Genomic DNA, 72089 nt, shown 5'->3' with positions numbered 1-72089 from the left:
GGAATGACTTTGAAAATCAGTTGTGGGTTGTGTTTACCTTGGTACAACCACACTTGAAGTACTTGAAGTTTTGATGTGCATGTTGTTAAAAAGGATGTGAAGACACCAGAAAAGCAAAAAAATTTACAAGAACGACAACAGAACTGAGAGCTGATATCAATCTGGAAAGACAAAATTGAGTGGCTCATTAAATAAGTTATTAACATGATACAGTGTGATACCAATTCCTTTACAGCCAATCAAGCAGTTTGTTTTAAAAGAAGCAGGACTGTTATTGCTATAGCATTGCTCATGATAGACAAGCAGGAGGCTGGAGGAACACAGCAAGCCAGTCAGCTTTAGGAGGTGGAGAAGTCAATGTTTCAGGTATAACCCTTCAGGTCCTGAAGAAGGGTTACACCCAAAACGTTGACTTCTCCACCTCCTGATGCTGCCTGGCTTGCTGTGTTCTTCCAGACTCCTGCTTGGATTCCAGCATCTGCAGTCTTTTTCTGTCTCACAGAACACGTAAGATCATAAAACATAGGAGCAGAATAGACCATTTGGCCCATTGAGACCATTCCATCATTCAGTGAGATCATTGGGCTGCTATGGTAATTCTCAACTCCAATCTCCTGCCTTAACCCTTGATTTCCTTACTGATTAAAAATCTGTCTATCTCTGTCCAGCCTTCAATATACTTGAGGACCCAACCTCCAAAATCCTCTGTGGTAAACAATTTCACCGATTCACTATCCTCTTGGTGAAGAAATTCCTCTTCATCTGCGTGTTGAACAGGTGACCCCTTACTCCAGATTATGCCGTCTGGTCCTAAACTCTTCCGTAAGGGGAAACAACCGCTCCACAACTACAGCATCAAACTATCTGCATAGTTTATGGAAACAGGCCACTAATTACCTCTGTACGAGACCCCTCCCATCCAATTTCCTTTTATTTCTCACTGTCAGTAAACCTCAGGAGATCCAGCAATGTTTGCCCCTGCTGCTATATACGAGAAAAGAAACTTGAGCCCCATTCAATTTTGTCTTTCCAGAATGATATCAGCTCTCAGTTCTGTTGTCGGTCTTGTGAATTTTTTTGCTTTTCTGGTGTCTTCACATCCTTTTTACAACATGCACATCAAAACTTCAAGTACTTCAAGTGTTTTATACCAAGGTAAACACAACACAACTGATTTTCAAAGTCATTCCTTTAAAATGGCTAAAAGATTCAAACAATGAATGTGGGAGTTGAGAGTAAGTATGTCACTTTCTGGCCATCTCAAACTGCCCTTGAGGAGGTGGTGATGTGTCACCTTGAAATGCTACAGTCTGTGTAGTGTCGATAACAATGCTTAAGGAATAATTGGTAAAAAGATCCTTTGAAGCATCTTTGATGCAGCTAGTCTTGCAGGACAAAGCAGCCGCTTGATTGGCACCACATTCACAAACATCCACTCCCTCCACCTCCAACACTCAGTAGCAGCAGTGTGAACCATCTACAAGATTCTGCAGAAATTCAACAAAGATCCTCAGACAGCACCTTCCAAACACATGGCCACTTCCATCTAGAAGGACAAGGGGCAGCAGATACATGAGAACATCAGTCCCTCTACGTTCCTCTCCAAGCTACTCACCATCTTAACTTGGAAATATACTACTAGTCTTTCACAGTTGCTGGTTCAAAATCCTGGAACTTCCACTCTCAGGGCATTGTGGAACCACTTACAACACGTGGACTGCAGTGGTTCAAGGGGCAGCTCATCACCAGCTTCTCAAGAGGCAATTAGTGATGGGTAATAAATACAGGCCCTGCCAGTGACAGCCACATCCCATGAATGAATAAAAATATCAGGAGCCAATTTAGAGAAACCATATTACTGTTGGTCTGGAGTCACATATCGGCTAGACTGGGTAATGATGGCAGGCTTCTTTCCCTGAATGACATTATAAAAATTAAACAAAGAACTGTGAATGTTGGAAATCTGAAACAAACACAGAAAATGCATCTTTGGAGAGAGAAACAGAGTTAATGTCTCGAATGCAAAGACCTTCCTTCAGAATTGGACTCTAAACATTAACTCTGTTTCTGTCTCCACAGAGCCTGTCATACCTGTTGAATTTCTCCAGCAATCTCTCTTTTGTTGACATTATGAAAATGTTGAGTTATCACAGCTGCCTTTCCTGATCATGACTAAGGGCATACAATTAAAGTGATTGGTAAAAGGGAGAGATGAGGAGAAGGTTTTATTATTCAGAACTTTGGAACTTACAGCCAGAAGGGCTAATCAGTGCAAAAACCCTTGACTCATTTGGAAAGTTTTGATCTGGTTTAATTTATTGTTGTCACATGTACCTAAGTACAGTGAGAAGTTTTGTTTTGCAAGCAGAACAAGCAGATCATAACATACAAGGGCATACAGATCATAGGGTGTTTAGACAGAGCAAGGCACACATAGGTAGGGCTGCACAAGAGGTGCACAAAGTAAGATCAACATTAGATTTGATATTTGGTTGATTCAGCAGTCTATTAACAGCAGGAAAGAAGCTATTCTTGAACCTGTTGGTACGTGTGTTTAAGCTTCTGTATCTTCTGTCTGACAGAAGAGGTTGGAAGAGATTGGGTCTTTGATGATGTTGGCTGCTTATCTGTGGAAACATGAAGTGTGGATGGAGTCCAAGGATGGGAGGTTGGCTTGTGTGATGGTCTGGACTGTGTTCACAACTTTTGTACTTTTCAGTTATGCACCTAGGGTGCCATTACCTAAAAGGTACGGCCCAAATGCTGGAATTTGGACTGAGTTTGCATTGCTCATGTTTTGGTTAGTGCAATCGCAGGGGCACAAGTGGCCTCTTCCTGTGCAGCAAAAATTGCTAGGATTACTGCTATCAATTATTTACTTCAGTTTTATTCTGATTTTGGGGACTTTAACTTACATTTCTGGATCATTTGTTGAAATTTCTGAATGATTAGTCTAGCAACAATCCATGTTGAGAGGGTGGTGCTGGAAAAGCATAGCAGGCCAGGCAGCATCTGAGGAGCAGGAGAATCGACGTTTCAGGCATAAGCCCTTCATTAGTAAGGGCTGATGAAGGGTTCATGCCCAAAACGTCGATTCTTTTGCTCCACGGATGCTGCCTGACCTGCTGTGCTTTTCCAGCGCCACACTCTCGACTCTGATCTCCAGCATCTGCAGTCCTCACTTCCTCACAGTACCAATCCAGGTCCAACTGTGCTCTGCCTAGAGGAGAACTCCAGGGTTTTATTGATGTTTTAAGCCTTTGTTAAGATGTGTTGTTGCCATCAGTGATTTGTGCATCAACATCTTTAGATCTCTTTTCTTCCTTGTTTTGCAAGGCGTACGTGTCTTCCTTACTCCACCGACTTAAATTATCCCCTCACTTATCAAAGCTAAAAATATAATGAATTATAGGAGAATCTCAAAACAAAAGCAGACACTTTCCTTACATTTTGCAACATGGGAGCTTTCATTGCTAGACCAGACCCAGTCCACATGGTGGGGATCATTAAAAACAACATGCAGTATTCTTGTATTAGTTGCAAATAGCTAGAAACTAATTGATTGTTGAATTTGTTTCCTGGGGTGCCACATTCACTGTCACAATGCAGACATGTGCTAAGTAACATTTCTTCCTTCAATCATAGAGGACAGTAGGAAATGCACCCGATGCAGCTCCAGTGTTTTGAGTCTAAAATATGATTATCACTGGCTTATGGGGGCCAGAGGATGTTAACATTGTAGTTGGGTGTAAAAGAGGGAAATAGGTCAGAATCCAGCTGTGTTCCTGGAAATGTAACTCTACTGTATTCTCCTCCACCAGTATTGCTGTCGGTTACGAGAGAGTAAGATTAAGCTCATGGCTGTGAGCCCTCATTCATTTCTTTTTCAATCACTATTTCCCCCATTTCAAAAGGAGAACCCACCCCAAAACTCCTTGTCTATTTTCTGCAACAGAAAATTTTCTTTTTCAAATTAGCAGGCAGTAATGAGTGGGGTACTACAGGGATCAGTGCTGGGACACCAGCTCTTCACAATATATATTAATGATTTGGATGAGGGAACAAAATGTAATATCTCAAAGTTTGCAGATGATACTAAGTTGAGTGGGAGGGTGAACTGTGACGAGGATGCAGAGATCCTTCAGCCTGATCGGGACAAGTTGGGTGAGTGGGCAAATCAATGGCAAATGCAGTTTCATTTGGATAAATGTGAGGCTATTCACTTTGGAAGCAAAAACAAGAAGGCAGATTCCTACCTGAATGGCTGTAAATTGGGAGAGGGGAGTGTGCAGTGGGATCTGGGTGTCCTGGTGCACCACTCGCTGAAGGTAAGCATGCAGGGGCAGCAGGTGGTAAAGAAGGCAAATGGGATGTTGGCCTTCATTGTGAAAGGGCACGTGTACAAGAGCAGGGATGTGTTGTTACAGTTATACAGGGCCTTGGTGAGGCCACACCTGGAACATTGTGTGGAGTTTGTTCTCCTTTTCTGAGGAAAGATGCTCTTGCTCTTGAGGGAATGCAGTGAAGGTTTCCCAGGCTGATTCCGGAATGGCTGGACTGACATATGAGGACAGATTGACGAGGTTAGGATTGTTTTTGCTGGAGTTCAGATGAGTGGGAAGGATCTCATACAGACTTATAAAATTCTAACAGGACTAGACAGGACAGATGCAGGGAGGATGTTCCTGACGGTTGGTGTGTCCAGAACCAGGGGTCACAGGTGGACCATTCAGGTCGGAGATGAGGAAACATTTCTTCACCTAAAGAGTGGTAGCCTGTGGAATTCATTATCACAAGAAGGAGTTGATGACAAAACATTGAATGTATGCATGAGATGGCTAGATACATAACTTGGGGCAAATGGAGTTAAAGGTTATGGGGAGAAAGCAGGATTAGGCTACTGAGTTGGAAGATCAGCCATGATCGTGATGAATGGCAGAGCAGGGTCAAAGGGTCGAATGGCCTCCTCTGCTCCTAACTTCAATGTTTCTATGTTTACAAAAACAAAAGCACAATAAGGGTTCAGCTAATCTGTCTCAATTTCATAGAATTGGTAAATGATAGAGCACGGAAGGAGGCTATTCAGACTTTAGTGATGTCTTGAAAAAGCCTTTCAATTTGTTTGAGAGCCCTGCCCTTTCCCCATGGACCAATATGTATTTCCTTTTCAAATATCTATCCAAATTTTCTCATATGCTTTTCACAATTGTGAATTATGAAAGCAATGGCTCTGGTCACCATAAGCAATACCACGGGCTACTGAGAGATGCCTTCGGGTTCTGAATTCCTTCTTCTCTAAGGGAGATGTCACTCAAACCTGCCCTTGTAGTGTAGGTCAGATCAGAGATTGAGTACAGCACAGAGTCAAACATACATTTATCAGCTTCTCAGACATTGTTTTCAAATTCTGAATGGCACATACTGGCTTGTCAAAGGCTTATATCAATGGCAACTTCAGCTTTGAGGTTTATTGTACAATCAGAATCTCTTGGTTAAATTATAGTCCTATCGTTCGCTCCCAATTATGTGCTTCTCTATCCAGCTTCTCAGTTCTTCCCAAACTCTTTGTATTATAATGATCAGTTCTAATGATGTGTCTGTCTCCTTTACTTTGCATCTCCTCTGCAATAAATGATGCCTTTGCTTTGATTAAATGCCTCGCAGCCAACAGTCTTGGAATTTAATCAATGCGGGAGCTGTTTATTGTCTCATATACTCAGGCAAATGGGAGTTATTGCTTAATTAAACACCAGTCAGGTTTCTTTATGATGTTATGTGACTTTAGGTGTTATGACATCAAGAATGTTATTAAGACATCATAATGAAAAAAATGTGATTCTACGCAATGGAAAAAAATGTAATAAAAGCAAATGTAATTACAAACTTTAACCAGGCGGTCAAACCTCAACCACTGAAGAAAACAAAGATTGAGTTTAATGGAACTTGCAATTTTTCTTACCACGTCACTCAGGATTTTGCAGAATGCTTTTCAATAACATTCAGGTGAAGCTACGGAAAGTGAATAGAGCAATTATGTTTTGCACAGTGAGATTTCACAAAGAGTAAGTAAGTGCATAGTAGAGCCCTGTTCGGTGAAGCCAATTAAGGAGCAATATTGGCTTGGAGATCCAAGTGGTTGCTTTGGGAGTCTGTCGTCAGGTATAAGATCAACATGTCCTGCCGAGCAGAGCTGGCTTTTTGTTTGGACCAAGCATGAATGGACGTGCTACTGAAATGTGACACCAACAGTAAAAAAGTGGGACTTGTCCAGAGCCTACATTGAGACCAAGGATGAAGCATCAGATAAGAAGTGAGGGACAATGAGATCTGTCTCATGTGAAGAGAAGCTGAAGACAAGGCTGTGTACCTTGTCCAAAGTTATTCAGCCCTTAGGCAACACAAATACTGAGAGAATTTGATGAACATCTGGGGTAAAAATTAGATGCAAAGACACAATAAACTTAAATAGAGAATCAGAAAGATTCCACAAAATAGTAAATTTTAAATTGAGTATGAACACCAAAGATAATAAGAATATTAACAGTCAGAAGGAATATGTTAGTAAACACTACAGCAAAGTTTGAACTGGGTAGTGAAACAAGTCAATCAGTTACAAAACCAGAACTGGGATCTGAAGAAGGCTCATCAGACTCCAGATGTTAACTCTGCTTTGTCTCTACAGATGCTGACAGACCATGCGGAGTTTTTCCTGCAATGCCTGTTTCTGTTTCTGACTTCCAGCATCCACAGTTCTTTGCTTTCTTTTCATCAAGTCCATAAGCTATCTGTTTAGGACAAATGATAACAGAAGACAACAGATATGGTGCAGAAGTTAGAAGGATAGAGACAGCCAGAAGTAATATTGTGAAGTTGAAGATGTGTTAACTATAAGAAAACTCAAGCTTATAATGATGAAAAATCTCATGAGATGCCACATTCTAGCTGGCTCAGAAACTTGAACAATACGTCAAGGTCTTTGAAAGAAAATCAAGCTTTCTGAAAAATGGATGCTCAGATCTACACTAAAAATTCCCTTTTTAGATCATAAGATGAATGAATAGTTATTTAAAATTACAAGAACAAAAATAGCTCTAAAAAGTGACATCCAGAAAAATAAATGTCAGTATTTTGGCCATTTGCTCAGAACTAAAAAGCTACAGAGATCTCCTCCAAAGGGCAAGGAGAAGGATGGCAGAAAGGTCATCCTAAGCTTTGGTACATGTTGGGTATTACAGAGAGGATGTGGATGGGCTAAAGTGGTGATGTGAGGATGGAGCAAGACAAACACGTGTGGTTTATCCTGAGTATAACTCTCCGAGCAGGGGGAGTGAAGGAGCAGCAGTGTGGGACAAGAGGCCAGGTGACTTTGGGACTGGATGTTGTTGTCACCTCAGCTCTGATGAAGAGTCATCTAGACTCGAAATGTTACCTTGTTCTCTCTCCGCGGATGCTGCCTGACCCGCTTTGATCTCCAACATTTTAGATTATATTAGATTTGATTCCCTACAGTGTGGAAACAGGTCCTTCAGCCCAACCAGTCCACACCGAACCTCCGAAGAGTAACCCACCCAGACCCATTTCCCTCTGACTAATGCATCTAACGCTATGGACAATTTAGCACAGCCAATTCGTTTGACCTGCACATCTTTGGAACTTTGTTCTAAGGCATGGCTGGTGATATGTCCCCCAGGCTTTGAGGTGACTGTAGTAGGTTTACATGAAGTCCCAAGCATATTGGAGCACAGGGATCACTGCTGTCCAGTTTATCCAGGGAATTATCCTTGTGCTTAACATCCTGTACCCCAAAAAAAGGTGTTTTCTTCATTCGGCTGAAAGCTGACCTGGCAGATTGGAGAGGAGGATGAGTTTGAAACATAAAAAAGTGAAGCTCTGAGCCTGCTCTGGTATCCAATATGATCAAGACAAATCCAACTCAGACCCCTGTCCCTGCTTTCTCCCCATTCACTTTGATCCCTTTATCACTAAGAACTATATCCAACTCCTTCTTGAGTTTTTTGTAGTCTACAGCAACCTTCATCGAAAGGATGTTCCCAAGATATTAAAGATCCTACAATTGATCTTAATTGACATACCATGGAGGCTGATTTGAATCACACCTTAATTTTCTGGTGATTTAGTGATCAGCCTATTTTCTTATATATCGGCTGGGAGTTTGCAATACTGACAAGCAGGAGGCTGGAAGAACACAGCAAGTCAGGCAGCATCAGGAGTTGGAGAAGTCAACATTTTGGGTGTGGCCCTTCTTCAGGAGTTTGCAATGACCTGGAGCTCAGTATCAGAGTGAACGCATACAGAAGTGTTCAATTCCTGAAGTACTTTGACTGAGGTTGGAGTAATTTTGATTTGAAGGTGGTGTAGGTCCGATAGTTTCCTGTTCTATAAATGACTTCCAAACCTGTGGTCAATTTACTGGGGGGGAGGGCAAGATGCAGCATTACACTGAGGGGAGGGTTGACCTAGCTTTAAGATCCTGTTTCTATATTATCGTGGAGTGAGAAAGGACAGTGACAAATTTCTGAGGGCAGCCAAATATACTCCATAAGTCTGCATGGTTGGCAGAGTCAAAGGTATTTGTGTGGTCCCTCGGCCACAAACTGCAGTTCCTGCCATTCTTTCCATGTTCAAACCAGGGAAGACTGTATGAAGAAGGGTCATTCTGGATTTAACTTGTTAACTCTATCTCTTTCTGCACAGATGCTGCCAGAGCTGCTGAGATTCTCCAGCACTTTCCTTTTTTTTTCTTAAGAGATTCTAATCTTCTGATTATACATATATTTTCCTAAAAGAATATTTTTCTTTTTATAAAACCCCACACCCCTGCCAAACAGCTGTAGTGCTTATTTTCCCCAGCATCTATGTTGTGTGCGTGCTGGCAACTTTTTGATTTTTTAAAATTAATTTCTATCTTTCTTTCTTGCTTTCTTTCTTTATTCTAAATCTTCTGATTATTTTTTAAATATCTGTTTTCCTCCACACTACTGCTTAATAGCACCCATGATGTGTGTGTGCAGATGTCAGACACAGTCAAAATCCAACAAGTGTGTCAATATTTATAGCTGAAAATGTGTTGCTGGAAAAGCACCGCAGGTCAGGCAGCATCCAGGGAACAGGAGAATTGAACGTTTCGGGCATAAGCCCTTCTTCAGCCCTCATTCCTGAAGAAGGGCTTATGCCCGAAACGTCAATTCTCCTGTTCTCTGGATGCTGCCTGACCTGCTGTGCTTTTCCAGCAACACATTTTCAGCTCTGATCTCCAGCATCGGCAGACCTCACTTTCTCCTGTCAATATTTATATTCCACCACCAGGAAGACAGGAAACACCCGAGCAACCAGTGACCAAGCAGAGCCCTCCTCATTAATAGGCAATGGTGCATGATCAAAAAAGTGAAGGGGGAGAAGGGATGACTTCCTATTTTTATATCTTCTTTTTTAATTTTTTTTTCTTTTTTTTCTTTTTATCCCCCCACACTACCGCCTAACTGCGGTAGTGCTTATATTTTCCCCAGCACCCATTTCGGGTGTGTGCAGGTGTGGGACACAGTGAAAGACACAAGGTGTACAAATCTTTATTCAATTCCCACCACCAGGAAGAAAGGAAGAGGCCAGTGACAAGCAGTGCCCTTCTCAGAGGACAATGCTGTGTGATCAATAAAGTGAAGGGGAGGGCAGGGATGACTTTCTGTTTTTATTTGTGTCTGACCAATTTGATTAAATTTCGAGTTAGCAAGCCTGGATGATGAGGGTGATGATGGGCTTATGCTCAAAACATGGATTCTCCTACTCATCGGATGTTGCCTGACCAGCTGAGCTTTTCCAGGACCACACTCTTCGACTCTAGATGATAAGGGTGCCATTATTGAAGTACTTCCAATGGATTGTGTGGTTTTTGACAGATGGACAGGTCATAAAATAAAAGAGTTCTTGGGTTGCAAGAGAAGCAGGCAAAATGGTCCCAACTGTAGATGGTTATGCCCCGTGTTAATTGTGCAAAATACCAATCATTTAGACTTAATTCTAGTTATAATCTGGAATCTAAATAATGAGTAAGGCATTTGAAGATGGGGTTAGAGTTAGAATTAGCTAACGACTACAAGAATATCCCCAAGGGCTATGAGCATAAAAGTGGCAAACAGAGAAGTGTGGGGTGATGTGCATGACAGAGGACAAAGCAGTGAAATACACAATAAGTGGTGGGAAAATGGTGTACGGTAACTCAGAAATCCAGCAGATCCCAAACACTTTCCAAGCTACTGCCACCCTTTGACATGCAGCCACCGTATACACATTTCAGGCATTTTGGTGAAAGATTGAAAATGCCCCAGTCACAAGAACTCATTCCAACTCATTTTCATCCTCTCCATCTGCTCGAAATCACCCCTTAAAATCAATCTCCTGACGTCTGCTGGACATGGAGATAACTGAGTCTGAGTCAGTTGAAGCCTGAATTAGATATAGTTCTTAGGACTAAGGGTTCAAAAGGTATGGGGACATAATAGGACCAAGAGACTGAGTTGGATCATCAGCTGTGATCATAGTGAATGGTGGAACAGGCTCAAAAGGGCTAAATGGCCTACTCCTGCTCCTATTTTCTACATTTGATTCTGTTTTCTAATGAGCTTGTTGCAGCCTCATTGTAATATCCTCTTCTTCCTCCTTCGAGAATCCATTACTGGTGTTAAAAATTAAAATACTGTTCAGTTTCTACAATCTTAATCTCAAACAGGTAAACAATTACAATTATTCTTTGTTCCAAAGCAAATGCTTAATTTTTTAAATGTCAGGACAATTGACATCAGGAAACTATTAGGAGTGACTAATCAGTGCCAAGCAGACAGTCAAACTATTTAAATATATATTTTGATCTGTGTCTAAAGCCAAGGAAACATTTCTCTACTGAAATATTATGTACCATCGTAGTTTAATGAATAAAATCATTTGCGAACAAACATGCAAATTGGAGGCAGCACTGGACCATTCAGCCCTATGTGCCTGCTCCACCATTCCGTAAGATCAAAGGTGATCTGTCGTGTGTTTTGAATTCCACATTTCCATTTACTTCTGATAATGTCTGGTTTCCCTTCTGTCATAAAAATGTATTGATAGCAGGTCCCCAACTTATGAACATCTGATGTTGTACTTCTGAGCAAGATCCCACAGTATATAAATGTTGAGGATCTAATGTGAACATTCACTCACACTTCTGAACAGATGTTTCATATTGTACTGCATTGTGTTCTGACTTGCGTCAAACCGACCTGCCATCATACTCTGGGATGTTCATAACCTCCGGGGACTGCCTGTACCATCATCCTGAAAATATTCAATGAGCCCCCAACTCCAGTGCCTTCTAAAGCAGAATATTCCTCAGTCACACAACCCCCTCAAAGATTAAGATGGGTGACCACTGATTTTCTTTAGCAGTGCCCCATAACTCTGGATTCACCCGCAAGAGAAAACATCCTTTCCGCATCCATCTTGTCAAGACCCTTCGGTATCTTACACACTTCGATTTGGTCACTTCTCTCTCTTCCCAATCCCAGTGGAAACAAGTCCAGCCTGTCCAAGGCAATCTAACAAGGCAACCCACTCATTTCGGATATCAATCTAATTAAAAATCCTCTGAACCATCATCGATGCATTCACATCCGTCCTTAAATAATGAGACCAAAACAGCACACAGTATTCAAGAGGTGGTCTCACCAATGCCCCGTAGAAGTGAAGCAAAACATTTTCACTTCATGTTGAATTCCTCTCATCATAAAATTTACCACTCCATTAGCCTTCTTGATTCCATGCTATGCCAGCATACTAACTTTATGTGATTCACTTGAACATGTCAACCCGCCTACACTTTGGAATTCTGCAGATGTTCTCCATTTAAGCCACATTTTTTTTTATTCTTCCTTCAAAAGTGAACAACTTCACCTTTTCCCACATTATACTCCATCTGTCAGGTTGTTGCCTACTCTCTAAACCTATCTATCTCCATTTGTATGTTTTCATAGGTCTTCCCAACATACTCTCCCACTATCTTTGTGTCATCTACAAAGTTAGCCTGTCAATTCAGACACTGAGAAATATAGGCCAATGAAACTATGTTTAAGGCAAATGAAGAAAAGAAAAACACTTGCATTTCTATAGCAATTTTCACAACCTGCTTTAGAGAATGTGAAGGACTTTTTGGAGAGGGTCACTGTTGTGATGTATGAGGCACAGTAGCCAATTTGCACACAGAAAGCTCTTACTAATAGCAATGAGAGAATGATCAGATGATTTTGTTTCTTGTCATATTGATTGGGGGATAAATTTTGGCCAAAAAACTTGGAATAACTCCCTGCTCTTTAAAATTGCAGTTTTAGTTCCTCTGCTGGGCATAGGTAGAAAGTCTGTCTGCATGACATTTCAGATTGTTGAAAAAATATGGTTCAAAGTTTACTTCTTTACTGCACAGATTAAATATTGCATCACATTCTGAAAATAATGATGCGTTAGTTGAATGTGGTGGATCAGATAGAATGGCTTCATGATTCCTCCTCCTAGCTTCCTTCTCAGCAATCCAATAGTATCGAAAATACAACATGAATAAAAATAGCACCAGGTGAACACTCTCTGATCCAAGAACATTTCGAGTTCATAATTGGCACCTGTTCACTTCCACATAAAATAACGAATTCTTATCTGGCAGTTAAAGTGACAAGGTCCTGAGCTAAGGGGAAGGCTGCAATTGAACTGCATCTCATACTGCACGGAAAAACAATTGTGTGTGAGTCAATATGATAGTGTCAGTATAACTCAGAAAACTACCTAGTCTGCAAAATCTCTGAGGTGTGGACACCTCTTCAACAAAACTATTTCACTTTGCATTTAAACTCACAGAGTGCATGATAATTTCAGCTGAGCTATCTCTGTGCACTGAGTAAACAACTAATTGACAAATGAAATATTGACCCAGAAATTCTTAGCGATTCGTAGTGTTTTAGGGGTACATTTCCATTCCAATATCTGTTTGTATAATTTAATGGTCCTCAAAGATTTAATGTTGAAGTTGTATTAGCTCCACCCAACCTGATAATTTCACATGATCTTTAGGACAGCAGTCAGTCTTGCATAAGATCCCAATGGAGACAGAAGTGGACTATCTTGTAATTACACCTTATTAATGTTAATTGTGCGTGTTATTATAATGCAATACTACATCTTCTTAAGATCTCTTGCTGCCTACCCTCTCCCACTGATAGATATAGGAAGGTTGACACTGGGTGACAGTGTCCATCAAAAGAAAGCATGCTATGCTTTTGGAAATGCATTCAGGAGATGTGGTTGCTGTTGCTGACTGGAGCAACATTTATTGCCCAACTCTAGTTGCCTTTGAGAAGATGGTGGAGAGCTGCCTTCTTCAACCACGGCACTGCACAAGCTGTAGGTAAACGCACAATGCAAACAGGGAGGGATTGACAGTGAAAGAACGGTAATATATTTTGAGGTTGGGATGATGAGTGGTTTGGAAAGGGGTTGGTTTTCCACGTATTTGTTGTCATTGTCTGTCTAGATACTACTAGTTACATGTTTGAACAGTATTATCTAAAGTTCTTTGGTGAATTTCTCCAGTGCATCTTGTAGATGAACACACACTGCTGCTACTGAGCATCAGTGACAGAGGGAGGGAATATTTGTGGCTGTGATGCCAATCAAAATGTTGCTTTGTCCTGGATGTTGTACAGTTTCTTGAGTGTTTTTGGAGCTGCATCCATCCAGGCAAGTTGGGAGTATTCCATCACACTCCTGACTCATGCTTTCAAGAAGTCCACCCACACGATAGATGTGTTAAGGTACCACAAGGCCTGGAGTGCATCATTAATCTGGAGAACATAGAGCTAGAATGCGTCATTACCCTGAAGAATATTATTCCGGTTTGGTTTTGAGAAGTTTCTGTTCTAGTTTTATAAGCTTCTGTTGACGATTAAATGTTGTTTAGATTCACACACACGAGCATCCACTCCGTCTGCCACCGACGCTCAGTACCAGTAGTGTGTACTATCTATAAGAAATTCACCAAAGATCCTTAAACAGCATCTTCCAAACCCATCTAGAAAGGCAACAGCAGCAGACATATGGAAACACCGTTATCTTCAAGTTTCCCTCCAAGCCACTGACCATCCTGACTTGGAAATATATTGTTGTTCCTTCATGGCTGCTGGAATTCCCTCCCGAAGGGCATTGTGGGTCTACCTCCAGCACACTCCTGCGGAATGCAGTGGTTCAAGAAGGCAGCTCACCACCACCTTCTCAAGGGGCAACTAGGGATTGGCAAAAAATGCCAGCGATGCCCATATCCCACAAATGAATATTTTTGAAAATTACAGTGTCCCATCTGGGGCTGTTTAGTCCAGTTAATGTTTCCTTTCAAAAGATTAGAAAGGGGGACCTGGTGACAGGAGACCACCCAAACCATAAATCACTGATGCTTGATAACCGTAACATATGTCAGGCCCATCAAATGCCTCAACAATCTCAGGAAATTGGGGCAGAACTGACTCTCACCTTTGTTTGTGCCACTCTGTAATTTCCTGAGATCTTTGCGCCTTTTGCTTCACCAACAGAATTGAGCCAGTAATTATGACAATGCAGTCCCCCTGGCAATTAAGAGATTGCACAGTGACTGGGTTTGTCGTACCTTGGATACAACTTGCTTGTAGCCTGCTACAGAGTGGCTTTGGTGATCACATTATATACTGTATAATCACAGGAAACTGATACTTTTCACAAAACGAGTTGATTGTTTTATAAAGGAAATCATTTTTGGCATCATTGACATCATTTTCAATACAAAAATGTTTCCATGTGACAACATCAAAAGTAAAGAATGTAATTAGAGATTTCATGTTGTATTACCTTTGATTGATTTCTGAATGAGCGCACTGTCTCAGAAACCTGTTCTCTGGCCATCACCATTCTCATGAATATACCTTAATGTGACAGTTTATTGTTTTTGAAGCATTAATGTTAGCATTGTTGGTTCTGTGCTAAGAATGTGGTTTACGTAAAGGATTCTCAGATGCCTAAAGCGGTTTTTTACAGCTAACTGAGCACAGGGACCCACATCACAGTACGTTCAAAACACAGAGACAAAAACATATTGAAAGCCAATCAGTGAGTTGAACCCTGGTTAAAATTGGACAAGGGGGTGGTGGAGGAATACAACAATGAGAACCAAAGAGGTGCAGTGACTGTCATCAAGCTATTTGAACATTTGAGGAGAACAGGGTCAAGTTCTTCAGGACACAGGATCACTCCTCAAATCCAGTGCCTACCCCCATCCCTCCAAATGGAACTCCAAAGATAATAGCTATCATCGGGTCTGCAGGATTTGACTTAGCATCACATTAGAGATGGCAACAAACTAGATGGTGAGTAATTGATCTCGTTGCACTCATCAGTCAAAGCAACGGGAATAATACTTCCTTTGTTTGGCAATATACTGCTGACAGCAACAACACACTTTCCTTTTGTATTGATCTTGTTGCTATTTGTTGAAAATAACTAACAATCTGGTGGAATAAGACCATAAGAAATAGGAGCAGAAATTAGGCCATTCGGTCCATCGAGTCTGCTCCACCATTCAATCATGGCTGATAGGTTTTTCAACCCCATTTTCCTGCTTTCTCCCTGTAACCTTTGATCCCCTTGGCAATCAAGAACTTAATAAAAATCTTAGAAGGGTCCGAGCAATTTGGGCTGAAGCAAGATCTGTGGCAGAATCAGATGAGGAGTCGGGTGAGGGCCTCTTGTTGTAGCTTTTCTGCTGTTGCTGGGCCATCTGATGAGTTTCTCACTGAGTAATGGGGAGTTCCTGATGAAAGGGGATTGCTGTTGGTTAAACAGTTTGTCAACACCATATGACACCTCATTAATATGCAGCTTCTTGTCTTACCATACACGCTGGAAGAAGCTGAATTCTCAGAGTTGTCAACACGGAAGTCAGAGTTGGTCCCTGGTGGTTTCAGTCAATGCTGGTTTTTAAAAGATTCCATGTTATTCAGCATCTGAGGGATCCATCAACCTTACATAGCTCTGGTTCATTAATCATTTTGCCAACCCTTCAATCAACATGGCACCTTCCTGATCCATTTGCAAGGTGCTGGAAATGCAGACCTGCATTGCAGGGCTTATCAGCAACTAGTATGACTGTGCAGGGACAGAACAGACCAGGCAACAGCTCACTCACTGTCTTTGCACTCACTCACCTGGATACTAACAGCATCCCTGCCTATCATTGCTGTGTCACTCCACCGCCCCCACTCCAGGCAGACCGCCTCACTGCTCAGCAGTCCTTAGTCGGGGGTGGGACAGAGAGGTGATTGTCATACAGAAAGATGTCTGCTATGTGCTTCCTCTGTGCCTGCAGCTTAGACAGCAAACACACTGCACACATTGTAAGACTGCACTCATCTTTCAAAGTCTTTGGAGAGTCATCCTCATTCCAATCCACAGAGATCCTCATCAGTCATGGGGCCCTAACACAGGGAACCAAGGACAGCCTCTGATACCAGTCCCAAGGATTGGCCACATTCAGGTTGGGGGGATGTTGAGCAGGAGGCTGTGCCTCTGCAGTCTGGGGAGTGGGATATGGTCTGTCCTGTGACTCCGTAGTGGTCAGTTTACGTATGGGATGGGGGTGGGGGAGGTGTGGAGATGGCAGGCTAAAAGAGATAGAGTGATTTCCTGCTCCTCGACTGAGGCTCTCTGCATCAGTCTCTCAAAGGGGTGAGGAGAAAGTGAGGTCTGCAGATGCTGGAGATCAGAGCTGAAAATGTGTTGCTGGAAAAGCGCAGCAGGTCAGGCAGCATCCAGGGAACAGGAGAATCGACGTTTCGGGCAAAAGACCTTCTTCAGGGGTGAGCCAGAGTCAGTCCAAGGGGTCTGTCCACAGAAACAAAGGAGAAAGAAGGGGTGAGCTGGGTTAATGGGAAAGAGAGTCAGGAACCCAATTTTTTCGGATTTGGGTATGCAGGCTGAGGAGAAAGGGAGATAATCATTTAAAGGTGGGACAACTATATCTGTCAGGGTTGGGATATAGTAAAGTGTGGCTGGGTGTGGGTGTGGGGGGAGTGGGTGTCAGGGGGTGTGGGTATCGGGAGGAATGGGTGTCGGGAGGAGTGGATGTCGCGAGGGGAGTGGGTGTCGGGAGGGGAGTGGGTGTCGGGTGTGGGTGTCAGGAGGGGAGTGGGTGCCGGGTGTGGGTGTCAGGAGGTAGTGGGTGTCAGGGGGAGTGGGAGTCGGAAGGAGTGGGTGTCGGGAGGAGTGGGTGTCGGGAGGGGAGTGGGTGTCGGGGAGTGAGTGTGTGTCGGTTGTGGGTTTCGGGAGGTAGTGGTTGTCGGGGGGTGTGGGCATCGGGGGGAGTGGGTGTGGAGGGGAGTGGGTGTCAGGGGGAGTGAGTGTCGGGGGGAGGATGTCGGAGAGGAGTGAGTATCGGAGAGGAGTGGGTGTCGGGGGGTGTGGGTGTCGGGGGTGTGAGTGTCGGAGCGTGTGGGTGTCAGGGGGAGTCGGTGTCAGGGGGAGTCGGTGTCAGGGGGGAGTCGGTGTCGGGGGATTCGATGTCAGGGGGGAGTCGGTGTCGGGGGGTTGTGGGTGTCGAGGGGGTCTGGCTGTCAGGGGGAGTCGGTGTCAGGGGGGAGTCAGTGTCAGGTGGGTGTGGGGGTCAGGGGGAAGTCGTGTCGGGGGGGAGTCGGTGTCAGGGGGAGTCGGTGTCGGGGGGAGTCGGTGTCAGGGGGGTGTCCGTGTCAGGGGAGTCGGTGTCAGGGGGAGTCGGTGTCGGGGGGAGTCGGTGTCAGGGGGGTGTCCGTGTCAGGGGGAGTCGGTGTCGGGGGGAGTCGGTGTCAGGGGGGTGTCCGTGTCAGGGGAGTCGGTGTCAGGGGAGTCGGTGTCAGGGGGGTGTTTGTGTCAGGGGGGTGTCGGTGTCATGGGGGAGTAGGTGTTGGGGGGGTGTTTGTGTCAGGGGGAGTCAGTGTCAGGAGGGAGTCAGTGTCGGGGGGAGTCGGTGTCAGGGGGGTGTGGGTGTCATGGGGGAGTCGGTGTCAGGGGGGAGTCGGTGTCGGGGGGAGTCGGTGTCGGGGGGAGTCGGTGTCAGGGGGGTGTGGGTGTCGGGGGAGTCGGCGTCAGGGGTGTGTCCGTGTCAAGGGGAGTCGGTGTCAGGGGGGAGTCTGTGTCAGGGGGGAGTCGGTGTTGGGGGGGAGTCTGTGTCAGGGGGGAGTCGGTGTCAGGGGGGAGCCGGTGTCAGGGGGGGAGTCGGTGTCGGGGGGGAGTCTGTGTCAGGGGGGAGTCGGTGTCAGGGGGGAGTAGGTGTCAGGGGGGTGTCTGTGTCATGGGGGAGTAGGTGTCAGGGGGGAGTCGGTGTCGGGGGGGAGTCTGTGTCAGGGGGGAGTCGGTGTCAGGGGGGAGTCGGTGTCAGGGGGGAGTCGGTGTCAGGGGGGTGTCTGTGTCGGGGGGGAGTAGGTGTCAGGGGGGTGTCTGTGTCATGGGGGAGTAGGTGTCAGGGGGGAGTCGGTGTCAGGGGGGAGTCGGTGTCAGGGGGGAGTCGGTGTCAGGGGGGAGTCGGTGTCGGTGGGAAGTCAGTGTCGGGGGGGAGTCGGTGTCGGGGGGGATTCGGTGTCGGTGGGGAGTGGGTGTTGGGTGAGTGAACAATGTAGCAGTCCGGATCCGTGAGGGAGGGGCCTTCAGGACATAGTGGTGTGAATCCCTTTAAAGGGAGAGGGCATTGGCCACAACCGATGCACAATACAGGACACTGAACCTGGGATGTCCCTAATCCCTGCTGATGTTAATACATTGGCTCCTTATTTGCTACATCTCTCCCTGTGCAGACATCATTAACCACCTCATTCACACCAGCACTAGGGAAAGAAAAGGGTTGTTCTGGATGAGGTACTATGGTGCCAGTAGATCCCTGTACCCAGCCTGTACTCACCTTGATTCCACAGGCTGGATCAGGCTGTCAACACAGTCATAGAATCAAATAAACCCTCCAGTGTAGATAGAGGCCATTTGACCCATCAATTCTCCACTGATACGCTAAAGAACATCCCACCCAGACCAATTTCCCGATCCTATCCCTGTAACCCTGTATTTAGCCTCGTCAATCGCCCTAACCTGCTGACCAATGAACCACCGCAACGCCCATAAATCCATGGAATTAGATTGTGGGCCCTCCGGGCTCTCTCTGCCCCATTGTGGCTGTCTTCTCATAGAATGAGAAAAAGGGAGAGGTTGTGGGAGGTGAAACTGAGGGGTATAACGGTTTGCGCTGGTGCAGCTGGGGGTAAAGATGGCACATTAGGGGAGAAGGTGTCACAGAGTCCATGCAGGGTTAATCATGTCGAGGTGCCAGGCTCCATGGCACAGCTTCCTCTGTTGGTTCTCCAGGCAAAAGATCCATCTCCTTATCACCCACCACCAGTAGGATCTCCCGGTCGCCAGTGGAAAATAACAATGCCATATTCCTTTTCTCTGCCACGTTCAGATGTGTCTGTCATTGAGCAGGACAGCTTCACAATGCCAGTACTTGTCCAGCTACTGCGGCCTTTTTACATATAGCCCGGGCACCAGGAAAGCTGGTCTTTTGGCAGATATCTGGTGAGTGGCTCCCGGCAGAGTGTGTGGTAAGGTGGGACTAGAATCAGATGACAGGGCGACCAGAGGGGAAGGGTAGGGTAGCTAGTTGATGTGGCAAGTTTTGTGAAATATAGTGAGAAATCCGGTTAGGTATCACAGTGAGAAACCTCACAAACAAAACTTGACTCAACTCTCACTTTGCCAAAAACAAAAGTCGGATTCAGCCTCCAGTCTCTCATTTTTACTGATCCGTCTGCAGCCACTGGCAGTGCAAAGAATGCGGATCCTTTGTAGAAATATGCTTGGTATTCTTCCAAAGATAAAATTGGCAGATTTAATGGCAATTTCTAATCCTGTAAAGTTATTTATCGAGGACAATTAGATGAAATTAACAGTTTATCACAGGTTATATGTTACGGATTGTTTGATCGCTGCATACTTAAAAATGAAATCCAAATTTCCAGGAGCTATGCAGCAGCCTATGAAATAGGAAATGTTTCTTGAAGTCATACCACACACAACAGAGAGCACCATGAAGAGCCCTTGTTCATGTAAACGTGTGCTAATCTGCTCGGTGCTCACATCTACATGTGGCAGAAGTTCAGCACAATGTCAATTTTATAGCATTTGTGTTGTCAGTACTGAAAACCAAACATACAATGTGAGATTAGATTTGGAGAGAGCTCCATTGTGTGCGACCCTGCTGACTGACTGTCAGACTAGCTCCCAGTTTCAAATTTGAGCATGTCAAATACAAACAAACAATCAAGTGGTCCAATTTCTTGACTGGCACAGTCACAGCTTCATCTATCATTAACAGAGAGGCTTTTAATTCGCTCACATAGGTACAGGCACGTGGCACTAATGTGTTGGTGGGTGTGATAATTTCTACAATACCCACGGGGAATCACTAATTCATCTCCCTGTGGAGCTCATTGATTATGAGTTCCCTTGGTAACAGGCAATGGTCACTCAGCTAGAACTCATCACCTGAGCCTTATTTTTCACAAGGTGTGGTGGTGCAGTGGCGGTGTCAGAGTCAGAAGGCCTGTGTTCAGGCTCCACTTGCTCCAGAGGTGTGTAATAACATTCCTGAACAAGTTGATTAAAAATATTTCTTAAAGCAGACCCTGTCCCTTCCCACTTTTGTTAAACACCCCATCTTTCACTTTTGATGGTTGACATTACCCATAATGGGCTTTGCATTGTATATTACTAAACACCTGCAAGGGTTAGTACTGGTGGTGGTTAATAGTTTAAAAACCAAAAATAGTCACAGTGATTTGGTGGTGGTAAAGTTGTTTGGTTGTGTGAGATGTCACCTCTAGGTATAAAAAAACTAAAGCAGACCCCGCTCCATGTTATAGAGTCACAGAGTCATAGAAATGTACAGCACAGAAACAAATGTCTTGGTCCAACCTGTCCATGCCGACCAGATATCCTAAATTAATTCAGTTCCACTAGCCAGCATATGACCCATATCCCTCTAAACCCTTCCTATTCATACACCCATCCAGATGCCTTTTAAATGCTGTATTTGTACCAGCCTCCACCACTTCCTCTGGCAGCACATTCCACATACGCACTACCCTCTGCATGAAAAGGTGCCCCTCAGACCCCTTTTAAATCTTTCCCCTCTCACCTTAAACCCATGCCCTTTAGTTTGGATTCCCCGACTCTGTGAAAAAGACCTGAGGAGAGTCTTAGTGGTACTGTCCCTATCTCTGAGCCAGGAAGCCTCAGTTCAAGTCCGACCTGCTCCAGAGGTGTGTTGTAACATCTCTGAACAGGAGGAGTAGAAAATATCCTAAAGCAGCCCCACGGATGGGTCTGAAAACAGTCTGTCCTGGGCTGGGACGAGCTTATGTATGCCACAAATAAGAATTACGGAATCCCTATCGTGTGGAAACAGGCCATTTGGCCCAATAAGTCCACACCAACCCTCCGAAGAGGATCCCACCCAGACCTTTCCCTGGGACCTGACATTTCCCATGGCTAATACAGCTAACCTATACATTCCTGATTCTAGATTAGAGTGGTGTTGGAAAAGCACAGCAGTTCAGGCAGCATCCAATGAGCAGGAAAATCGACGTTTCGGGCAAAAGCCCTTCATCAGGAATAGATCCTGATACATCCCTGAACACCATGGGTAATGTAGCATGGCCAATCCACCTGACCTGCTTATCTTTGGACTTTGGGAGGAAACCCGCACAGTTATGGGGAGAATGTGCAAACTCCACCCAGACAGTTGCCTGAAGGTGGAATTGAACCTGCGTCCCTAGCACTGTGAGGCAGCAGTGGCTCTATTTTGGTGTTCAACAATGAATGATGTTCCTTTCTAGTTGGGCTTCCTGAATTATTACAGAGGGGAATGCTTGTTTCCATGTCCCTACAAAAACAAAGTTAAAAATCACACAACACTAGGTTATAGTCCAACAGGTTTAATTGGAAGCACACTCCTTCATCAGGTGATTGTGGAGGGCTCGATCGTAACACAGAATTTATAGCAAAAATTTGCATTGAAATTATACATTGAAGAATTGATTGTCTGTTAAGCCTTTCATCTGTTAGAATACATTGATAGTTTCACTTTTTTCATGTGTAAATCACAAAACCCTTTTTTTAAAGTTGCATTCTCGGGTTAACTGTTAACAATGGTGATAGCTAGACAATATGTTAAAGGTGTTAGCCCCCTGTGTTCTCTCAATATGACCTGATGTTTAGATTGATTCTAACCTAAAAAGTGAGATATCAGAGTTTTACATAAATTCATGCAGTTTTTGAGCTCAGAGTTCTACATGAATGTATGTAGTTTTTGAGCAAAGTGCAATTTAACTCTGAAAGTACCAAAAAAATTCACCACACACAATATATATGTGTGCATGTGGGTCTTTGTCTGTCTGTGTGTGTGTCTGTCTGGGGTGGGGGTTGTGAGTGTGAGAAAGTGTGTGTGTGTGTGTGTGTGTGTAGTGAGTGCCGAGTGTCTTAAGTCTGTGAGGGGGTGCTTTTGTGGGAGTCTGTGTGTCTATAAGGGTGTGTGTGGGTGTCTGTGGGCGCGTCTGTGTGTATCTGTGTCCGTGTGTATGTGAGAGTGTGTGTGTGTGTGTAGGAATATCTGTGTGTGTGTGTGTGTGTGTGTGTGTGTGTGTGTGTAGTGGGTGCAGAGTGTGTTAAGTCTGTGAGGGGGTGCATGTGTGAGTGTGTGAGTGTGTGTGTCTATGAGGGTGTGTGCGCATCTGTGTGTACCTGTGTCCGTGTGTATGTGAGAGTGTGTGTGTGTAGGAATATCTGTGTGTGTGTGTGTGTGTAGTGCAATGGTGATCACCTGTAATGTGACATGAACCCAAGGTCCCGGTTGAGGCCCTCCCTATGGGTAGCGAACTTAGCTATCAGCCTCTGCTCGGCCACTTTCCTCTGCTGCCTGTCCTGAAGTCCACCTTGGAGGATGGTCACCCGAAGGTCCGAGGCTGAATGTCCTGGACCACTGAAGTGTTCCCCAACTGGGAGGGAACCCTCCTGTCTGTTGATTGTTGTGCGGTGCCCATTCATCCGTTGTTGTAGCCTTTGCTCAGTTTCCCCAATGTACCATGCCTCCGGGCATCCCTGCCTGCAACGTATAAGATAGACAATGTTGGCTGAGACACATGAGTACCTGCCATGTACACGGTGGGAGGTGTCCCCACGCGTAATAGTGGTATCTGTGTCCACAATCGTGCCTACAGAAACAAGTTATTGACTGATCTCCAAGTCTAGCAGGCCTGTGACTCCAGATCCATAGCAATCCAGTTGTCTCTTACCTGTTTCTGAAATTGCCTTCTGTCACTCAGTTCAAGGGCATTTAGTGATGGACATAACTTCTGGCCCTTCTAATGATACCCACATCCATTAAAGATTCAAAAAACTTCAACAACTTGCCCTTTTTTAGTTTGGAATACTTTCTTAGAGATGATTTGATGGTGATCTGTAGAAAAGTAGAAGGATTAGACAGAATACTAATATCTTGCATGGTGGCTCAGTCGTTAGCACTGCTGCCTCACAGTGCCAGGGACCCAGATTCAAATCCACCCTTGGGCAACTATTTGTATGGAGTTTGCAGTTCTCCCTCTATATGTGTGGGTCTCCTCCCACAGTCAAAAGATGTGCAGGCTAGATGGATTGGGCATGCTAAATTATCCGTAGTGTCTGGGGATGTACAATCTAGTTGGATTAACCATGAGAAATGCAGGGTTACAGGGATGGGATAGACGGTGGGTCTGGGTGGGATGCTGTTCAGAGGGTTGGTGTGGACTTGATGGGCCAAATGGCCTCTTCCATACTGTAGCAATATCTATGATAACTTAATTTTCACAGATTGGGGAGGATCAGGGATCATGTTAAACATAAACATAACATTTACACTTCTATCTCGTAGGACAAGGGCAACAGATACATGGGGACATCACTACCTACAAGTTCCCCTCCAAGCCACTGGCTAGCCTTACTTGTAAATATAACATCAATCCTTCAGTGTCACTGCAGAACTCCCTTCCTTATAACTGGGGAGTGTAGCAACACTGGGGAGTGTAGCAACACAATTTAAACTGCAGTGATTCAAGAAGGCAGTTCATTGCCACCTTATCAAGGACATTTAGCAATGGGCAGCAGACACTGGTCATGCCTACATCCAGTGAATAAATCCAAAAAAAGTTTACTCAGGCCCAACTTTTCGTTCCCAGGTCAGGTGGACAGAGTTAGGAGAAATTCTTTAAAAGCAGAGTTCCAGATTGCCAAGTTGCATTCCAGATTGGAACAACAGACAAGGCAAATAGCAATGGTCTTTTCTATAGAGTGGAGGAGTTCAAACTTAGGGGGCATGTTTAACGGAGTGGAGAAATCTTTAGAAAAGACATGAGGGACAACTGTTTTGCACAGAGTGTGGTTCGTATGTACAATGAAGGGCTAGAGGAAATGGTGGATGAGGGTACAGTTACAATGTTTAAAAGACATTTGGATAAGTACATGATTAGGAAAGGTTTGGAGGGATGTGGGCCCATCGCAGGCAAGTGGGACTAATATATTTCGGAATTATAATAGGAGTTGGGAGGTCATGATGCTGCTGTACAGGAGATTGATTAGGCCACTTTTAGAATATTGCATGCAATTATAGTCTCCTTCCTATCGGAAGCATGATTCGGTCCTATCGTAAGGATCTTGTGAACCTTGAAAGGGTTCAGAAAAGATTTATAAGGATGTTGCCAGGGTTGGAGGATTTGAGCTTTGGGGAAAGCTGAATCATACAATCCCTACAGTGTGGAAACAGGCCCTTCAGCCAAACACATCCACACCGACCCTCCAAAGAGCAACCCATCCAGACCCACTCCCACCCTATTACTCTACACCTACCCCCGACTAATGTATCCAACCTACACATCCCTGAACACCATGGGCAATTTAGCATGGCCAATCTACCTAACCTACACATCTTTGAATTGTGGGAGGAAACCAGAGCATCCAGAGGAAACCCTGGAGAATGTGCAAACTTCACACAGTCGACCGAGGCTGGAATCAAACCTGAGTCCCTGGTGCTGTGAGACAGCAGTGCTAACCACTGAGCCACTGTGCTGAATAGACTGGGACTGTTTTCCCTGAAGTGTTGGAGGCTGAGGGGTAACCTTATAGAGGTTTATAAAATCATGAGGGGTATGGATAAGATGAATAGACAAGATCTTTTCCCTGGGGTGGGGGAGTCCAGAACTAGAGGGCATATATTTAGGGTGAGAGGGGAAAGATATAAAAGGGACCAAAGAGGCAACTTTTCACGCAGAGGGTGGTACGTGCATGGAATGAGCTGCCACAGGAAGTATTGGAGGTTGGTACAATTACCGCATTTAAAAGGCATCTGGATGGGTATATGAAGGGTTTAGAGGGAGATAGGCCAAGTGCTGGCAAATGGGTTGGGATACCTGGTCCGCATGGACGAGTTGGACTGAAGGGTCTGTTTCTGTGCTGTGAGAGTCTATAAATGAGCGATGGTGGGATGGTCAAGCTGGATTGGGAGTTGGAGCAAGAAACCTTGGGAACAGCTGGAAGGCTACCAGTTCCTGAGTCAGGCTGAGTGGAAGACCTTCTTGTGGATTCCAGCACTGTTGTCAAAGTTGAGCAGTGCCAATCCTGCAATGGTGCTATCTGAACAGGCCCTCTCAAATAGCTAACAGTTTTTTAAATGTCTATATTTTATCCAACAGTATTTGCTGACAACTTTGCCACGATTCCAGAGCCTGTCATGTTTGTTTTCAGTGGAAGCAGCTGGTCATTTGATTGGTTAAGCTCCTCCAGGAACCGTGCACACATCAACCTTAGTGCACCCCTGTGGAAATGTGAAATGCTGGGTTTGGGAGTGGCACTGAGGGTTTGCAAGTTTATCTGGCAATGAAGATACCCTCCATGGTGGCAAAAATCAGGGTGCAGGTTGAGGAATACATTACTTAGAAAATAAAGGTAAAGTCACCATAATCCCCAAGAACCATGTTTCCATTAGACAGAGAGAGGTGACTGGTGGTGATATTAACTCGAGGGTCACCAGTCCTGCATGGTGACATTAGTTGAGGCAGGAATCGAGTCCATGATGTTGGTTTTGCTCTGCATCGCAAACCAGCCATCTCAGCCACCTGAAGAACCCCCCATCGAGAGTACTGACATTGTGGAATGTACTGAGTGCTGGCCAGGCCTTTATGCGGTGACCCCAGTAGTCACATGTCAGCGTTCCACAAGGGAGTTGGACCTCGTGCAGAACAGAGCATGGTCTCTCTCTGATCTTGTCACCATGTTGTTTGGAACAGTAAACACTGGTTAACAGGAAATCCAAGGTCTGGCCTGAGCTTGTATGAAGAATCAAAGAAGAACTTTAGAGCACTGTCCGACAATCAGATTCCTAGCAAATGTTGTTGGTCCTTTGAAACTGGAGGACTCTTGCACGAAGTAGTCTAATTTGCAGTGTCTGTTATCTTTGCAGGAAATCCCAGCCATTAATTGAATTGTTAGTTTGAAGGCACTAAAATGATCTAGTCATGCCTTTCTAGGATGGCAATTACAGCCAAAAGAAAGAACTGCGGATGCTGTAAATCAGAAACCAAAAGAGAAATTGCTGGAAAAGCTCGGCAGGTCTGGCAGCATCAGTGGAGAGAAATCAGAGTTAACATTTCAGGTTCAGTGACCCGTCCTCAGATCTGATGGTAGCTGGGAAGATGTTGGTCTTAATGCAGAAGATAGGATGCAGGGAGAGGATAAGGAGTAAATGATAGGTGGGAATGGAGCCCAAAAGAGAGAGAAGAGTAGTTGGACAGACAAAGGAGTCTGGTGGTGCTGGAAAAGCACAGCAGGTCAGGCAGCATCCGAGGAGCAGGAAAATCAACGTTCCAGGCAAAAGCCCTTCATCAGGCGTGACAAAGGAGTAGATAATGCTCTGGCCAGGAGGGCAAAGAGCTGTTAATGGGGACTGTTAGTGGCTAACAATAGGTAGTGTGTAATAGCAGACTATGTATAACAAGGCCTGGCATGTGGGGACTGGATAAGGACATGGGAGAGCTCAAGCCCTAAAGCTGTTGAACTCAATATTGAGTCCAGAAGGCTGCAGGGTCTCCAGCCATTGTTCCTCTTATGGTGAGGTTGAAAGATCTTCCATAAGTTTCCTACCTGTATAATTTTACACTTGTAAATCTATTTTAAAAATGGATCTAACAAGGATAGAGAAACCGCTCAGTGAGCGAATCAGTATAAGTTGAGGAATGAAATTGTTGCCCCTTTTATTCACAGTTTAAACAAATTCTCTTTCAACTCAAAATATTCGGTGAGACTATTGTCATTTATCACAATCGGTAACTGCACTTGCAACATTGCAAATACAGCTTCAGGCGTTCAACTGCACTCACACTGAATCTCTGTAATATGCTTCAACAGCATAAAGCAAGTCTACAAGAATATGAACACAGGTAAGGAGCCAAATGGTGAACACGTTTCACTTGTCCACCTTTTTGCTTTTAATCAGTGTGTGACAGCCCTTATTGATTATTATTTTGAAATGTCTACATCTTCATTAAAGTTACTTGGGAATAAATCTCAGTGCTTTTTTTAAATGTAAAAATCTAGAATACTTGAGAAAGCTGAACATCAATTAAACAGAAGTGGACACAGCTCTCAAACACAAACTGCGACACGTGTGAAAGCACCACAAAACTTAGGCTTATTTTAAAATCAAGCCACACATAAAGAGAAAGGGGCCATTATCTTTACTGCAACCTAATTATCTAAAGAGTAAAAAGGTGCAGTGCCACGGAGAAAAGCTGTTTGAGTAAAATTTATAGAAAGGCTGTAACATCTGTGCTGCAATAATTCTATGCTGCTGTAGTTAAACAGAAAACATCTATTGCCATCCCAAGACAAAGGAAGTTAAACATTCACAAATTTAATATGCATGGGCCAATAAGATGACTCAGTGGTTAACACTGCTGCCTCACAGTTCCAGGGTCACAGGTTCAATTCCAACCTTGGGTGACTGTCTGTGTGGAGTTTGCACATCCTCCCCGTGTTTGTGTGGGTTTCCTCTGGGCGCTCCGGTTTCCTCCCATAGTTCCAAAGATATGCAGGTCAGGTGAATTGGCCATGCTAAATTGTCCATAGTGTTAGCTGCATTGGTCAGAGGGAAATAGATCTGGGTGGGTTACTCTTCGGAGGGTCGGTGTGGACTTGTTGGGCTGAAGGGCCTGTTTCCACTGTAGGGAATGTAATCTAATCATTCCTACAAACTGATGTTTTAAAACATGTTGTCAAGAAATAAACAAAAAAAGTGAAACTTCTTCTGTTCAAACCCCAGATGATTACACTGCCAAGCTGCATTATGCTATACAGCTCTCTGATGCTTCCTCATGAAGTCAGTCTGAGATGTGTGTGCTCCACCTACCCCAGAGGTATGCGACAGCATGCCTGAACAGGTTGATGAGAAGGCTTCAGAGACATCCTGATTGTTACAATGGAGCCAACATTTGGCCGTGCACAGCATCAGCAGCAAAATTGTTTTGTATAGCTACGCCGAAACATCCCAAAGCATTTCCCAGTAGCATCAGAAAGCAAGATTAGACACCCATTCACATCAACCAAATAGCCAAAGAGGTAGGGGCTTCTGGATGGAGGAGAGAGAGGGAGAGACTCGGAGGGAGGCAATTCCAGAGCTGAGAGTCCTGAGGGCAACATCACCAGTGAAACAGTAATAAAACTCAGGGGAGAACTGGGAAACCATGGAGATCTCAGAGGACTCCAAGGCTAGAGGAGTTGACAGACAAAGGGGAAGACCCAAGACCATGAAGTGATTTATGAAATGTAAAATTCAGCGTTGTCAGACCAAGCATCAATTTAGATTAATGAGTCGACAGGTGAAGAGGACTTGGTAAGATTTCGGAAATGTGCCGATGACCTTGGATGATCTCAAGCTATTGAAAGCAGTGATCCTCTTTTTGACCTACTCCAGCTCTCCCATTCGAGTAAGCAAATAGTAATCAACCCGATGAGGTTTGGAATATGTTTCACACATGGGCAACGAGCTTCACTCCATCGCACTTCCAACGGCACAAGAGCAATCATGCAATTTCTTGCTTGTAAAACCTGGAAATACATCAGGTTCACCGTTTTGCTGAGAATATAGCAGACAAACAGTTTCTACATCAATGTGACATCGTTCTCTGTCTGCTTCCTTAATCAAGACGTAACCCCTTTAAAATAAACATCTGTGTTGCAATGTCAAGAAAGTTTATTTTCTTGTGTTGGGAATAAGGGTCATTACACAGTGCGATCATTTAACTGCACCAAAACAAAACAGATACAGCAGCTGAATTTTGTGCTTTCAGCTGCATCTGACTGACTGCTTTTCGCCTCGGGTTTGTCATCTATTATATTCTTATTGATTATTAATGTCATTCTTCTTATTTCCCCTGCAGATGTTGACTGCTCCTTTTCCAGACACTTTCTTTCAACAATAATAAGGGCTGCTCCATCATAACCTATAACCATACTGAACACAGCTTTAAAAAGCTCCATATTGGACTGAGTTTCATACCAGCCTGATTGGATGGAGATGCCCAGTGTGTAAATTTAGGAAATTATGCATAACGAGGCAGACTTGATTCAGGAGCTTAAGGTGAAGGAACCCCTAAGGGGCAGTGACCATTTCAGGATAGAATTCATCCTGCAGTTTTCGAGGGAGAAAGTGGAATCCGATGTAACAGTACTATAATTGAGTATGGGTAACTACAAAGATATGAGGGAGGAGCTGGCCTGAGTTGATTAGAAGGGGAGCCCAGCAGGAAAAATGGTGGAGCAGCAATGGTAGGAGTTTCTGGGGGTAATTTGGGAGACACAGCAGAAATTCATCCCAAAGAAGGAGGAACACACCAAGGGAAGGGTGACACAACTATGTCTGACAAGTCAATTCAGGGACAGCATAAAAGCAAAAGAAAAGAATACAATGTGGTGAAGATCAGTAGAAAGCCAGGGGAATTGGGAAATCTTAAAAAAAAAACAGAGGAGAATAAATGGGGGAGAAGATGAAATATGAGAGTAAGCTAATATAAAAAGAAGATTGCAAGAGCTTTTTCAGTTATAATACAAAGTTAAGGGAGAGGCAAGAATGGTCATTGAACTGCTGGAAAGTGAGGCTGGAGAAGTAGTAATGGGAACAAACAAATAGAGGAGGTATTTTGCATCAGTCTTCACAGTGGAAGACAGCAGCAGCATCCTAGAGCTTTGCGAGAATCACGGGGCAGAGGGATGTACAGTGGCCATCACTAAGGAGAAGGTGCTGGAGGAAGCTGAAAGGTCTGAAGGTGGATAAATCATCAGGACCAGATGGACTACACCCCAGATTTCTGACAGAGATAGTTGAGGAGATTGTGGAGGCATTGATGGCAATCTTTCTGGAATCACTGGAGTCAGGAAGAGTGCCAGAGGACTGGAAAATGGCTAATATTTAAGAAGAGATGACGGCAGAAGACTGGAAATTATAGGCTGATGGCAACCTGTGGAACTTTTTGCTGCAGAAAGCTGTGAAGGCCAAGTCATTGAATGTATTTGAGACAGAGATAGAGAGTACTCTTGGCTACCTTCTCCCCAGCCCCACCGCCCTCCCATTTATCTCTCCACCACTGAGGCTCCCTGTCTTCATTCCTGAAGGGCTTTTGCCCGAAACGTCAATTTTCCTGCTCCTCGGATGCTGCCTGACCTACTGTGCTTTTCCAGCACTACTCTAATCTAGGTTCTTTATTAGTAAAGGGATCAAGGGTTACAAGGAGAAGGCAGGAGAATAGGGAGGATGGTATCAGCCATGATCAACTTCTGAGCAGATTGGCGTGATTCTGCTCCCAGATTTTACAATCTTATAAACTCAGAACTGTTATGGCACAGAAAGGAGGACATTCAGCCCATTGTGTCCACATCAGTTATATTCCCTCATGCAAATTTCCCACATGCCCCCATCTCCCCTCACACCATTTCTATCTAACCATCCAATGCCCCTCTTGAAAGCCTCAATTGAACCTGCCTCCATCACATTTCCAGGCAGTACATTTCAAGCCCTAATTACTCGTTGTGTGCAAACGTTTTTCCTCACATCAGTCTGGCTTTGTTTGCACTTCACTTTAAATCCCTGCCCTGTCATTCTTTTTCCTTTCATGAGCAGCAATAGCTTCTCCTTAGCTATTCTATTCAGCCTCCACTCGTGACTTTGAAAACCTCTATCAAATCTTGTCTCAGCCTTCTTCCCTCCAAGGAGAACCTCATGATGAGGCTGTACAGGATGTTAGTGAGGCTTTTTCTGGAGTGCTACATCCAGTTCTGATCTGTTATAAGAAGGATATTATTAACCTGAAGAGGGTTTTGAAGAGATTTAACAGGATGTTGTCAGGGATGGAGGGTTAGAATTATAAGGAGAGGTTGGACTGGCTAAAACATTTTCAATGGAGTATTGGAGTTTGAGGGGTGACCTTATTAAGGTTTATAAAATCATGAGGGGCATAGATAAGTGAATGATAAGAGTCTTTTCCCAAGGGTGGGGGAGTTCAAAGGGGCAGAAAGGAAAAAGATTTAAAAAGGACATAAAGTGCAATGTTTTTACACAGGGAGTGATTAGTGTGTGGAATGAACTGCCAGAGAAGATGTGAATGTGGGTACAGTTACAACATTTAAGAGACATTTGGATAAGTGTGTGACTAGGAAAGATATGGTGGGATATGGGCCAAGTTTAGGCAGGCTCTGATGTGGAATCATGCAGACTCCAAACGTGAGCTTGCTCTCTCCCCATGGATACTGCCAGACCTGCTGCGATCCCCAGCATTTGTTGTTTTCAGTGTCAGCAGGTGGGACTACTTTACTTTGGGAACAGGAGTTGGCATTGGCCTGACTGGTCCAAAGAGTCTGTTTCCGTGCTGTATGACTCTATGGCTCTATTACAACAATCCCAACTTAGAAATCATTGTAGGCTACAGCACAGAAAAAGGCCCTTTGGCCCATTGGATTTGTGCTGGTCAAAAACAGCGACCTAACTGTTCCAATCTCATTGTCCAGCACCTTTGTCTTCTTTATGTTCATATTCAGTCTGCATGCTCGCTCTAACTTTATAATTCACAATAATTTGTAGGGTCTATTCTGATTTCATGGGCATACTCAATGCACTACAAGTTTGGCATATGCTTCCCTCCAATTTTTAACTCTGGAAGTGCATCAAATTCTCTGAATATGTGTTTGGTTCTTCTCACTACCCTCATTGCAGGAACCATTCTTGTAAAGAGCCTGGGGGTGTTGGTATTGTTGCTGTGTTAATCAGTTGCCTATTCCGATGCACACTTTGCCAAGGAATGGACAGCTACCTTTCACGTTGATACCCTCAGGTGGCCAAATACAGGACATCTAGGGCCCCTCCCCCCAGCGTCTTGTCCAAATTTGACACCCTTGTAGCCACTGACATGGGGTTGGCTGTGAAGAGGATGACGTCATTTCAGGTATCCTCCACCTATTGGAGGTTTCTGAACAACCAACTAGGCTATATACCCCTCAGCACATTCTCCCCACCATCCAATATACCCCTCAACACAGTCCATCTCCCCATCATCCTATATACCCCTCAGAACATTCCCTCTCCACCATCCTATACACCCCTCAGCAAATTCCCCTTCCCCACCATACTATATACCCCTCACCACATTCCCCCTCCCCACCATACTATATACCCCTCACCACATTCCCCCTCCCCACCATACGACATACCCCTCACCACATTCCCCATCCCTTCCTCTTCCTTGTCAATCTCAAGCCTACCAGCCAGGCTCCATCACGATCACACAAATAGCCCAGGCTCCACGAACATCTCCTCCCTCTTCAGGACTGACTGCAGTCCCAGTAGTGGCCACTGTTTTTTGTGGCACTGCTGAGACAAGAAAGTTGCCAGTCATTTGGTCAGCAGCTTGCAGTATTTGGAGGTGAGACATTCTCTCTGATTGGGTGGGCATTGGGGTGCCCAACCTTCTAATCAATTTAATACACAATGCCGGTTCGATCCCTGTGGGGAAGTGGGCTAGCCAATTGCAAGCAGTCTTTGTAATGACTTTCCATATGTCAAATACGGCCCAATAAGTTGCTATGTTACATTCATAAACATATTAAAAGTCAACATGACATAACATCATAACATATCATTGCGTCAAGTATATCATTTCAATTGTGTGGCAGCAAAAACATTTGTTTTTTAAGCGCAACAGGTCACTGGTCCAACTTTTTATTTGAGATGTTAAACCAACTGATCAGTTGGATTTTAAAGATCCAACAATTTGGAGAAAGAATAGGACAGATGTCCCCTGATTTCGGCCTCAATATTTATCCCTCATCCAGATGTAGATTCTCTGCACCTTACTACATTCCTGTTTGTAGTGTCCTGTTGTGCTCACATTGTTCTGATTCCCAGCTGAAGTTGTCACGAGACTCGTCCGATCCCAGATAGAGATCTGGCTTGATGGATCATATTGTTTTTACTTAATGAAGCGGTCTTTCAATGAAACACTAGCATGCGATGCTGCAGATTTGAATTTAGCAATAAAATGGCTTATTACATAAAATAAATGAAGATAAAATAAAACAAACCAAGCTATTTACACCTAAGTGAATTTTAAAGATTTTAAAATATAGAGTGAAAGTAGTGGGCGGCACGGTGGCACAGTGGTTAGCACTGCTGCCTCGCAGCGCCAGAGACCCGGGTTCATTTCCCGACTCAGGCGACTGACTGTGTGGAGTTTGCACGTTCTCCCCGTGTCTGCGTGGGTTTCCTCCGGGTGCTCCGGTTTCCTCCCACAGTCCAAAGATGTGCAGGTTAGGTGAATTGGCCATACTAAATTGCCCGTAGTGTTAGGTAAGGGGTAAATGTAGGGGTATGGGTGGGTTTCGCTTCGGCGGGTCGGTGTGGACTTGTTGGGCCGAAGGGCCTGTTTCCACACTGTAATCTAATCTACTTTCTCATCTATCCCAACACCATCATTTCACTCTACTCAAATATCAGAGAAAATGTTGCTTCTGTATTAGATTTTTAAGAATGTTTCTTTCAATTCCCAGTTTTGAGAGTTTGATAGTCTCTTCCTTGACTATTCACACGACTGACAACCACCTGATGAAGGAGAAGCGTTCTGAAAGCTAGTGCTTGCAATTAAACCTGTTGGACTATAACCTGGTGTTGTGTGATTTTTAACTTCACACAACTGAGCTTAGACTTTATCAAATAACTACTCAAGGGTTTTAAACAAACATTTCAGGTCTGGAATTTCAAAGTAAGACACTTACACTGAAGTAAACTATTTCTTAATAAAAAAGAACTGTGGATGCTGGAGGTAGAAACGAACACAGGAATTGCTCGAGATTCTCAACCGGTCTGGCAGCATATGTGGGGAGAAAACAGAGTTAAAGTTTTGTATTTGGTGACTCTTCCTCAGAACTGGTGTGTTCTGATGAAGATTCAAAATATTAACTCCGCTTTCTCCCCATAGATGCTGCCAGACTAACCCATTTCTTAACTCCTTTGAACTAATTCTTTCCTTGAGGAGAAATTGCGTTCTTACATTTAACTTCAACCAGGACCTTTGCAAACTATAATCAAAAACTTTCCAATCTATGAGATTTTTACCTAGGCAAAAAAAACCTTGTTTCTTCTAATTCAAATGACAGCTAATGCTTTTCAATGTTTACTCTGTCTGATTGTAAAAGTCTCCCACTGCAAACAGTTATTACACCAGGAGCACTCTCTCTCTCTCAGACTGGCATAAAGAAAATTTATGGTTCCAGAGAGGCTGACAAGTTAACTGTTAAACTCCCTCACAAGCACAGATCAAAACCCACATGCGACTAGTTCAAAATCCAAACAATAAAATAACTAATATATTCTGCAAGCGATGCTTCCTACATCACAACATTTATTACACTTCAAAAACATTTCATAGGCTGTCCCATGCATTGGTACATTCTAATGTTGTGAAGGGCACTTTATAAGTTCGAGTCTTCAATACAGAAATCTCAGTATTTGTTTTATCATTATTTAGTTGACCTCCAAAGCCTGACCATTCCATTGTTGCAGTGGCAAGATAGATCTATTGATGCTAGTTAGTGCATCCATACAAGGGAACATTTTTTTAGGGAGGGTGGGTGTGAACTCTTGGAGGGGGTGTCAGGGAGGGACTGGGGTTATTGCTGCGATTCATTCCCTTTCAATCTACTATAATTTTAAAAGAAGAAACTGTTTAACCAGCCCTGGAAAATGCTGGAATCTTAACTCACATTCTCTCTCTTCACTCTGCCTCAAGTGGAAGAGTCCTCCTCTCTTACCTTCAAAACAAGTTGGGCTGTACGTGGTCCGTGATAAAGCCAGCAAGCAACTGGGAAAACCCCTTTAAAGAGAAACAAATAAATATTGTTTACCTTTTAATGAAGAAAGCTGCTAGACATCTTTATCAGTGTAAAATAAAACTTCTTGTCGGATAATCACATTCAGTGGATCGATTTTACAAACTTGAATCAAAGTTGGAATTAAGTTTATGTGAAGGTCAGTCAAGCCAATATCAGAACCCTTCTGATTTATTTTTTACAAATGGGAAACACATTGAACCAGAAGGACAACAAAGAAGAAAATGGTAGCTATGAAAGGGCTACAATTCTATTTAAACTTGGTGCTCATTATCTATGAAAAGCATGAACAGCACAAACACATTAAGGAAATCAGTCTTCTGCATGGCTCATATTAAAAATTAATGCACAGGTTAGATCCTCATCCCAGATATTAAATTAGATTCACTACAGTAAGGAAACAGGCCCTTTGGCCCAACAAGTCTACAGCAACCCTCTGAGGAGCAACCCACCCAGACCCATTTCCCCACCTTATATTTACCCCTGACTAATGCACCTAACGCTACGTGCAATTTAGCACAGCCAATTCACCTGACCTGCACATCTTTGGACTGTGGGAGGAAACTGGAGCACCCAGAGGAAACCCACGCAGACACGGGGAGAATGTACAAACTCCACACAGACAGTCGCCCGAGGCAGAAATCGAACCTGGGTCTCATGAGGCAGCAGTGCTAACCACTGAGCCAACATACCACCCTATGGTATTAACCCATAGTAACCGATATAACCAATCATTGGGAGAAGGGGGTCTCACTGTGCATGGACCAAAGATTGAGAACTCCAGCATCTTTACTTGTGGGCTCCTGGGTAATGGAATTGGGTGGCCCTTCACTCAGAAGCACTTCGTGGGTGTTTTGAGGCACCCTATAGAGGAAAGGAAGAGGTTCTGAGAAGCACCCTCCATTTCTCTCATTGGTTCTTCTCTTCTGTGCAGCTAGAAGATGGTAAGGACTGTAGATGTTGGAGAATTGGAGTCAATAAAGCATGGTGTTAGAATAGGCACAGCAGGTCAGGTAACATCTGGGGAGCAAGAGAGTTAACATTTCATGCATACCCCTTCGTCAGGACCTGATGAAGGGTTATGCTCAGAAGGGCGACTCCCTTGCTCCTCAGATGCTGCCTGGCCTCCTGATCAGCTCCCAGCACTGGCCCCTCATCTGCTGTAATTTAACTGTGATGTTCCCAGGCCTTGGGTGGTGCCTTACTGATAGCCTCCAAAGATGTCCTGGTGGCTCTGCCATTCTATAGAGCAACCAGATTATTGTAAGCTGGCCATTCCCAGCAGACTGGCCTTCAGCCTCCATGGTGATTTTCTCATTAATTCCCAGGATGTGGGCATCACTGGTAAAACCAGTCTCTGATAATCATCATTAATTGCCCTTGAACTGAACGGCATGTAATCCCAGTTCAGAGGACAGTTAAATGTCAGCCACTTTGCTGTAGACATGAAGTTACATGTAGGCCATACTACATAAGAAGGGCAGAGTTTCTTCTCTTAAGAACATTAGTGAAGGAGGTTTTTTTTACTGACAATTAACAATGGTTTCATGGTTACCATAACAGAGGCTAGCTTTACATTCTCAGATTTATTCATTAAACTCTGTTGTGATTGGAATGTGGGCCAGGTGGATCTCATTGAGTATGAGTCCTTGTTTGGGGCTGCTAACCTGGGCCAATCAGGGAGCCCAGGCTGACCGATATAAGCAAGAAATTCAGAGAGTTTCCTCAGTCTAGAAACTGGCTCTGAGCTGGCAGGTCAGAGCCCATGTACTGTACACATGTAAGTAAAGGGTGACTTGGTGATGGGATACCAGCCTCTATGCCGTTATTTCAAACACGAAGCTCATTAGCAGTTGTAGTGAGATTTGAATCCTTGTCCCCAAGGTCTACAAAATCCAATTCAGTGACATTACTAACCAATTCTTCACAGTCCCTTGGTCCTGGGAGGCTGACCACCTCCAGGTTATGTGCTTAAATTATGTATATTTAATATGGGGTCTAATCAAGAGAAATAAAAGGGATAAACAAAAAATTGAAGTAAATCACTTTAATTTTTGATATTCAGTAAATTACTCCAACCTTTATCAACTTCTGATAGAATGAGACTCCACACTTTTAAAATTAAATTTTCCAAACCAGAGAAGCTGCTTAGCAATAATTATCACAAATTCACTTTCTCCTGAATGCAGCAGTGTAAACATTTGGTGGGTATTTGATTGATTTCAATGCTATGTCTATTAGAAAGAACATTTCACTCTGTGCAGATATGAACACCGCCAGCAGCAATTTACAGATATCTCTTTTAGACTCCGTATGTGTGAATGCCAGATGCTGCTGTCTGATCATTATCCTCAACACTAACTCTCGGCTATAATGAACACATTTGTTAAATTGTTTATTTAATTATTAAACATATCATACCCATTTTCCTGGGAAGTATCTGATCCTGGGTACTCATCAAATAAGGTACGGAACAATTAATCTCAGAGAAAGGCCAATCCCTTACATTTATAAAACTACAATGTATTATATAAGCAATTAAGAATTTAATCAACTGAACCTGATGCTATATCTTCTTCGAATATTAATTAGAATGCAGATTACTGAATAAATACTGCGGTCTTCTGCAAATTAAGCAAATCCACATTATATGTTTATTTGTGTGCTAAAACAATCACAATTTGGGTCAGCACAGTGGCTCAGTTGTTAGTAGTGTTGCCTGACAACGCCAGGGACCTGGGTTTGATTCCACCCACGGATGACTGTGTGTGAAGTTTGCACATTCTCCCTGTCTCTGTGTGGATTTTCTTGGGTGCTCCAGTTTCTTCACACAGTCCAAAGATGTGCAGGTTAGGGCAGATTGGCCATGGTAAATTACCCACAGTGCCCAGGTAGATGGGTTAGCCGTGGGAAATGCAGGAGCAGGGTAAGGGGCTGGGTTTGGGTGGGATGCTGTTCAGAGGGTCAGTGGACTTGATGGGCTGAATGGCCTGCTTCCAAGTTGTAGAGATCATTGATTTATTACAGTCACATGTACCAAGGTACATTGAAAAGTATTGTCTTTGGAGCTTTGCAGGCAAATTGTACTATACATCGGGGTAACAGAACAGAGTACAGAATACAGTGTTACAGCCATAGGGAAGGTGCAGATTGAGATTGGAATTAACATTGAAGAGGTCTATTCAAAGTCTGATAACAACGGGGAAGAAGCTGTTCTTGAATCTGTTTGTACATGTATACAAAACTTTGTATCCTCTGCCCAATGGCAAGAGCATGGAAGAGAGTATAACTGGGGTGGGAGGTGTCTTTATAAATAATTACCAGTGATAAGAGTCGCACGATGTCTGTCGCTATCTTATATATGATAATTACAAGGTTTATTTGTATTGTCATCACATTTTAGTACTTGCTATCAAGATAATTTTCAACAAGCCGACTATCTGCTCAGAAGGGATAGTTAGCAGGCCAGTCCTGCCTCAGTGAATGGAAGATGGTATCAATGGAAGCAAGCTCAGACAGGCTGATAACCAAGTGATGGATTCACAACTGCCAGTGTTTCAGCAATGTCGAGTAAAATTGACGTCCGTAATACTCACGCCAAATGCTGTGCCTGAAAGTCGTGTAACATTCTGTCATGAACTGGCACCAAATGTATCCACTTGTATCTTGATTACCCAGGCTTTCCAAATCTATAGTGCTTCAGTCAGAGCAAAAGTCTTGTAAAGTTATCTTTGTTGTGACTTTGTGAGGCTCAATCATTTAATTTAAAGTCAGATCTCCACCCTTTGTGAACATTTCAAGCGACTCTTCCAGGTTGATGTTGAATACAATTCTCCCCTTTCATTAGCAACTTTGTACAACCTACAGTAGGCATTTCAAACGCATTACCTCAAGCTCTCCACTGTCTTAGTGATTCCTCAATGCATCCAGTCATCAGAGCGTCTGTTTCAGCAGCTCAGTTCTGGGTTCCGTCTGAGTTTGAATGGTGCTGTGAAGCTTATTGTATCTGTGTTTTCTGTTCTCCTTTTCAGCAGACTTTGAATAGTGACATTAGCTCAGATTCCACTGTGGGACTTTAATCACCACCCAGTCAGCTATCCTGTCTGCCTGCTCCTTCAAATAATAGTGGCACAGTGGATCGCTTCAAGAGGCAGACATCAGGGCTGTTGTCATGGTATCATGCACTAACTCGGATTATTCTGTTCTTTGGCCCAACACTATCTGCATATTGATGACCTATAAGCCTATTTACATATGTTCTGTGTTTGTTACCAGGGGCGCCAGTGATTATATGTGGGCATTTCATAGAAACCTGTATCCTTGTGATAAGTGACTTTGCTCACTCATGCTACCATGTTCTTTCCAGATCCGATGGCTGCTTTGAAAGATCAGTGCCACAAAATGATTATAAGCTGTTGCAACCTACAAGGCAACGAGTGGGGACATTCTTTGAATGTCATAGTTCCAACAGTTGGCACAGCTCCCATACAATCCCACACATAATGCAAAGAGATGATAAGCAAAGGTGTCCTCAGATATTCCCTCCCAGGTTAGTTGGGACGACTTGGCTTTTGGGTTGAGGACCAGTAAGTGGTGAAATTCCTCAGACACAATCATCACTAGTTTTTATTTCCTTTGGCTGAACTTCTGCTCTTCCAAAGCTATTCAAAGGCACATTACACAGACGAACAGCTGAAACTGTACATTGCCCAAGAATGATTTTGGATTTACTACCTGCAAATAAGCAATTGGTCTGTTTGGGATTTCGATTCCACATGAGCTCCCACAAACTCTAAATTATGATTTACTCCACCATCATATCCATCTACTCCATTCTCCCTCATTAAGGTCTGGATTTTCTGTCCCTGTGGTGGGTGCATAAAGTTTGGGATTTGCTGTTCCACCACACCAGCCTTGGGAGAAAGTGTTCTGGGTCTTTGCTGAAGACTGGGGCTGTATACATACTGAAGTTCGGCCCATTACCCTCCCAGAAAGAGTTCAGAGGTGAACACAAAGATTGAGAAAACACTAAGGTGGCTAGTTCCTGGAACTTCAACCACTTATCTTTTTGAATATTGAGCCTTTTCAGCCCTTCACCGTCATATTCCGTGCATTTCTTCAATAATCTGTTCAGGCTAACTCTGACCCACAGCCACTGCCTCTTCACACAGTCCAATCAATGTCCTTCCATTCATCCGAATCGCTCCTTGCAGCTCTAAGCAAACTTAGTGCCAATTAATGCCCAATCACCACTCTTTCCAGTTGGGGTCCCAAAACAATCCCCTTCTTGGAAGTTCCAAAGCCAAGGTCAGCTGATACAATAGAATTTTGTTTGTGTTGGGCTCTTGGTGAATGGCCTCATATTAAAATTCAGAGGACACAGCTTAAAAATACAGGATAGACCATTTAGGACAGAGATGAGGAGAAACTTCTTCACCCAGAGAGTGGTGGCTGTGTGGAATGCTCTGCCCCAGATGGCAGTGGAGGCCCAGTCTCTGGATTCATTTAAGAAAGAATTGGATAGAGCTCTCAAGGATAGTGGAATCAAGGGTTATGGAGATAAGGCAGGAACAGGATACTGATTAAGGATGATTAGCCATGATCATATTGAATGGTGGTGCAGGCTCGAAGGGCAGAATGGCCTACTCCTGCACCTATTGTCTATTGTCTATTGTCTTTGCATCTATTTCCAAACCAAATTAATTATTTGTCCTGCCGGGGGCTGCAAATATTTCTTACAGCTTTCTCTTCATAAATGAGACAGTCATCATTCAAAGAGCCAAGACACTCTCTTGACTCCCCTCAGTAATGTCATATGTAAATGCATTGATGTTTTTCAAGACATTGAGTCAATTTTGGAACGTGAATGACGTTAGACAACTGCAAGCTCATGAACCAGGGAGAAAGCATTTCAACAATTTTACGGGTTAGTATTGCCACATTATTTTTCCCTTACTTATAAATTTGACACTGAAACCCACATTACACACAGCCTTCATCCATTTTGGATTATACTGTACAGCCCCTGCTCATTCAGCAATGTGTCAAATGATAGTAAGTTAGAAATAATAATAGCCAGAGAATCTCATATTACTATCCAAGGTGTGCAATAGAAAATCCTGACTAATCCTTCACGACAAGTCCTTGATAAGTGAAGCTTTTATAGGAAGGAAGCTATTGACTTAAGTGAGGCTTGATATAGAATTTAAACATGACAGCAAACATTGGATTCTTTTTTCACTCAGGCATGTTTGCAGAAAACATTTGCCTTGAACGAGTCTAAAAGAAATGCAGAAATTGTCAAAATAAATTTATTTTTAAAGATTTTTTGCAAAATAAAGCACCTTTGATGTCAAAATATCTGATAAGTTGACACTGGAATGGTAATAGATTAGGCAGATGTCAGTCCATATTGATTTGGATGCTAGATCTAATTTCCATCATACATTCCATTTAAAAAAAAACATTTTGTCTGGAAATCTCCTTCAGAAAATAATTAGATGGAAACTGGGATAAGTGAGAATCCAATCTTCCAACACTACAATATGGGCTTAAATGTTGGTTATATTAGTGGGATAATATACCTGTCTCTCCTTTGCAGTTTTCAAATAGATTTTGATCATCTGAAGTCTTTGTTTGGGAGATATGATCCAGAGATGGGTGAGTTAGTTCACACCTAATTACCAGCAAAGACAGAAAGACAGGCCAATGTGGAAGGTTGGTCAGAAGACAGGAGTTGGAGTAGGTTACTCATCTCATTGAAATTGGTACCGAAAGTAGAGTCGCAGGTAGATAGGATAGTGAAGAAGGTGTTTGGTATGCTTGCTTTTATTGGTCATTGCACTGAGTTTTGGAGTTGGGAGGTCATTTTGCGGCTCTACAGGACATTCGTTAGGCCACTTTTGGAATATTGTGTGCAATTCTGGTCTCCTTCCTATAGGAAGGATGTTGTGAAAGGGTTTGGAAAATAATTACACAGATGTTGCCTGGATTGGAGGGTTTAAGCTATAGGGAGAGACTGAATAGGTTGGGGCTGTTTTCCTGGAGCATCGAAGGCTGAGGGGTGATCTTCTAGGGGTTTATAAAATCATAAGGGGCATGGATAGGGGGTGAATAGACAAAATCTTTTCCCCAGGGCGGGGGAGCCCAGAACTAGAGAGCATAGCTTTTAGATGAGAGGGAAAAGATTTAAAAGAGACCTCAGGAACAACTTTTTCACGCAGAGGGTGGTGCGTGTGTGGAAAAAGCTGCCAGAGGAAGTGGTGGAAGCTGCTATAATTACAATATTTAAAAGACATCTGGATGAGTATATGAATAGGAAGTGTTTAGAGGGATATGGGCCAAATGCTGACAAATGGGACTAGATTTATTTAGGATATCTGGTCGGCATGGGCGAGTTGGACTGAACAGTCTGTTTCCATGCAGTACAGATCTATGACAATAACTCTATGATCCACCACTCACTGAGATCATGGACAATCTGAAACCTAACTCTACCCACACTAGCTTTCTTTCTTTCTTATCCCTTATTACCTTGGGTAACAACAAAAACATTAACCTGTTTTCAAATTAACCATTGATATAACATCATCCATCACTTGAGGAAGAAAGTTTCAAATTCCTTTCAATTTATTACATGGAGAAATGTTTGACTTCCTTAAAGATCTAGCTTTACTTCTTTAACATTTCAACCTGATAATAGCTTCTCTCAACCTGACATGGCTGTTCCCCTAATGAACTTGAAAACCTTGATCAATCCACATCTTATTCCAAATTTGTGGGAATACAATATAGTTTGCTTAATCTCTCCTCAATTCTGGGAGTCTAGTTATTATTCTAGGATCCTTACTGGGTGCTGCCTCTGAGAACGTTACAACATTCCTAAGGTGTGATGGCTGGGATTACTTACAGAACTTAACGTGTGGCCTAACCAATGTTTTACAGTTCTGCACCATTGTATTGTTATGGACAAGACCAGACCCCCTCAAAATGTTTTAACAAGGCAGCTTAGACCTTAATTTTTTCTAATTTTTAAAGAAAATGTAAAGTGCTGTGTTTCAGAGACAATGTGACTGGTCAAACTACTCGATGTTAAGCAAAACACAATATATTTAAACACCATAGTTAAAATACAAACAAAAGAAAGAAGAACTTAAAATAACTTGATTCCATTGGAAACTTAACTGAATAATAGAAACAGTAACTGTTGCTAATGAACTGTTCCAGTACAGTAACATCCCATAAACCATCTCTTGGCAAAAAAGGCAAATTCAGAAAAACAGATTTGTCTCCCAGGTGACCCAGCAGCAGAGAGAAACTCCAGCCTCTAGCAGTAACTGAGAGAGGGAAAGATAGTTTCCACTTCTTCAAACCTCTAACAGCAATTGCTTAAACCTAAACCTGAAAACTGATAAAAGAAACTTGGAAGTCTGGTCTGTGAGAGCTGGCCACCCACCCAGCCAGACTGCCTCTATTATTCCAACTTTTAAAAACCCAAGGCTTGATAAGCTGTTTACTTTCTTAGAGATAATCCTTCTCTCTTTCTCAATCGCCCTTAAAAATGTAAAAATTGCCTCTTAAAGCCATAGCATCGTCACAGTACTCTATATATGTGATAACAAACATAATGCCCTAAGACAATAGGAAGCCCTGTTCCAATACTAAGGATGAGAATACATGAAGGGTAAGTTTAACCTTCAGTTCTCTGGCAGAATAGATTGCTTGCCCATAGAAGACAACCTGATTTTGATCTTGCTCTACCACATCACCTTGGCTATAGGCCCTGTGTGGAAAGTGGGACTAGCATAGGCAGTAGTTTTTTTGACTGAAGGGTCTCTTCTGTACTGTATGACCATATGTTACCAGACAGCTAGGCTGCACAGGTGAAAGCGGCACACAGTGTTGGGGAATAGCAGCAACAGAAATGTCAAGTGCTCACATAAGTGGAAAAGTATCCTGTTTGCAACATGTTAGTTGAAAGCAGAATGGCTATAAAGATCATCCTTTACACAGGATTGCTACTCATGTGAGCTAAATCCTGTTCAGTAAAAGGTAATGCTTGCAAGCAACAGTCTTTCTCTCTCCCGAACCACCCCCCACCTCCCCACTTCCCCCCATCAATATGTTCCAGTGTGGGTGGGACACAAACCCAGGCCTCTCAGCTCAGAGGTAGAGACACAACCACTGCACCACCAGAGCCCATACAGCCAACTTTGAGAAAGCAACCCTATTGCTATCAGCTATTATGATCCCAGCAGATATTCCTATTGGACAAGAAATATTCCACACTGAAACCAGTCTTCATAAATCATATTTTCAGTCTATCACTGAAACATAAGCATATAATGTTGCAGATTTTGTTTTGACAATAAAACAGAAGAATTTCAACATAGAATAAACCAAGCTAATTATTTACAGTATAAATTCAAAGCATTTTAAGTATAATTCCCAAGAATTCCAAAAACACTTTTGCAAGTTCCAAAAGAAAATCTCTTGTAAAGTTCCAAAAAAAACCCTTTTACTATACTCACACTAGAGAAGAATAAAATCTTTTTCTAACTCTTTGATAGGCTCAAGGTAAATGTGACTTTAACTCTGAGACTGGAAACTCTGATTGCTTGAGAAAGAAGTTATTGTATATCTGTTCTGAAACATTATTAATTTCAAGTAATCTCTTCAGGATTTCTCCTGAGCTGGCACTATCAATAACCCTACCCTGAGGTAATCTAGTCTTATCATAGTCCCCCTTTCTCAGAAGCATCATTCTATACAATCCTTTGTAGCTAAAGACTTCCCAGAACTGCTTAAAAAACAAAGTAAAACTGTAAATTCCTCTGACTAAGCTATGGGTATTTCCCACAAGTTTAAAATAAAGTATAAATCCAGATATTTGTAACAAACTTTAAAAACATAGTCTATATTGCTCAGTTGCAAAATATCTGAGGGGAAACAAAAACTCAGCCAAAATAGCTCTCATGAACTGATTTTTTTTTAAAAAAGATCACCATGGCTGCAGAAAAAAATGCAACTTTAGACACATAGGAAACAACTATGCCAACAGCCCAACCTTAAAATAATTGATACTAAAAAGTATGTATCTATATAAATCACATAGTTTATCACAATATTAGAAAGAAAAACTGACCAAAATTGTTGAAGAAATGTTCTTTTCAGAGGAATGCAATAAAGAATAGATTATTGTGTGAGCTTTATTTTCATATAAATTAAAGTTGAGGAATGGCTCATGCAACCAAACCTCTTGTGTTCATGAACCAATACTCAAAATATTTTTTACTGAAGACATATTACATTATGTACTGTATTTATGAATTCATTCATCTTAGTACTGTCGCAATAACAGGCTGCCAACAGTATTTTGGTCTCCCTTCTTATTTAGTCACCACAAATGCATTAACATTAAATCATTTTTTTTAGATGTACCACCTCACCCATGTCGAATAGGAAATTTATGGATGCAATATTCAGTTTTTGTCAGTAATAATTTTTATTTTTGCAAAGCCAACTGAGAACAGCATCAAGTCAGATGCCCAACCTGTTACTGGTTAGATTTTCTCACCTTCTTTTGCCTGAGGTTACAACCAACCACAGCAGACACCAATTTCAGAACAAAATTCTGTCATAAAATATGCATGTGGTCATCTCATCGAATTATCAGAGCACATTTAAAATCACTTTGTAAGAGAAAGCTATTAAGTGAGTATTAAGAGGGTTGGTAATGAGTCTGTCGCTACAGAGCTTTGACATGTTTACTGTTAATCCTACCCCATGCTGGAACAACATAAAAAGTGACTGCAATGTTTAATTAACATCTGTATGCCATGACACAAAGCTGGTGATCAAAGAAAGGACAACATGGAGACAGAGTCCGGGAAGAGACAGGCCGTTACCACTGTAATTACTGCAACTCACAGCAGCTTTCACTCTTGTCTCATTAAGATCACAGTGTGCTACAGCACTTGAAGCTGCAAACTGGATGGCTGCTCAGTCACCACAATGAACTGGGCCATGTGGCCACTTCCTGTAGCCTCCTTATAACTGAACACACACACACAGAGTCTCACACACACATGCACGCGCACGCACACACACGCGTGCACTCACAGTCACACACACGCGCGTACACACAGACACACACACAGTCACACACGTGCATGCACACTGACACACACACACTCACACACACGCAGTCACTGTGCTGTTCTGTTGGGACTTTGGATGGTTTTGAAGACTACGACAGGTGCACTGTTCTGTTGTCGCCGGCTGCAATCTAAAGTGGAGAAGACCACAAGGTCTGCATCAGTAAAATTTCTCAATTCATTCCCACTCCAGCAAGCATGGGGTTCAAGCTGCCAGGGCAGCAGGGTTATAGGGAGGGTCTGAATAGACTGAGGCTTTTTTTGCCTGGAGCATGGGAGGCTGAAGGGTGACCCTATAAGAGGTTTATAAAATCATGTGGGACATGAATAGGGTTAATAAACGAGGTCTTTTTTCCTGGGGTACAGGAGCCCAGAACTATAAAGCATAAGGTTTAAGATGAGAGGGGGAAAGATTTAAAAGGGACCTAAGTGATAACTTTTTCATGTAGAGGATGGTACAACATTTAAAAGGCATCTGGATGGGTATATGAATAGGAAGGGTATAGAGGGGCAAAGCTGGTAAATGGGATTATGTCAGATGGGAATATCTGGTCAGCACAGAAGGGTATGTTTCCATGCTGTACATCGTTATGCCCTCAATGTTACATAGCACAGGCTTAAACACTTGCAGAGACAGGCAGGCAATGTTAAATGTATATGCAGAAAACCAGACTGGAGGTCACATCACCAGCTCTGTTACTAAAAAACTCACTGAAGATTAAAGCATTGATTGTCACCCTTCCTGTGAGCTGGTTAGCTCAACGTTGAAAACGGAACAATTTTGCTTCCCAGGACTGATGCTAAATTTCCTCATGATCTAAGAACAATAAAAAAAGGCAATTTAACTAAATAGCAACCTGAATACTCACCAGTTTCAAACTGGGCTAACTGCCTAGAACTTGCTGGAATTGGCTCTAATTAGGTATTCAGGCAAAGCTCCCAATCTCTATTGGGCCAACTGCTGGGAACTTCGACAAAAGCGAAGCCATAGGAAGTTGTGTGAGGGAGTGTTACGTGGTAAGTTAAAAGGATGCAGTTACTGAAAGTGGCTACACTTGGCAGATTGATTTTTCTGAAAGCTTACAGAGATTTTAAATATTCCAAAAGGTTGTTGTGGTTCTGTTCGCCGAGCTGGAAATTTTTGTTGCAAACGTTTCGTCCCCTGTCTAGGTGACATCCTCAGTGCTGGGGAGCCTCCTGTGAAGCACTTCTGTGGTGTTTCTTCCGGCATTTATAGTGGCCTGTCCCTGCCGCTTCCGGTTGTCAGTTTCAGCTGTCCGCTGTAGTGGCCGGTATATTGGGTCCAGGTCGATGTGTTTGTTGATGGAGTTTGTGGATGAGTGCAATGCTTGTAGGAATTCCCTGGCTGTTCTTTGTTTGGCTTTCCCTATAATGGTAGTGTTGTCCCAGTCAAATTCGTGTTGCTTGTCGTCTGCATGTGTGGCTACTAAGGATAGCTGGTTGTGGCGTTTCGTGGCTAGTTGATGTTCATGGATGCGGATCATTAGCTGTGTTCCTGTTTGTCCTATATAGTGTTTCGTGCAGTCCTTGCATGGGATTTTGTACACTACATTAGTTTTGCTCATGCTGGGTATCGGGTCCTTCGTTCTGGTGAGCAAAACTAATGTAGTGTACAAAATCCCATGCAAGGACTGCACGAAACACTATATAGGACAAACAGGAACACAGCTAATGATCCGCATCCATGAACATCAACTAGCCACGAAACGCCACGACCAGCTATCCTTAGTAGCCACACACGCAGACGACAAGCAACATGAATTTGACTGGGACAACACTACCATTATAGGGCAAGCCAAACAAAGAACAGCCAGGGAATTCCTACAAACATGGCACTCATCCACAAACTCCATCAACAAACACATCGACCTGGACCCAATATACCGGCCACTACAGCGGACAGCTGAAACTGACAACCGGAAGCAGCAGGGACAGGCCACTATAAATGCCAGAGGAAACACCACAGAAGCACTTCACAGGAGGCTCCCAAGCACTGAGGATGTCACCTAGACAGGGGACGAAACGTTTGCAACAAAGATTTCCAGCTCGGCGAACGGAACCACAACAACGAGCACTCGAGCTACAAATCTTCACCCAAACTATTCCAAAAGGTATTTGAGCAATCTTATTTGAGGTTATTTGCGGTGAGAAATATAAATGGTAATCATTAAAGTAGACAGGAAAGATATGTGCAATAAGATGGCACAATCTCTGGTCCGTATGTTATCGTGAAGGTGTTACATGCATTCTAAGGGGTTAGGTCTGGCTATGTTCATCTGTGCCATCATGAGAAGTGATGCAAGGTCACATGATCATTCTCACAACATTTGGTGGCAAGATTGATGTCTTATAAGCAAAGGTTAATTAGTTAGGGACTCTATTCATTGGAGTTTAGAAGATTGAGAGGTGATCTCATTGAAACATATGGGATTCTTAAAGGGCTTGACAGCGTAAATGCTGAGAGGGTGTTTCCCCTTATGGGATAGTCTAGGACCAGAGGGCACAGTCTGAGAATAAAGGTGAACCAATTTAAGACTGAGATGAGGAGGAATTTCTTGCTTCAGAGGATTGTGAGTCTTTGGAAATCCTTGCCAAAGAGAGCTATGGAGACAGAGTCCTTAAATATATTTAAGGCTGAGGTAGATTCTTGATCAGCCAGGAAATCAAAGGTTACAGGGAAAGGGCAGGAAAGTGGATGTGAGAAATGTCAGCTCAGCCATGATCCTATTGAATGGTGCAGCAGGCTGGAGGGGCCGAATGGCCTACTCGTATTCATTATTTTTATGATCTTATTTAATAGGCCACATTGGTATGTTTCATAAGAAAAATTAATGTTTACCTTACCTCAGCAGACTCTGTAAATATTCTTTAGCAGCAATAATGAGACCAAGAATCTAATATTGATGTTACTACAGCTTAGCAGGGAATAGTGCATCGATAATCGTGGCCCCACTGTTCATCACATCATTAAAAAAATCTATACAAGTCCCAATCAGATAACTAAAATGACCAGTTTCCTGATCAAGTATTATCCAGGACAAAAGCAATTCACAGCAGAGTTCTTCATTGACAGTCAAAATAATCGTTGATTGAACACTTTCAGAAGAACAGTGAAAAGAAGGGATTTCTGATTTATACAACACACACAGACACTCACACATACACACTCACACATACACACACACATACACACACACAGACACTCACACAGACACTCACACATACACACATGCATACACACCCACATACACACACACATACACTCACACATACACACACAGAGACTCACACACACACATACAGACACTCACATACACACACATACAGACACTCACATACACACGCATACACACACACACATACACACACACAGACACTCTCACACACACACATACACACACATACACACACACAGAGACTCACACACATACACACACACATACAGACACTCACATACACACGCATACACACACACATACATACACACACAGGCACTCACACACACACACACAGACACTCACACATACATAGACACACACACATACAGACACTCACATACACATGCATACACACACACATACATACACACACAGGCACTCACACACACACACACAGACACTCACACATACATAGACACACACACATACAGACACTCAGACACTCACACGTACATAGACACACACACACACACACACACAGGGAGAGTCACACACTGACACACACTGACACACAGACACACACACAGACACACACACAGTCACACACTGACACTCTCACAAACTGACACACACATACACAGTCGCACACTGACACTCACGCACTGACACACACACATACACACACACACTCAGACACACATACATACACTCACACACACACACACACTCACAGTTATGATTAAGGCATAACTATGGTAGAAACAGGAATGTAGACAGGGGAGGAAAATTCTGAAGATCAGAAGTTCAGACCTCATGGGAGTTTTTTTTCCCAACACCAGTCCTTTTGGATCCTTGTACAGTGATGATTACCTGTCAATTCAATTGAGTCTTTTTTTACCCTTGTACAAGTTCTAAGCTTTCTGGGTTGTCTGTCTATCTATTTCTCTCCACGTGGAGTGAAGAAAAGGGAGAGAGAAAGAGAGAGAGAGAGAGAGAAAGAGTGAGGTAGAAACTGTCTGTGTGATGGCTGTTGTTAATTTCTGTGACTTTTATATTTTAAGCTTTAACCTTTTGCAGCTCAATCAGAGAGCAGTTGCCAAGCAGAATTTCCTTAACTTGGAGCCATTCATTCAGTCTCGACATGTCCCTCACTATCTCCTTTTCTCTCTGCTTCCAATAAGTGACATTCAACACCAAGTAACACTTGTTTCCTCAAGTGGTAAAACTAATTTGTATTTCAATTTGAGCAGTCCAACCTCCATTTCTGTTCATTATTCTAAACCTTTTTTAGAATCTGCAGTCTCTTGCACTATGAAGTTGCAAAAGGAAAGTTATAATTTTAAGCACTTTCAAATAGTCTCCACAGAGGGAATCAGCAGCCCAGCATTGCCAGCAGGAGACATCATCAGTTGACCTTGACCGCGTGTTGTAGATTGGCACATTGCAAGGTCCAGGACTACGTGCTGAGGAATGCACTAAAACCTGGGCAGCTGCTGCCAAGGCACAGTGGGGAAAGACCACTGTCTGAAGTCTTTCTGTTGAAGTTAGGTGGGGTTCATCAAAATACTGATGAAGGGCTTATGTCTGAAATGTCAACTGTCCTGCTCCTCAGATGATGCCTGACCTGCTGTGCTTTTCCAGCGCCACACTTTGAGTCTTTTCCATGTCGGAATACCAAGTTCTGTTACATTGTTGTACCCAGAGGCATTGACTAATCGGGCGCCCACTAATCCCTGTGGTATGAAAACAAAGCATGGCAACTGCTGGAAACCTGAAAGAAGAACAAAATGAATTCTGGAGGTCAGGCAGCATCTGTGGAGAGAAGCGGCATTAATGGTTCAAATCTGATGACCTTTCCTCATTCTGGTGAGAGGTCATCAACCTGAAACATTAGCTCTGTTTCTCTCCACAGATGTTGTCTGACTTGCTGAGTGATTTTAATTCTCCCCAGCTCCCTTTTTTGCAACATCGTCTTTTCCCTTAAACCACTTCAACTATGGAATATGATGGACTGGGCTGCTTCAACATCAAACTACATCACTCACTTCATTTTGGCTCCCTGACTGACAGTAAGCTTGGATGCGACTCTACCGGAGAGCCTGACAATATTCAAAAAGGAAATAGCACATTTCAATGAAACTTCTTTTATTTCCCAATTCTCCTGCAACAAATTCAAGCCTTCACAAGCTAAAGAATTAACAAAAACAAAATCAGCTGTTTCAGAGTCCATGAAAACCAGGTCTGTGTGACTTGAACATCTGGATTACTGATTGTCAGCATTTCCTCTCTGTTCCCTTCTCGGATCTGAAAGCACTCAGATTCTGTCCAATTTTCTCCCCCCATATTGGCCCGTTCATGCCTGCTATTACACAATGCTTACAGCAGGTAGGAATCAAACCACTACACTACCACAACAGTCTTAGGTCCTGCGTCATCACCTTGTCATGTAAACAATCAGAACATGTTATTTTAAACAAAAAAATAAATTGCTGGAAAAGCTCAGCAAGTCTGACAGTATCCGTGATGAGAAATCAGAGTCAATGTTTTGTGTCCAGTGACCCTTCCGCAGAACATGTTATTTTAATTACAGGTGATTGTCATTGCCCCTTAACCTAATCGAAAGTTGTATGACACTTTGATCTTTTAGTTTGTAAATTCTGCACTCTATGTATCCTGCCCCACTAGCTACCTGACAAAGGGGCAGCTTCTACTTCCAAATAAACCTGCTGGACTATAACGTGGTGCTGTGTGATTTTTTAACTTTGCCCACCCTAGTCCAACAGCAGCTCCTCCACATCACATTTGAAAGTAAGCAAGGCATTAATGCAGCAGTAGAAAAATGTGAATCTTCTTGCTGCTGGTGCATTTCTGACTGTCATCTGAACTAAGAATGGGGAAAACTTTGGTTCAAATCTTTAAGCTGCTTCAGTCCACAATGAGGTAAACACACAGGACATCATTACAAATAGACTGATTTGCTTTGTTCAATTGATGCAACTTGTGTTCAGTGATAAGGTTTTCATGAATTGCCATTATCAGATCAATACCTCATTATGTAAAATCTGCAGGTTCAAAGGAAGTTTACCAATTAAGAAGCCTCCGCTGCCTATTCTTTTTCTCTCCACAGGTAATCCAGAAATAAGAACTCTCAGGATAGCCATTAGCTATTTTCTTTTGCATTTTCTTAGTGATGTATCTGCTCCAGCTTAAAAAGGTGCTGCATTTTGAAACAAATTAATCACGGTGAGAAAACGGGCACTTTTCTGTTCATCAACGCTGCAGATTGTATCTGCAAATTGTGCGGGGTATCACGCTGCAGACACCAGGCTTGGCTGTTGCCAAAGTGTTTCACCAATTATATCACAAGTAAAAGGCAACAAGAGAAGAGCAAAAAATAATGTTGGCTGAATAAAAATTGGATTGACAGCAGGACCACTGTAAATTTAATCCACCAACCCAATCCACCATTTCACTGAGAGCCCTGGGGAAATTCACTTGTGGCATTAATGTAATATATTGCTGGATATTAAATGTTATTATATCTTAATGTACTCATAAATGTACAAATAAAATATATAAACATCACAGTGAAAATGGACTACCTACATTAAACGTTCATCATTTGACTTTGGTACTTGAAACTTTCCTGAAACAGAAACTAGTTTACATAAATACAATGCTAGCCTGTGATCACCTGACAGCCCCAGGTGACCCACGTGGGATATACAAATTCAGCTGTATTGGGTTTACAATTTTAATCGAGAGACACTGGAACTCAATGAAGTGTCAGGAAACTTGTGTCTTTTGTTTTACTCAAACATACATGCTAATTTCACCTGCTGAGAGATGAAAGATTGACTCCAAATTTTCAGTTTGGAATCAAACAATGTTGTAAACATCAAATCAAAGAAAATGAACAGTTCATCATCAATAGTCATGGTGTAAAAAGAGGGAGAAAGTATTAAAGTTAAAAATCACACAATACCAGGCAATAGTCCAACAGGTTTATTTAGAAGCAAAGCTTTCTGAGCACTGCTCCTTCATCAGGAGGTTATCAGAACAACTAAACCTGTTGGACTATCACCTGGTGTTGTGTGATTTTTAACTTTGTTCACCCCTGTCCAATACCGGCATCTCCAAGAGAAAGTAATATGCACTGATAACAGCAAGGATACCAGGAGCTATTCCCCTCCTCATTCTCTCCCTCTCTCTCTTAATGCAGAATACCATCATTCACTGAGAACTCAAGATTGACAAAGGAAGAGTCTGAAGAAGGGTCACTGAACTCAAAACATTAACTCTGATTTCTCTGCACAGATATTGCCAGACCTGCTGAGGCTATCTAGCAATTACTGTTTTTGTTCAAGACTTACAAACTTTACCACTGATAAAGAAACAGGAAAACGGTTAAATACAGGAAGTGCTCATGAGATTTATTCCAGAGATGAAAGACTTTTCTTATGAAGACCGACTGAGTAATTTAGGCCTGTACACTCTGGAGTTTCAAAGGTTGAGAGGAAATCTAATTGAGGTATGTAAGATGCTAAGGCATTCCTGATGAAGGACTTATGCCTGAAACGCCAACTCTCCTTCTCCTTGAATGCTGCCTGACTGGCTGTGTTTTACCAGCACCCCACTCTTCGACTCTGATCTCCAGCATCTGTCATCCTCACTTTCTCCAAGGTGCTAAAAGGAATTGACAATGTGAAAGTAGAGGGGATATATCATTTGTGGGACAATCTAGAATGAGAGGTCATCATTTCAAGAAAAGGATTAACAGATTTAAAATGGAGATGAGGCGCAATAATGAGTATTTTCTTTTGACAAAGGGTTTTTTAAACCAAGGGTTGGTTTTGACCTGTACTTGATAACAATGGTGAGTGACCCTTTGGTCAGTATTCAATCTCTTGTTCCCAGTCTGGAGCTTTAAGTTCTGATTTAATTTTTAAGTTTTAATTCTGTCTCACTAGCTCCACAAAGCATGCATTTACTGTGAACTTTTGCAAACTATTTTCTGTTCCAGGAAAGTTTCAGGTATTAAACTCAAATGATGAAAGTTTAATGTAGGTAGTCAATTTTCACTGTGATATTTATATATTATGTTTATATATCTCTGAATATGTTAAGGTATAATAACATTTAATATCCAGTAATATATTACATTAATGCCATCAGAATGATGCATCTTTGGAATTCCCTACCGCATAGTGTGGGGGATGCTGGAACACTGAGTAAATTTACGGAGGAGAGAGGTTTTTAATTAGCAATGGGCAGAGCGATAATGGAGAGCGAGCAGAAGAATAAACTTGAGGTTGAGATGAAATCAGCCATGATTGTATCAAATGATAGGGCAGGTTTAAGGGGCTTCTCCTGCTCCATGTTCTGATGTTCTAAACAGTTAGACTTGGGTCCATTCATTCTCACAACCTGAGGGACATTTAGGATCCATAACTGGATTGTGGTATTCCTGTATTCTTAACTATTTTTCCCTTCTGAGCAATAAATTCAATGACTGAGCCTTCACTATTCAATGGGGCAGAGAATTCCATGGACAAATGACTCAAAGTCAAAATAAAATTCTCTTCTACATTGGTTTAAAAGGGAGACTTCTTGTAAGGTCTATCTCTTTGTTCTACTCGATCATTAACTAATTAATCTATCAGTAATCTTTAGTACCTGGAAACATTCTCATAAATCTCCTCAGCCATTTTAGATCTTTCTTCTGCTTCCTAAGAAATGTTTTTTATTCATTCATGGGATGAGGGGGTTGCTGGCTGGGCCAGCATTTATTGCCCATCCCTGACTGCCCAGGGGGCCGTTAAGAGTCAATTACGTCTCTGTGGGTCTGGAGTCACATGCTGGCCAGACCAGCTAAGGATGGCAGTTTCCTTCTCTAAATGAACTAGATGGATTTTTCCAACAATAGACAACGGATTCATGGCCATCATTAGACTATTTCTCAAAGTTAAAGTATCATGGTGGACAGTTCACAGTAAATGCGTGCTTTATGGAGCTAATGGGACAGTACTAAAACACAACAGAACTGCAAAGTTGCTTAAAATGCCAGACTGGGAATGAGAAATTGAACACTGATCAAAGAGTCACTCACCATCATTATCAATCGCAGGTCAAAACCAACGCTTGATTTAAAAAAGATCCTCTGTCAAAAAAAAACACTATTCAGAGCACCTGGAGAAAAAGTTAAATAGGATACTATGGTATAAACTCAACTTTGGGGCCTATCTTCATTGCAAGTATAAGGTATTGTACAATTTATCCATGAAATAAGGTCGAGGACTGGAAAGCCAACATGAAATAATTTGGCCAAAAGCAAGTTGTTAATTTCATTCAGGGCATTAATGAATGCCACATTTTTCAATAGCGAATTAGATCAACTTCCATCAACAAGGCACTAATTGTTTTGCAGGTTCTTCAGCAGCTTTTCTGTGTAGCCTGTCTAATGTCGTTGGAATTATATTAAAGTAAAGCATAAAATCATTATAGTTCTAGGGAATCACTCCTCTCATTAGAGGGAGACATAAGCTGAGGGTCACCACACCACAGTGAGGGGAAAGATTGAGAAAGAGAATCCATGCTAACCTCATCCAGTGCAGGTTGGAATACATTGCCATAAATCAGCCAACCAGCCAACTGAGCTAACCAAGTCCTTATGCTGTATCATCACAGAATGGTCACAACTTTAAAAAGAAGGATCATCCAGCCCATTGTGTCTGTGCGAAATCGCCAGCATCATAATTACTTACTCTTTGGGCCATTCTCCTGCCTTTTCCCTGTAACCCGCACATTGTCCTTTTCAGATAACAATTACCGCTATCCAGCCTCAAGGCGTTTGAATAATCGTAATTCAGGAACAAACTGTCTGGAATGCATTTGCAGTGCAAACTATTGAAGGCCTCGAAAAGTGTGAACACACAGAGTTGATATGCTAAAATCACAACCTGCATCTTTGACCACTCCAGATGAATCCAAATTAAATCTGATCCAATACAAATAATGTGGTGCAAAGCACACCTTTCATTTCACTTCACCCTAAATTTTAAATCTGAATCAGTTCCCTTGCTCCTGGCGATGCCCTTTTGTCTGCTCCTTTCTTTTCTCTTGCTCAATAATTAGCTTTTGTTTCCAAATCTGAAACTTTGACACTGCAGAGATACAATGCCCTTTACTTTTAAAAAGTACTTCAATCAGCAACAGTTGTGGGTTTCTGGGAGTTTTTAGAGAGATAAAACTTTATTCCTATACATTTTGGGTAACTGTTATTCAGATAACTTTCTTTTTAGATTTGTTTAAAATATTTAATTGGTTAAGCTTCCTTGTTGCCCATTCCTTAACTGGTCAGATCTCATCATGACTGAGAGGTTGAGGGATTAACCTTGGGCACTTGGGCACTGACAGTCCATTCATAAACAGCCACTGCTATTTTACAGCTATCCTCCTGTTTGAGTGTGTCCCACGCTGCCCTCGAAGGGGCTGTGGGGGGAAAGGGGAGTGGTTAGAGACTGTCACACACCTCCTGCTGGAACGTACCTTTGCCATGAAGGTCTGGAGAAAACTGTAATGATTTTTGTCGGGGTTCATCCCAAGCAGCTCCATGTCATGGGACTATGTGCTTTATGGTCTGTTCCCTGGACGCACACCGAGATAGTCATTGACTGTGTTTGGAGGACCATCAACTCGTGAAAGATGCTCTTTGGTCTGCCTGAAACCTGTTGGTCTTCGAGAGCACGGAGTTGACCTCAACAGAGTGTTAGAGACTGGCACATCCCAAGGTTGAGGACCATGTGCTGAGGGATACACTGAAGCTGGGGTATCTGCTGCCAAGGTGCAGTGGGGAAAGACTATTGTCTGAGGTCTTTAAGCCTAAATTAAATAGGGGTCTGATCATTTGTTGGATTCTCCCTGTGCCTCAAATCTATGTAAATATAATCTTGCACAAGAAATGCTTTTGGTTTGTTTCCTGGATAGAGTCACACTCCAACATTTGTTTAGTTTTTCATATGCTACTGTATAAAATTAAACTGCCTCAGTTACTGTCTGTATAGAAAGATTTTTATGAATGAAGTGTATTTTTGGCTTCAAAAAATGTGCCCCCATTGGTATCCCCAACACAACACCAACTTAGAAAAACTCTGATCAACGCATGGACACAAAGCTCTATTACTTCTGCCTCAGGCTATTTAGCATGCGTACAAATAGACTGAAACAAAAAACACAACTAACTGGTGAAACTCAGTGGGTCTGGCAGCATCTTTAGACAGAAAGCAGAGTTAACATTTCAGGTCCACTGACCCTTCTTCAGAACTGATCCAAAACATTAACTCTGTTTTGTCTTCAAAGATGCTGCCAGACCCATTGAGTTTCTCCAGCTATTTCTGTTTCAGTTTCAGATTTCCAGCATCCACAGTTTAATATTTTTCCTAGTTTGAATTAGAGTGCCCATTTTAATAAACAAACAGGAACCACCAGATCATAAAAGTCCAAGAACATCTAGTTCTGTTTGTATATTCCTGACAGCTGCATGACACAAAGATACTCGTGAAAGATGCTCTTTGGTCTGCCTGAAACCTGTTGGTCTTATTGATTAGTTGACAGTCGATCAGAAATGACCTGAGGACTTCCACACTCGGTGCTGCAGAACTTATAAAAGCGTAGGTGCACAGTCTTTTCTCTCAGTTATGTTGTATTCACCAGATGATATCAACTTAAAACTTCAATCGAAACATTTAGTGCTTACAATACATACATCATCAACACTTTGACCTCTGCAATCAGAGATGATAATTCAAGTATCTTGAAAATGTTGTCACAAGTCAGCCCCGTTATTCTGTGCTGTGGATTTCTGGAATGATGCAGTTGTTTTATATTCACACAGTAATCAGAGATCCAACTCAAGGTCTTATTTACAGCTAATCTGACTGTTCTTCATATATCTCATTTTAAAAGTGCCTGTAATTTCAGATCTCTGTCTTTGTATATTTCCACCAGCTGTTAATATTGTTTGGAAAATTTTGAAGAAACAGTAAAGCACCACTTCCATCATTTTTATTAAATCCCAAAAGTGAAGTGGCTCATTTTGAAGAACTATGCATTTACAAGTACGATTTTTCTGTCCTCCGCTTGTGTTCGAGAGTGTGTTTTTGTATTAACATTGTGTTAACATTGGTTTTCCTTACACAGATGGACATCCACCTGTATATCTGCTGATGTATATTTTTGCCTGCGTGTGTTCCATTAAAAATAATTTAAAAGGCTTAAATAAATTGTATGAGCAGTGAACTCTGTGACATTGGTGTTTGCATACATGCATTTCTACTTTGTTGCATGTAGTCAGAATTTTCTGCTTGTTTGTGCGCATCTGCTTCAGTGTGTGCTTACTTGGACGTATCTGTTTGCCTCTGTGTGTGTCTGTATGTATTATTTATGTCTGTCTGTGTCATTGCCGCTTTGTGTTATTTATATTCAATTGTGTGTATGCTATTTCTGTGTGTTTGTTGTATGTGTGTGTTTGTTGTATGTGTGTGTTTGTTGTATGTGTGTGTGCGTGCATGTGTGTGTGCGTGCATGTGTGTGTTCTGTTTTTTTTCTGTGTGTCCGCTCCATTGATTAAAAAACTGATCACTGTTGTGGTATTCAATTACATGGTTGAAGTTATGTTAGGTCGCCAATAAAGTGAGTAACTCTCTGAACTGTGGGTAAGTAAATGTCTAGTGATGGGGGACGATTGCCCCTAGCCATTATATCTTAGAAACAATGTAATCATATCTAGATCTTTAACTCACTGTTCCAAATTCATAACAATAGTTTTTTTTTTCAAACGGTCCTAATTCTGCTGTAATGATTGCAGGAATGCTGCCCGATATAATTTACAGATCAATCCAATAGAGAGTGACCAGATAAACTCTGTCTTGCTTCCATATGATGAAAAGAAATGTGTGACATTTTGTAGAGGATACTGGACAACACATGTATCATTCATCTTAGAGTTTAACTGAGTTCTGCTCACATCTATTGTAACAAAGACACTGCTTACCTGGTCCTTATGTGCAGGTTTCTTTTCACCCTCTTGCTGTTTTGTTTGATCTTTGGGTTAAGAGTTCGGGTTCAAAACTAGGGCTGACTCCTCCTTGCGATGCCAACACTTACTAAAGTGCGGATTAAAGTATTCACGAGACAAAGCTGGTGTATTAATAACTTGTCCCCAGTGATATGATAAGATGGTCTGGTTCAGTATTTCAATCTGTTCATCAACTACCTTTTCAAAGTCTGCTTCTCAGGGAGAGATCAAAGATGCATCTCAGCTTTGCTTCCCACCGCCTCCCCCTCCCACCCCACCTCTGCTCACAGTTGGATCCAATTACTTATATCTGTGAAAATGAATCTCGGTAATTATGTATCTCACACTGGAGACCTGATAGCGACAGGTAATGCCACAGAATTAATATTGGAATAAACAAAACAGCTCAGCACGGTGACAGATTCCAACTGTTCTTTCACACCTGCAAAAGGATCGTTGTCACAATTTCACGGCTGTGGTGTTTGAACATGTGAGTGGGCTGTACACGAAGATTACTTACCATAACTGCACCGGCTTCTCAGCTCTGTAAAGCCCTCACATCCGAACCCATATTTCTTGCAGATGTCCCAAGCTTAACAAAAAGCAAGTGAATCTCAAGTTACTGTATTTCAGGACAGCTCAGTATCACAGAAGAATTTTACAAATTTCTGACCAGACTGTCATTATTGAGGAGAAGGTGAGGACTACAGATGCTGGAGATCAAAGTCGAAGAGTGTGATACTGGAAAAGCACAGCAGGTCAGGAGCAGGAGAATCATTTTGGGCAAGAACCCTTCATCAAGAATGAGGCTTATGGACCAAGGGAGCCTCAGGGATAAATGGGATGGGGGTGTGGCTGGAGAGAATGTAGGGAGAGTCCGGTAGGTAAATGGAGTGGGGGGAGGGGTTGTTGGTGATAGGTCAGAGAGGAGGGTGGAACAGATAGGTGAGAAGGAAGATGGATAGGTAGGACAGTTCAAGAGGGTGGTGCCGAATTGGAAGGTTGGAACTGGGATAAGGTTGGGGGGGGGGGGTACGGGAAATGAGGAAACTGGTGAAATCCACATTGATCTTCTGTGGTTGGGGGGTCCCCAGGCTGAAGGTGAGGCATTCTTCCTCTTGGCGTCGGGTGGTGAGGGTTTGGTGATGGAGGAGGCCCAGGATCTGCATGTTCTTGGCAGAGTGAGAGGGGGAAGTATTCAGCCACAGGGCAGTGGGGTTAATTGCTGCAGGTGTCCCGGAAATGTTCTCTGAAGTGCTCTGTGAGTGGGCGTCTTGTCTCCCCAATGTAGAGGAGACCTCATCGGGAGCAACGGATACAATAAATGATATGTGGATGTGCAGGTGGAACTTTGATGGATGTGGAAAGCTCTTTTGGGGCCTTGGATGGAGGTGAGGGGGCTAGGTGTGGGCGCAGGCTTTCCAATTACTACAGTGGTGGGGAAGGTGCTGGGAGGGGAGGGTGGGTTGGCGGGGGCGGAGGGGATGGTGGGGGCGTTGACCTGACAAGAGAGTCATGGAGGGAACGGTCCTTACAGAAAGTGGATAGAGAAGAGGAGGGAAATATATTTCTGGTGGTGGGGTCCGTTGTAGGTGGCGGAAATGATGGAGGATGATGTGATATATACGGAGGTTGGTGGGGTGGAAGGTGAGGACTTGGGGTGGGGGCGTCTGTCCTTGTTTCGGTTGCAGGGGTGGGGTTTGAGGGTGGAGGTGTCATCATTGACCCAGCATTGCAGAATGAGGGGGAGATGAAGCTCATGGTGGTCAGGAGTGAGAAGAAGATAGATCATCTTTAAATAGGCATCACATCCCTTCCTATCCCTTTGAAGAGAGGTCCAGAGTGGGGAAACATGGATTGAGATTGGGGGAGTAAATGAGTTCAGGTACTTCTGTATAAAAAGGAAGGAAGAGGTGACATTGATTTAGTGCAGAGCTTTCATGTATATGGTCTTCAGGCAGTTGGATGAAGGACAATTTTACCAGAGGCAAGTTGTTACCCATACAGGTAATCGCGAATGCAGCTTAATCCCATTAATTGAGCAATACGAGGATATTTTTTTTTTGCATTATTTATTCACAGGATGAAGGCATCACTGGCTGGACCAGCATATATTCCCCAGAGGGCAGTCGAGGGAAGGAAGGCTGTTTCCTTCCCTTCAAGGGCAGGAGTGAACCAGACGGGGTTTTCTGACAATTCATTAATGGTCTTAACTCTAGATTTTTTTCAATTCAAATTCCACCATCTGCCATGGCAGGATTTGAACCCAGTTGGCCAGAACATTACCTGAGTCTTTGGATTAACAGTCAAGAGATAATACCACTAGGCCATGATCTTCCCCCTAAATGATCTGAAATGGTCAACATTACTTAGAATGAGTTAAATTATGTTGAAAAAAAAAGGTTCTTCTGTGTACTAAGTTACAAGAATTGGCCACATTAATAAACCTTTCAGACTTGGTTTTAATTTATTTTTGAGAAATAGCTGAAACATTCATCACCGACACTCAACCGCAGCAGTGTATATTATCTATAAGCTGTACCCATAAAAAAACATCCTGGCATTGCTCACTTAATGGGATTAAGTAGAATTCCTGATTACCTGGATGGGTAACAACCTGCCTCTGATAAAATTGTTTTTCATCCAACTGCCTGAAGACCATATAAATGAAAGCTCTGTCCAAAGCTCCTTCAACCAAACCTGTGACCTCTACCATTTAAAAGGACAGCGCCTTTAAATCAGACACAATCCTGACTTGGAAATAAGTCAACATTTCCTCACTGTTGTTGGGTCAGAATCTTGGCACTGGCACTCTGTGGGAGCCCTGAGACCAGATGGCCCTGGGGAGTAAGCAAGGCCACTCACCACCACATCTCAAAGGTATTCCGAGATGGTTGAGCAATGTCAACATTGACTTGGAGATGCCCGTGTTGGACTGGGGTGTACAAAGTTAAAAATCACACAACACCAGGTTCTAGTCCAACAGGTTTAAATGGAAACACTAGCTTTTGGAGCGTCGCTTCTTCCTCAACCACCGGATGAAGAAGCAGTGCTTCAAAAGCTAGTGTTTCCAACTAAACCTGTTGGACTAGAACCTGGCGTTGTATGATTTTTAACAACATCAACATTGCGAGTGACACACATCCTGTGAATTATTCGTTAAAAAAAACATTGGAGTCACGTCCAAAATTGATTGAAAGGTTTATTTTACTCCAGCCTTTCATTTGCTTCTGATAAATAATCCTCCTCATCATTCCATATGTTCTTTCGAAAATGTCCTTAAGTTTATGTCGCCTGGATACCAAACGGGTCAATAAAACAGTTTCCCCTTATTTACTCAATTGAAATCTCTCATTACGGAGACAACAAAATGTTGTCAGCTTTATCTCTCCATTGAGATACTTCTAACATCACTAGTTTTTTATTTATTAATTTGTGGGATGTGGGCATTGCTGGCTCTGCCAACTTTTTTTTGCCCGTCCTTAGTTGCCCCCTTGAGAAGTTGGGGGTGAGCTGCCTTCTTGAATCGCTGCAATCCATATGCTGTAGGTAGATCCACAATGCCCTTATGGAGAGAATTCCGTGATTTTGACCCAGTGACAGTGAAGGAACAGCGATAAATTTCCAAGTCAGGATGGTAGGTGGCTTGGAGAGGAACTTGCAGGGTAGTGGTATTCTTGATGGAAATGGTTGTGGGTTTGGAAGGTGCTCCCTGAGGATTTTGGGTAAATTTCTACAGTGGATCTTGTAGATAGTACACACTGCAGCTACTTATCATCAGTAGTGGAGGGAGTGGATGCTTGTGGAGAGAGTGCCGATCAAGTGGGCTGCTTTGACCTAGATGGTGTCAAGCTTTATGATTGTTTTTTGGAGCTGACCCCATCCAGGTAAGTGGGGAGCATTCCATCACAATCCTGGTTTGTGCCTTGTAGATAGTGGACAGGCTTTGGGGAATCCAGGGATGAGTTACTCACTGCAGTATTCCTAGCCTCTGACCTGCTCTTGTAGCCACTATGTTTGTATCTTCATTGTAGACCCAATTTTAATCAGGGAGTGGTATTCTGGCGTTCCTGTTTATCAAACTGTAGATGAGCTAATTAATTTGGAGTACTGTAAATTAAATAACCACACCCACATGCTAGCAGTGGGAAACATAGGGTTCGAAATAGTAAGCACTCTGAAAATATGTTACATATGTCAGGAAATAGTGCTTGACTGTGAATGGTGCATAGTTGAACTGTTACACAAGTTAAATATCTGTTTGTAAGGAATGTGACAGGGTAGGTGCAGAGATGTTGTTTCCCCTCATGAAATAGTCATATTCCCAGAATAAGAGGCTGCACATTTAAGACAGAGATAAGGGGGACTTTCTCCTCACAGCAAGTAGTGAATCTGTGGAATTCATTACTGCAGAGAGCTGTTATGTGTATTCAAGGGTGAGACAGACATATATTTAATCAGTGAGGGAATTGAGGGTTTTGGGGAAGAGGCACGAAGGTGGAGTTGAGGATTATCAGATCAGCTATGATCTCATTGAATGACAGAGCAGACTCAATGGGCTGAATGTCTGACTTCTGCTCTTAAGTCTTGTGGTGTTATAGAATATTGGGGACTCTTTTTACGTCAATGGAGGTGAATGGTTTTAAGGCTTATTCATTTGAAGTGCTTTGTCACCACGGACATCATCCTGCATGGAGAATTGCCAGAGTCAATGTCTTGGATTTTTAAGATTGATGAGTACAACTCTGTAAAAGAATGATACTCCTGGCTAATTCAATTACACCCTGTATAACATCTGTAAAGGAACAGAATATTGTCTTTCGACAGGATGAGGTGTATTGTCGTGCTGAACTTAGTGACCGGAGTCCAATGGCACATGCCTTGGGGTCACATAGAGTTGTGTTGGTTTTGTCTTGGAAATGGGGTCAATGGATGGGGAGTGGGGGGAGGGGTGGTGGGGGGTGGGGGGAAGGGGACTGAGTGTTTAAACTGGTAAGAATGAAGCAGGAGCCAGTCTGTCTTCCACATGGATTTGCTCACAATACTTTCTAAAGCGCAAGGACAACTGACTATTCGCTTGCACACACCAGCTCCTCCCAGATAGAGGCGGGTTCTTATTAATAATTTTTAATCAACTTGTTCAGACATGTTAACGTCCAGGCCATGTGGAACTTAAACTCAGATCCTCTGGCCCAGCGATAGAAACATGACCTCTGTGCATCCAGTTTTAAAATAAAGTGTGTATTTTTCTAATCAACCCATTCAGTAATGTTGTAGACACCCCTGGAGCAGGTAGGACTTAAATCCGGGCCACCTGCTTCAGAGGTAGGAACACTACCACTTCTCTACATGCACCCTCCCCCACCAACTCCCCATGTTGCAAGTTTTTCTGTCTGTGCCCTAATCTCTCCTTAACTCAGTTAATCACAACTAGAGTGAGCACACACACACACAATTAAACTGGCACATCATTTGCAGCATTAGCAGAGGATTGGGGTTTGGTCTCTGTCAGAGGTGACAATTCACAAAGGAAGTGACAAATTTAAACGAAGAAATTAATGTGTTAATTAATGAAAATAAAATGCACCATATATAACATTTCAGTAATGCCAAAAAGAAAGAGTGATAAGACAATACAGAAAAGTATGGGACGTTGAAGATCTAACTGTTGGAAAAAGTGTTAACCATCTGTAAGGTTTGAAGAAAAAGCAGACAAATGAACAGTGAAACTCAAGCATTCATGAAGAAATACATGTTAAACAGTGATAAGTTATTTTAAAAATTGCTTTTGTGGATATAGAGATGCAAGTGCAACATCCTCAGGTCAGCTTTCGGAACAGACAAAAGGATTGAGTGGACAGCCACATTCCCTTAAAGATTGAGCTAAAGACATTATGTAGAGGTGTCAATGTTGGACTGGGTTGGACAAGGTCAAAAATCACAAGACACCAGGTTATAGTCCAACAGGTTTATTTGACAACACTAGCTTTCGGAGCGCTGCTCCTTCATCAGATGTTAGTGAGAGAGGAAGACCTTAGACATTATTTTGGAGTGAGTACAGTTTTCTTAAAAGCCTGTTTGCTTGAAAATACAAAGGAGTGTTTTAGGTGAATTCAAACATTATGTACAAACTTAAAGTAATATATTCATGTTCTAATTGTCTTTGACTTCATACAAGTGTCACTTAGAATTAAAGGAATATATTACTAAGTACTTATTTTTCTTGAGCAATTATTATCTTTATAAATAAAATGATTGCCTTTGGGTACTGTGCCTTCTATGACACAAGGCTCATTCATATAATTTAATCTAGAATTCAGTCTTAAAATAAATATTTAGAAACAATTACAAAAGAATTGTGTTCATATATATGTTCACAAGCCCATGTCTAGCTAACAATATCCTCAGTTTCTTAAGTTAGGATTCAATGTTCTAATATTTTGTAAACTTTTTGGCAAATTGTTCCTGCTATAATATAGCAGCAGATATATTCTACTGAGATAAATTTTCCAGCCTGAGAAGTCCTGGGGGAAAATACATTTTATCACTGCACCTGATCTATAGCTGGTGAAGCTAACTAAGTTCTTTTGAATGATTTGTTATTTCTCCTGAGTGAGGTTTTAAGCTGCCAATCAGTTTACCCAATACACAAAAGCAGGATGGTGAAAGATTGTGGGATCATTAACCGTCAGTGAGCTCTGTCATTGATGGGAAGCTCAGGCCATTCTAAAATATTGATTCTTGTTGTGTGCAGCCTGTCAGAATCCCGACTGAGTCCAGCTGGGAGGAATGGAATGGGATAATGGAGTCTCCAACTGGGAAATGCCAATGTTTAGTTAAGAGGAGGATCAATAGTTGATTGTGAGCTAGTCGGCAGAAACCTGGGAACAAAATATTATAGAAGGTAATGGTCCTGAAAGGGTTAATATTGGAGACAGCATTATGCTCTGCCCGGTTTAATAATGTCATACTGCATTCAATCAATTTTCAAAGGGTGCATGGTTGTTGAAATATTCTCATGGTCTTTGCTCTGGGAGACAGAAAGCCACTCACAGAAACTGGCCTTGAAGCAATAACTCCAGTGTTACATTCTCAAGCCCTCATAATTTCTTTGAAGATACTGTATGCTTTCTATCCGAAGACCTTTTTAAAATGGTTCCAATTGTCATGAGGTTCATCAAGAGCTGCACTTTCCTCAGCTCATAAAGCAATCCAAACACTTCCATTTCCCCATTATTATCCCTCTCAAAGAAAGAAAGTCGCATTTTGTCAAGTATAGAAAGTGCTGAGTGTTGCCTTTTCCACATTGTTGATGCAATTATCATCCTGAGTGGGTCTTATCAGATTATTTAAAGTATACTGTTGTAAAAAGTGTAGATCTGCAGAATATGTCTTTACACTATTATCTTGTTCAACTATAACCATTAGGTTTTGCTAATTTATTTCTTTTGTAATGTTAAAGTTTCATTCATAAATTCCATGAGAGAACTCTATGCAGGTTTTCAGACCTGCCTTCACCATTGGCTTTTCACATTGGTGTTGGAAAACATATCTATTTAATGACTGGATGCTGGTCAGTAAGATGCACAAACTTTGCGACAGCATTTTCTGATGTAGTAGTTTATTTTTCATTCTTTTTTGGGAGATGGGTGTCACTGGTTGGCCCAGCATTTATTGCCTGTCTCTAGTTGTCCTTGAGAAGGTGGTGATGAGCTGTCTATTGAACCACTGCAGTCCTTTGGGATTGAGACACCCATCATATTAATAGGGAGGGAACGTCAATAATTTGACCCACCAGCAGTGAAGGGACAGCAAGATATGTCACAGTCAGAATGTCTGCAGCTTGGAGACAAATTTGCTGATGTGGTGTTTCCATTGACTTATTCTTCAAGGTAGACAGGCAGGAGGCTGGAAGAACATAGCAAGCCAGGCAGTAGTCCTGTATACAACCTAATACTGCCTGGCTTGCTGTATTCTTCCAACCTCCTGCTTGTCTGCTTTGGATTCCAGCATCTGCAGTTTTTTTGTCTCTTATCCTTCAAGGTGGCATCACTGTCAAGTTTGGAAGCAGAAATACTGGCTCCAGTCTGTTAGTTGTCTGTTTCTGTGCTGGAGATTCAGAAACATAGCTAACTTCTTTAAGGAACAAAGCAAACACAATCATGCCACAATTCCATCAAATCTAATTTTTATCCTGTCACCATTGCTGTGAATCTACAATTTTATACACGATTACAAGGAGAGGGACAATTGAACAAACTCCTACACTCCATCTGGTTTGGCCCATATGAAATCCTTCACTATTACCTGTCAACTTTAAATATCTAATCAATTCTCTCATAAGCAATTTTTTGCACTGACTGACTCATGTTGGGCAATCTATTTCACACATTCACTACCCACTGTGGAAAGTAATTAAATCTTAATTATCTGCATGCCTTTCTTCACCCTAGCTTTTGATCTGTGTCCCTTGGTTCAGGAACTTGCTACAATTGTGGACATATTGCCAGAGTTAATTTTGTTTCCACCTTGAAGATCGGAAATACCTCAATTGAATTTTCTTCTCCAACTCCTCAACATCATAATCTAGTTTCCAGTGTTTAAGCCATAACATTGCCCAGGGCTTCCAAGTTGAAGTCCATGGTTCAAAGCTGCACTCTATACAATTCAGTTCATAATCCAAACTGATACAGCCTTATGTAGCACTGAGGGCATGCTAAAGTGTGCTATCTTTCAGATGAATTGTTATCCCAAGGCCCCACCTATTCTCTCAAATTCCACATGTTGTACCTTCTCTAAACTGCCGTTTTAATTCCTAATTATTGGTACCCTATTCACCAACCTGTTGACTTTTATGCCCTTGTCTCTAAAAAACCTTCACTCTTACCCAGTCTACACATTCTCTTTTGGTTATGCTCCTATCGGCAATCTAGCAGTTATTAACCCGAATGTAACTGGTCCACATATTTCATAGCTCTCTATCATTAAATCTGCCTACACCACACTGAGTATTATTGGGCCTCACTATTCTATCTACTCTAGGAACATGCTATAGAAAGAATCTAACCCTGAGCTTCTTTAATTAACTGTCCCCCTTGCCCCACTCCCCAAAACCTCATTCTAATAACAATCTCTCAGATCATTAGCACCATTAAGATAGATTATTCACATGCTTGTGCCTTTCAATTAATCCAACCTTCTAGTCCCCTTGTTCCACCTGCCCCAAAGCCAATTCCTTTCAATTGTTTCCCATCTCCTCACAGGTTCTGTCCAGCTCCCCTCATTTGTGAAACCCAGTTCCTGCTCCCTTGAACTCAGTAGCAATAATCCCTTGGAAGCTGTCTTCACACCAAGCTTGCATCTTAGCAAGATCATCCAGATCTAGAAACATTCTCCTAAATGATCCATACTCTCGTTTCTGGAGGTTTGTTGACCACGTCAATGAGAGCCGTGCCTTTAGACTCATGGGATCAAATCCGCTTCCTAAACCTGTCCGACCCTGCATCATTCTTTTCTCCATCATTCCTTGGAACTCTTTTCTGACTGACTGCCCTTTCCACTCACATCACCAACACATCCCCACCAGCCATCACCCTGCAATTTCCTTGCCATATTGTTTTTTTTTTGTTTTACCCTTTTTGCCTTTTCAAAGTGGTTTCAGATAGTTTAATCCATCAAAGGTGTTTAATAAATGTGAGTTGTTGCTGGATTTTTTTTTGTGCGGTTATCATTTTCAAAGTTTGCCTTTCAGCTGCTCAGTGCTGTATATCTTTGTCCATCCAGCACACAGCAGAAATATTTTGTTTGCAGATAAAGAAGCTGTATAATTAAATTCTTTTTATCCTTCCTGAGCTGGATTTACTCTGAAAGATTTGGAAGTCTATCTGATGGGGATGTGGGGGAATCTAATTTTTCTTGTTTCAAATTAAATTGCCCATTACTCTCGCCATGAATATTTGGATGCTGGAAGATGCCTGAGAAATATACACATTTCTTGTGTGAACCAATCCACATTATTAATATTGTGCATTTTTCATGCTTGGATAGAAGATAGGCAGATTTAACACATTCGTCTGACTGAACTTCTCATGTGTAGGCATCAATTCTAATTTTTTCCTCACTTGATAAATCATGTTCACTCTTCTGAATGATTTATAATACTGATTCTGGTTTGGGGAAATCTCCTGAGACCTTCAATTCTATAGTTTGCCTTCTCTATCTCCGGATGCACCCACCACAATGATCACAGCTCCCTGAACATCTGGCATCTTCCTCCACACCTCACCCAAAACATTGCTGCCTCCACCCCAACTCACACCAAGTGGTGTCCCCCCCCCCCCCCCATCTCCTCTGTGCTAACTGCTCTGCATTGTTCTCTGATCTGACAACTTTAACATTTTCACCCTTGTTGCTTCATGATTGCCCTATATTTGTAATCTCCTCCAACCCTTCAAGATCTGTGTCCCTTGAATTCAGGCAGTTGAGCATCCCTGTTTTTAACTACTCAATGAACAGCAGTCATCACTTGCCTGAGCTGGGGTCCTGAGCTCTAGAATCCCTTTCTTGAGCTTCTTTTACACCTTACCCTCTCCTGTAATGTGCTTTATAAAAACCTGCCCCTTGGACCAGCTATTACTCCACTAATGATCTACTCAAAATCTCTGAGATATGAAGTCCCTGAGGTGGAGCATGGTGTCAGTGAGAAATCAAATGGTTGTCTGCTACTTCAGGATTCAAGATGGACTGAACTGACGTTTATTTTAACCTGAGAGTTGCAGTAAGCAGCGGGGGCAATGGCTTGAACCCAATGGGAACCTTTTCTAAGAATGGAGACTGCTGTCAGATGACTTTTGTTGTGTCCTGGTAACCCTGACTTGCTCTTGGACCTGAGTGAAGAAGCCACACTGAAGATTTACACAGAAAGTAAAGTGAGAAAAAGTGAATTCAAGGAAGATTTGTTTGGTTGTCAACATAGGAGGTACAGTTAGTAAGTTTGCAGATGTCACCAATATTGAAGGTGCAGTGGACATCGAAGAAGATTACCTCAGAGTACAATGGGATCTTGATCAGATGGGCCAATAGGCTGAGAAGTGGCAGATGGAGTTTAGTTTAGATATATGCAAGCTGCTGCGTTTTGGAAAAGCAAATCAGTGTAGGACATACAGACTTAACGGTAAGTTCCTGGGGAGTGTTGCTGAACAAAGAGACCTTGGAGTGCAGGTTCATAGTTCCTTGAAAGTAGAGTCGCAGGTAGACAGGATAGTGAAGAAGGCATTTGGTATGCTTTCCTTTATTGGTCAGAGCAATGAATATAGGAATTAGGAGGTCATGTTGCGGCTGTACATGATATTGGTTAGGCCACTTTTGGAATATTGTGTACAGTTCTGGTCTCCTTCCTATTGGAAGGATGTTGTGAAACTTGAAAGGGTTCAGAAAAGATTTATAAGGATATTTCCAGAGTTGAAGGATTTGAGCTACAGGGAGAGGCTGAATAGGCTGGGGCTGTTTTCCCTGGAGCATCGGAGGCTGAGGGGTGACCTTATAGATGTTTATAAAATCATGAAGGGCATGGAGATGTTAAATAGACAAGGTCTTTTCCCTGAGTTGGGGGAGTCCAGAACTAGAGGACATAGATTTAGGGTGAGAGGGAACAGATTTAAAAGGGACGTAAGGGGCAACTTTTTCATGCAGAGGGCAGTGTGTGTATGGAATGAGCTGCCAGAGGAAGTGGTGGAGGCTGGTACAATTGCAACATCTAAAAGGCATTGGATGGGTATTTGAGTAGGAAGGTTTTGGAGGGATATGAGCCAAGTGCTTGCAAACGGGACAAGATTGGATTGGGATATCTGGTCGGTATGGACCAGTTGGACCAAAGGGTCTGTTTCCATACTGTCCATCTCTATGACTCCATTACTATATCCTGTAGCAGAGTCTTATTACATTTGAAACAGAAACCTGTTTCTCCGCATGGATGCTGCTCAGCTTGCTGACTGTTTCCTGCGCTTTCTCTTATTTCAGAATTCCAGCATCCATAATATTCTACTGCTTTTTCTTAAAGACTTTATACATTCTTGAGTGGAATCATTGGGCACT

General features: G+C 42.6%; 1 long non-coding RNA gene across 1 annotated transcript; it reads right to left on the bottom strand.

The window, feature by feature from the left end:
- Positions 1-22089: 22089 nt before the first annotated feature.
- On the bottom strand, positions 22090-60221 carry LOC148141117 (uncharacterized). Its single transcript, XR_015752773.1, has 3 exons — positions 59973-60221; positions 35509-35570; positions 22090-23236 (listed from the first exon to the last, which is right to left on the bottom strand). It is a non-coding gene; the product is annotated as an uncharacterized LOC148141117 (long non-coding RNA).
- Between the last annotated feature and the right edge of the window lie 11868 nt (positions 60222-72089).

The sequence above is a fragment of the Chiloscyllium plagiosum genome, unplaced genomic scaffold (genome assembly GCF_037043375.1).
Source record: "Chiloscyllium plagiosum isolate Xiang-an unplaced genomic scaffold, Cpla_swu_hap1 HiC_scaffold_34, whole genome shotgun sequence".
Classification (NCBI taxonomy): domain Eukaryota; kingdom Metazoa; phylum Chordata; class Chondrichthyes; order Orectolobiformes; family Hemiscylliidae; genus Chiloscyllium; species Chiloscyllium plagiosum.
Note: the sequence above shows the minus strand (reverse complement) of the source record. Positions and strands in the feature narration are given on the sequence as shown.